The sequence below is a fragment of the Protomyctophum bolini genome (genome assembly GCF_963924005.1).
Source record: "Protomyctophum bolini genome assembly, chromosome: 19".
Taxonomy (NCBI): domain Eukaryota; kingdom Metazoa; phylum Chordata; class Actinopteri; order Myctophiformes; family Myctophidae; genus Protomyctophum; species Protomyctophum bolini.
The window spans coordinates 16,540,290-16,612,378 of record NC_137880.1 but is presented as its reverse complement, the minus strand read 5'-3'; the positions used below and the strand labels follow the sequence as shown (position 1 = coordinate 16,612,378).

At 41.1% G+C, this 72,089-nt stretch overlaps 2 protein-coding genes across 2 annotated transcripts; both read right to left on the bottom strand.

Annotated features, from left to right (window-relative positions):
• Positions 1-13,691: 13,691 nt before the first annotated feature.
• LOC308334058 (uncharacterized protein C14orf132) lies at positions 13,692-42,483 on the bottom strand (the record flags this gene model as incomplete). Its single annotated transcript, XM_080790646.1, has 2 exons — positions 13,692-13,922; positions 42,457-42,483. The coding sequence occupies 2 exons, from the start codon at positions 42,481-42,483 to the stop codon at positions 13,692-13,694; spliced, it is 258 nt and encodes an 85-aa protein (XP_080646772.1).
• A 13,758-nt stretch (positions 42,484-56,241) lies between these two features.
• Positions 56,242-57,660, bottom strand: LOC308334581 (DNA-dependent metalloprotease SPRTN-like; the record flags this gene model as incomplete). The annotated part of the gene is made up of 2 exons (XM_080791381.1): positions 56,242-56,426; positions 56,883-57,660. The coding sequence occupies 2 exons, from the start codon at positions 57,658-57,660 to the stop codon at positions 56,242-56,244; spliced, it is 963 nt and encodes a 320-aa protein (XP_080647507.1).
• Positions 57,661-72,089: the final 14,429 nt, after the last annotated feature.

Below are 72,089 nucleotides of genomic sequence, written 5' to 3'. Positions count from 1 at the left end.
GTATATAACTCTAGGGGTGTGCTCTGAAATCCAATAATGGATTGCATTTTTTTATAGCTCATTACACTGAGTATGATGAGGTCCAAGGGAGAGATCTATCATACTGATGATGTGATATGAGATGGCAGCTTCCCCATAAGAGCCTTGTTGTAGATAAATAAATACCTGTCATGTGCCTGTCATGTCTCTCAGACAATACAGAGAAAACCATCCTACTTTGCTATACAGGATGCAATGAGGAGTTCTATTAACATTATTGGAAATAAACCCATAAGACATATTTGGTGGCTCCTGGCTCCTCCTATTATGGCGTGATCATTTATGACATGACCATTTTGTGTTTAGTTCATGTTCTGTAATGCCTTGAATGTTAAGAAAGGAAGCACTGTATTTTGAGTTCACCTGTGTCCTGTTACCCCTGTCTTTTTTTATTTTTATATTATGTTTATTGGTAATAGGTTTCAACAATTTAGTACAGTTTGAACATACCCCCATTTTCTCCCTCACCCCACAGTTATCGTCATTATTAAAACAATATAAAAAATAACATTAATAATTGAGTACAGACATACAAAAACAACAACCATGCATATTTGACATATGATATAAACAGTAGGATACAAAAATAATAATTGAAGCACAGATAACAAAAACAATATAAATAACAAAAAATAAAACAAAATAAAATCAAATAAAACAAAATAAATACAATTATGAGTTGGGTTATTCGAGTTCAAGTTATGTTGGAAAAGATTGTGTTGAATCGGAACGTTGTCATACATCACCCTCTATACACAGTTCTATCGTTATGAGGAAGCAAAAACACACACATAGTATTGATTCAATGAGTCTGTCGGAAGTACTCTCAGATTCTCAAAGTAGGTAATAAATGGTTGCCAGCTAGAAAAGAACCTTTCTGTTGAACCTCTAATTGTAAACTTTATTTTTTCCAATTTAAAAAATCTCATAATATCCTTAAGCCACATAGCTATAGAAGGGGGAGTTGGGGATTTCCATCCCAACAATATTCTACGTCTTGCTATCAGTGTGGCAAATGCTACCATATTAGACTGTTTCTGGGTTCAAAATCTGATGGTACCCCAAAAATAGCGATCTGGGGTGACGGCTCCAAACGAACATCAAATATATCAGACAAGATCTCAAATATTTTAGTCCAATAATGTACCAGCTTGGAGCAAGACCAGAACATGTGTGTGTGATTAGCTGGTGAGAGAGCACATCTATAACATGTATCATCAATTCCAGGATATATTGTATATATCTAGCACATGATGTTGATGTGTTGACTCGATCAATAGCCCCATCCCACCATTCACCACCCTGTCTTTTTAAGCCCTTTGTTTGTAGTGTGTCCTTGTTGGTCCAGTGAGTTTTGTGTCTGAAACGTCTTGCCTATGTTTTGCCTTTTGGAATACCCCTGATTTATAGTCAAATAAACACCTTGAAGATAATCTACTCTGCATCTGGTTGCCTGCTTTTGGGTCCTATACTCCGTAACTCATTCCTGACACTCTTTTGAGGGTCAAGATGGGCACTAAACATAATGAAAAACACAGTTACATGCATTATATTTTATTTTAATGTGAGTTTGTCATCTATCAAAAATCTAATCAAAGGAAGGATTGAAATTGGTGACCTATACTGTATGTCACAATCGTGTTGACATCACATATTCTCAGTGTCCAAACGTAAATCATTGCAATTTGTTAGCAGATTTAGGCCACATATTTAAAGACTTCCATGTAAGTTGTGTGAAGTCCACAAGATGGTCACATATTTCAGCAGGTCACCAATTTCACCATAATAATTTCACCCCTGTCTTTAATGGTGTGGCTTAAGGGCACAGGTTTAACAGTTACAGATTGACAGTATAGGAATATGAAGCAGGTTCCTAATGGAAACAAACTGCAAACATGCTTTGCATAGGCTACACCTCTACAGGGAAATCAAGGGCAATGAAACCATTGACTCATAACGTCATAAGTGCCCTTTGAGCATAAATAAATACAAATACTGTTTGTACAGTATACAGTAATAATGTCCTTCTCTGACTGAATACATTATGACTATACAGTATGTGACATCCTTTCAAGGATGGACGGAGAATATGACATACATGTCATGGCAGGCCAGCATGATGATCAATATCAGAGCTGTGCTTTACGCTCTTTTGTTTATTCCGAGTGACAACCTTGTGTTGACTTCCATCCAGTGAGCTCTGCTGCCCGCTTTATCAGGGCAGACAACCACATCTATCCAGCCTGATCGAGGGAACCAATCTGACATGCATCATAACATGTTTGCCTCCCAAACAGGTCTTCTTGCGAGCAGGTCAGTCTATGATGGATTTGTTGAAAATAGAGACCACGGCTTATACTTCAATGTAACAGTGTTGCGCGGTGAAAATACGAGTCGATCTGCAAGCCAGGTTGAAATGATCCACTTTCAGGGCGCCCGCTGGCCTAGTGGTCCAGGCGCATGCCACATGTAGGCTCTGGCTTGACAGCACGTTGCGTGTTCGAGTCCCGTTCATGACAACCTTTGCTGCATGTCTCTCCCCTTCTCTCTCTCCCTCTTTCCTGTCATTCTTCACTTGATACTATCAATAAAACCAAAAAAAGAAAATAAATGATCCACTTTCATGTCGCTGAATTGTGTGCATGCAATTAGGTGTTCCTCTTTTTCAAATGGTTTGGCTGTATTCCATTACAACTGTTAACGCAGAACCTCCCATAGCATGAAACAGATAGTTTTTATTGAATTAAGGGACCAAGCCCGAAGGGACTTCTTGATCTTGGACGGATGGACGGATGGCCGGACGGCGTGCAAAACATACTCTCTCCGGCCTTCAGTTGTATTCACAGAGCATTGTGAGCTTATATATCTGCTATTTTCAAATAATTCCAATAATTCCAGACTTTTGCTTAACAGAGCTTTTCTACATTGCAGTATTGATACTTTTACTCAAAATATTTGAGTACTTTTTCCAGCCACCACTGAGAACCTTTTCTGACACCGAGCTGTAGTACTGTATATGGAAACAAATCCAGAGCCTGTGAAATATGCTACACCATGGACCATGGTACACTTAGTTCTTGTATAGTCAAAAAGAGCCAATTGTTTTAGCAGGGGTGACCTTTGTGGGAATTCAGCCACTAACTCGGCTGGTGGTATAATGACATGATTTATCATCAGTTACCAGAACCTCAGCATGAACCTGCAAATAATTCCATATAGTAAGGCTCAGTCAGTGTTACATAATATATGAATTTCCACCATATAGTAAAACAGAATCATTTTACACTATATTAACTTTAGGATTCATTATGTGGTCTCAAAAAAATATCCTTGCATGGTTCACAACCCCACATTTTGTAGAAACCATCTATGGTTGCAATTTTAAAAACCCTCTGAATGTTCCCTCGAATGTCTTTTACTTTTTAAGAATGTAGTTCTGAAAGAGAATGATTATCAACAATCATGCTGGAAAGTGAGGTCACAGCATCGAAATCAATTGCATGCATCTAGAGAAAATTGTGAAATCAATACTGCAATCAGCTGGATGGATGGAATGGAAATTTCTCGTGTTTGTGAACAGAATATTTCCTTCCCCTGGTCAGCAATACCTGTACCAATAGATTGGTCATATAGTTTTTAATGGCACGTTATCGGGCAGAGTGGCAGTAAATGTTTAATCTATTGGTAGAGGACGTCATTCCAGACACACACCATCTTGTGGTCAATTTGACATTATATTGCTGTTGCCCAAGGAGATTGACGGGGTTAAACTCATCAAGTGCTACAGTAAGTTCAAGGACAAATCAAGGACTTCAAAGTGCTTCAGGCTATAGCATCCATCTGTAGCTAATAGCCTAGACACGCTTAAGTTTGTTCCCACATAAAGCCTCAGTCATACTGCTTTGTGTCGAATACAGTCACAACTGTAAAGCCTCGCTCATAACTCAGAAGAAAAAGTTAAAGATGGAGTGCTGTGATGCGTCTATGGAGTTAACATTACTCTAATAGACCCCCAGGTCTGCGTAATCTTTTCACGCACATGACTCATAGGTACGGCACGCGCATGCACGCTAGACAGAGGTAATTAAAATATTTTTTTAAATACCGGTAATCAATTACAGTAAATCGATTAGTTCAATTAACTGTTGCAGCCCTAAAACTAATTTATTTTGTCCTTCAGCAACTCAAAAAGTACAATGCAAAAATTGCATTGCACGCTTCAGAGCGCTGGCTCAAAGGAAAAGACAGACAGACTTGAATGGGTGCGTTTGGATTGGACTGAGCGGTTTATGACTCAGGTTGACACACTATGTCAAGCTAAATGGGGAATAAGCCCTGGAGGACATGCTGAAGGGCTTTGACTGGAGTCTGGACGCCGCTGCCTGTCATCAGAGGAGGGAGGCTGGAGGGAGTTGGGAGAGGAGTTGTCTGCATGGTCACGGCCCGCTCGGCCCGGTCCGTGTGCACTGGGGCGGCGCTACTCTGTAGACTGTAGCCTACGTGAGGCCATGTGGCAAATTCAAATTCCAAGGGACGCCCCTGCAGAGTCCAGGTGTGTGTGGGTGAAGAGGCAGCAGCGTGTACATGTGTTGGGTTAGCCCAGCATGTACATTATACAAAAACAACTCTGCTTAAATTTGACACAGGTTCGGGTAGAACTAGAAGGGTGAAGGGTTCACACCCAAAATGACTTTTTTTTAATCGATTACTCACTTGACTTGAATTCATTTTTGTTTTTTGTCGCATTCCTACTGTTCTTTGTTCAATGACGTGTTGAGGACACTGACTGCCGGGAAGAGTCGGGATCAAACTTCTTCGAGATTCTCAGAGACCTCATGAGCCACTACAGACCCATAGATCCACTACAGCCCCATAGATCCACTACAGCCCCATAGATCCCTAGAAAGAAATCTGAAAAGGAGCCTGCAGAGAGTTGAAACTGGATGAAAACACATTTTTCCAGTGACTTACAAATTGCAAGAGGAGAGTGAATTTCAATATCAAAGGCCCTTTACATGAAACAGTATGAATTAACTTAAATCAGGACAACTGAATTAAAATATTTTAATTTGAATATTTGAAATATTTGAATGCATATAATGCATATATAGGATGTTGATATTCATTCATCAGCCAACACTACCCACTGACAGGTAGTACCACCCCCCCCCCCCCCCAGAGAGGACGTATAGGGCCTTAGTCATACTCCTCCTCCCAGCCAAACACTCCCCACTGACAGGTAGTTACCCCCCCCTTTTGATTTACATCAAAGGGCATGTGAGCTCAAACCCACAATTCAACATTTTGGTTTTAAGATGTTGATATTCATTTTGTATTCATCCTTAGGTCCCCAATCACACCTTGGAAAGCATGAGTGTCTATTTCAAACAAAGTGTCATATAAGTCATATTTTGACAGCAGGAATTGCCTGTCATAATTTTATTTATTAGGATGTCATACATTTATTTTGTTTAGCAATGAATGGTTCTCCTTTAGGTAGCCTATACTTCTGATCGAGCACACTGTTATGTATAGCCTACATCTCCAATAGGAAGCATTCCAAATACCCCCATGGTACTTGCAAAACAACAGGATGATAACTGTAGTTGGTGGAAAGTGAGCAGTGATTTTAAAATGAAGCAGGGATAGCAGGCAAGTGGCAGCAGTGCCAGTAAGCAGCAGCAAACGGTAAGCAGAATGAGAAATGCAAACCCCCTTTATGGGGCACTCTATTGAAGTGAGAATGGTTGAGACACCAGTTATCACCAGTTATCTAAGACTGAACTTGCTCTGCGCATGTGATGTTAACGCTAATTATTGTTTTACTGAGTGAAGTCCCATGCAGAGCTCATCTTTTAATGCACAATCCAGTCTATAAAAGAATCTCATCACATCCCTTACACAGTAATAGATATCCTACACGTATGTGTATGTCTATTGACAGGGGGACATTAGCTGCACACACAAGAAAACCAGATTTATACTTTGTGACTGCGTCACATGCTGAGAATAGCCAATTTTACAATGCGTTACGTTGTGAACTTATATTTTCGCCGTTTTTCGGCATGCGATGCTGTCGTATGACAGGGCAGAAATTAGCTACATGTCAGATAAGTTCACAGATATCTAGAGAGGAGCTGAAATTCCCCACTTTTAGGCTAGTTTAGGACACTTAAAGCAATTAATTATTTCTGTGCCGTAGCTGGTAGCATAAATGTAGTTAAACTGTGCCAGCGCCTGAGTCCAAATCCGTTTCCTCCCCGCTGTAGCCCCCTGCACAGAATCACTGTAACCTTTGGCTATCATTAGCATTAGCGCACACTGTTTACCTGTCGCCAGAAACGTTTACATGTTTGCGTTGTTGCCCCTCGACTTCCCCGTATAAATGTCTCCTAGGCTGCACCTCACTAGCCAACACAGAAGAGGAGGTTGAATGAATTGAAACCAGTGCTCCCCAAAACAACAGGTTTGGAGATCTGTTGGAAATTGATTACATGAAAGCAGTCACCTGTGCAACCAGGCTCAATGTTTGTAAACAAATAATTGGTCTATATGAGGGGTTACGAATATGTTCGTACCTAGCAGATAACGTTGCATAGTTGGGGGGTATGATATACGTACCTAGCAGAGAAATAATTAAGTATGGCTGTACAGATTCATTGTCTATTTTTTGTTGACATGTCAAGGGTGTTTAGTGACAGTGAATGGGTTTCAAGTGGGCACCTCCCATCAAATATCTTTGCTGGTGGGGGGGGGGGGGCTGTTTTATTGATAACACTCAGAATTTGACATTTAGTCATGACAGTTTAATATTAACTACATATTTTCATACAAAAGACCATAATTACAGTGCAAATGAAGTACAATATGGATAGACATCAGTATCCAACTCTCCTAAAAAAATAGTCTATTCAGTAAACACTTCAACAATGTATGTAAGTTGACAACTGACAGCTCAGAGTCAAAACAAAATTCAGGTACAAACCTCTTAGATGTAAATAGCGTAAGCTTTCTTGAAATTAAGAAAGTAATTGTTATTTTCTCACTGAGGCCCCATGTATTTTGTAATGTGCGCAGTTGCCTCCCGGCTGTTCCGGCCTAGTGGATATAATAAAGGCATCAACCTGTATGAATGAGGCATCAACTATATGATCTATCTACAAGCTCGCAATTATGTCAAGTTGAGATTTGTTTTTTAAAATAAGATTTTTTTAAATATTTTAGTTGATTTGTTTTGCCTATAATAAAGATAATAATGACATAATAGGGATGCCAGGTGGGAAAAGTGTTTAAACTCACACAACATGTAAATGATCAGACCATGAAAACCTCAAGCAAGAAAACCGAAATAAACAGATTCATTACATTGTGTGTATACAATTGCTAGTGTATACACAAATGATCATAATCTAAAGATACAATATCTACTCTAATGGAGATTTTGTTTGGGGAGGTCAAGTGTACTGCAATACAAAATGTCCTCGTTATCTTTTTAAAAGGATGTATTTAGCCAGGATTTATATGACTATAGGCGTAGCTACAATTGACTTGCAGGCAAACTGTACTACGAAGGCAAACGCGCAGAGAAGTCTAGGGGCGGTCCCGTTCAATTATCGCGTGCATGCTCATTTCGTGCACACGCCCGCGACTGACTAGACATGGATTCGATTGAGCTTTTTTTTTCTCGCTTGCGTTGCAGCGCCCCTCTTGAGCAGAGCTGGAGGGGTGGAGAAGTCGAGGGGCGACAACGCAAGCATATTTACATGGGCGCGGTCCTGTCAAATTGTCGTGCACACGCCCGCGACAAACTAGACCTGGATTTATTTTTACGCTTGCTTTGTCGCGGCCCTCATGAGCAGACCTGTCGTTGATCCAGGTGACAACGTCTGCATTAATTGATGTCCGTCTGAAAGTACCTTTAAGGTCCTTTCAAACGGGGAGTGATTTAACATGCCACTGTAGTTCATTTTCAATGAGACCTGCGTTCTTTTTCTGTACGCACAGAGAAGTCGAGGGGCAACAACGCAAGCGTATTTACGTGGGCGTGGTGCTGTGAAATTGTCGCACGCATGCTCTTTTCGTGCACATGCCCGCGACACACCTGACCTGGATTCGGTTTAGCTTCTTTTTTTCTTTTTTTACGCTTGCGTTGTCGCGCCCCTCTTGAGTATACCTGGATCAGACCTGTCGTTGATCCAGGCGACAACGTCTGTGTTCATCGCTGCCCGTTTGAAAGTACCTTAAAGGTACAACGACAGTGTTATTAGGCGGGATCAGTAGTACTCACATATTATTGGTGCTTTGTACACCATCACCATGTTTAAGAAGTTCTCCTTTATCGATACAATGTTTAGCATTTGATTTGCTTTGTTTGTTTGATTTGCTGGGGCGGATGGCGGGGGATGGATCCATACTTCTGCTTGTGACGTCCCCCCCCCCTCTGGTCCTTTATTTTTATGGTGGGGATGATACGTTTTATCTCTGCTTCTGGACAGACTGAATTAAATACATGCATTTCACATGAATTGGTTATGTAACATGTTTGATATTCATGTTTGATAATATCACAATTTAACAATTACATTTCAAAGTAAACTAATTTTATTAATATTATTATTAGAAAATTGCAGATACTGTATATAACTTCAAAACGGGTCACACATTGTGAGCTTGTACTTGCTATTTGTTGAAGAAGTACAGTACATACTATACCATCAAGTGGTTAAGAAAATGCCCACCCTTTTTTCATTTATTTATTTAACGAATCGAACTCTGTGGGCAGTTCTGTACTGTATACTGTGCCACAAGCCACAAAGGTTTACTTTATAGGTACTCTAATCAGCATATCATTAACCCTGTTTCCAAACGTTTATCCCCCAGCTGAATGACCAATTAATCAAGTCCAGTAATGACACCAACTGATAACATGGAATCAAGGTCAAGGTGTTCAGAAGAGTGATTCCTTCCACTGTCCTCAGAAGGACCTTGTTGTAGCATCAGGCCTGCATTCGTAATCATGTGGGCAGTGCCCATTCAGCAAAACAGAGTCTGTTTTTATTATGAATGCTGTGACTCTGATGTGGAATGGGGACTTTCTGGTGTGTCTCTCTGTGAAGTTACAGATGCATCAGGGACTTAGTGACATTTCATTAGCTTCATTCTTGACATTACACCTATAATGGCCCAGCTCCCTGTCTGAAGCTATTGGGAAGTGACATTGAATGGGCTGTCTTACTGACAAGGAGGAAAGAGAACTTTTCTCTTAGCTTGTCGGTGGGATGTTGCATTCTAGGGACTCATGTTGAATATATGAATGCCAAAGTATAGACGTAGAGTAGACGGTCAAATATTTGCCCATATATTTGCCAATATTTGACATTTCCGAAGACACTGGAATAGAAAACTATGCTCAATGTAGAAACAAAACGAGTAACATATCATATTTCCAAATGGAGGTCTCTCGGCCAAATACATTCAAATTTGACATGAACATTTCAAAATCACTGGTCTACAGTATATGTCTTCATATTTCAGAGACTTTGAATGTCGTCTCCAAAATAGACACATCTACAGACCAGAATCTTTAAATACACCAACATAGCTTGTTGTTGCATGAGCCAGCTGTGCATGATGTGTCATTAGCTGGATTCCTCTCATCACAGCTGTGTGATGATTAGCCACACAGTGAAAATCCTCAGTGTTAATTCATACAAACCCTTGTGGCTTATGGGTCTAGCCTCGCGTAGCCAGCCTTCATCTGCCTTTGCAATGCATATTGGCAGATTAAGTCTGGCCCCTCTCAATTGTGGGAGGACTTCATGGCCGAATTCTAACACTGAGAGGGACGAGACTAATATCCACGCAGTGATATTTATCGCTACGTGAGGCTATTATGGGTCTTAAGTGGTTTCATTCAGCATGCATCAGGGTTAAATGAACACTGTGTTTTTTGTGTGCAGGTGTGCCATAGAGAGCAGCAGGTGCGATGCTTTAGAGAACAAATGACATCACATAACCGAGAGGAAACAGGGAAGATGAATCACTATGGCAACAGGCAAATCTGGCCCAGAGCTCATCAAGGGTCCTCAGCTTGCAGAGCAGTTTGGGTGGCACAGTACAGCCAGTGGTTCTCAGCCTTTTCTGGATCAGGGCCCACTTTCAAATCTTGATACCATGATATATATATATATATATATATATATAATATATATATCTTGTATATACTGTATATTTTTACTTTTTTATATGCATTATCAAATCTTTGTGTTCTGCCAATTAGTGGGTTGATTAGCTACTGTACGGCCCATAGGTTGAGAACCAGTGCCAACAGTGGTGGAAAGTAACTAAGTGCATTTAGGCCTACCCAAGTACTGTACAGTAGGTACTTTTATTTTACTTGAGTATTTCCATTTGTCGATACTTTTTATCCCCGTACAATTATTTGAAAACTTCAGCTACTAGTTACTTTGTACATGTCGATTAATAATACAAAACATACTGTATATTAAGCATGTATGAGCAGGTAGATCGGCTATATTTTCGAAATACTTTTACAATGGTATATTTGGTAAGTATATTTTGATGGCAGTACAAGTACAATTTTGAATACAGTCATTATACTCTAAGTAGACTACTTCTTCCACCACTGAGCCAGGCAAACCTAGAGACTAAAATAATAAATCCAAGTTTATGATTGATATGAAACACCCAATTTGAATGTACTGTAACTGTATAAAATAATGACAGAATAATGAATCACTTTGTGATCACTGTGTTTTGCTCAAATATTTACAAAAAGTCACATTACAAAAGAACATGTATACAACTTAAAAAATACTCATATTTAGCTTTCTCTATAACAAGTGTTCACTCAAACAACCTGACAATGTCTGATCTGATGAATCACAAAGTTATGCCAGCATTAATCACAGAAGTGCCATAGGGGATGCAGTAGTCTCATTATTGGATTGTTAAATAAAGAAATACATTCACCACTGGGCTAACATTGATAAATATAGCCTTATTAACTAGAAAACAACCAAAAGAGGCTAAAGTCATCTATTTCTTGTTGCGTCCAACTTCCATGAGGTCGTGTATAGGGTATACGTATGAGATTTTAGAGGAAATCACATTTCTTCCATGCATTGTAAATAGCCTACTAGTTCAGTACATACTGTACAGGCATCTGTCTACAGATTGTCTATTCGACACTCAAAGCTCACTTAGTGATAAATATAGGGAAAAAGAGGAGTTGTGTGGTTTTAAACCATATTGTCAGTAATACGAGGTATTTTTAGGCCAATAGAATCGAATTGCTTTTTTTTTTTACATTAGTGATAATGGGTTATTATGATGAAGCTTAAAAGCCCCACTAGTGTCCCCTAGGGGCCATGCTGGTCCTTTCATGAAATCGTTGTGAGCTTGTACAGTAGATTCGCTATTTTCAGTGTGCAACATGGCACGCAAAAGTATAACTCAGGATTTTGTGGGGCTAGAAAGGGAATGTTTTGAATAACTAGGCCTATTAGAGCTGAAATTATGTGTACAGGCGCTTGTATATTAACTGATGAATTAGCACATACAGACTAGTGTACTCATGTATTGTGTATGGTTAACACATAATATTGCCCAAACTATACATTCAAATAAAGTACCTTGATTAAACATCTACAAAGCAAATTTTTAACGGAAAGCAATGAGCAGATTTAATGGCAATCCCCACAATTAGAATTTGAGTAGTGTTTATCCTTCAATTCAATTTTATTAAACAACAAGTTGTCTCAACACACTTTACATGTTGAGCAGGGACACAACATCATCCCACCCTGAGAAAAACTCCCCATTAACTTGAAAAGTCAAGCAGTCCCAGGCTCTAGGGTGGGCTGCAATCTGACCATTACATCATGAAATATCTTGTGCGCAAAGTTGATATTTTGGCCTGAGGGTGGCACTAGAGGAAAGGTACAGTAATCGTGTCGCTCAAATCGGTCTCCACCATCATAAGGTTCATCCTCCAGTGAGCATGAATGCATTCATCAAAGTTCATGGCAATCCACCCATTCCATTTTGAGATATCTTCTATGCAAGTGGACATTTTGGCCTAATGGTGCTTGCGACCATGCGGTCACCAACATCTGTATGGTTCATTCTCCGGGTAACAAAAAGGTCCGCAGCAAAATCCATGGCTATATGCAGATGGTCGTTTTAAAGATATCTTGTTTGGGACAAAAGTGTTGGACAGACAAACCAAACGAGAAACACATTGTCATTGCCTAGGCGCTGGTGGGGATAACCTCTTTCAATATTGTGGACAGAAAGGACTTACACACTTAAACAGACTCAGAGATGTATGGAAAGTTTAGATACAGTTGGTAATTCAAAACATCCTCCCATTTGGAAGCAAATAAACACATATGTGTACGTACAATTGGAAGTTTTCAATATTCCAACTGTATTGCCACAAGAACAAGATCTTTGTGCATTTTTATTGGTTTAAATATTATTTCTCAAGTGCTTGGTTTGCTCTTTTGGAGACACCAACAGTGGCTTGTGGACTAACCAAAAATTGTCATGGTGAGAATTGTAGGGAAGGTTTCCAATATGCCGTCCACTCTCAGCCACCTGCTAGGTGTTGTTCAGACTTATAATCACAAAATCAGTCCCTGCCAGCGTGTCCTTCAGCATGACACAGAACTCGTACCTACTAATTTGCAACACTTTTGGAACAGTGTCAGCAAATATGCAAATCTCAGATACTTCATGTCCTCCAAAACATCCCAGTCCTTACAGTGGTCTCTCAGAAGGTGAAAGCGTACACTACACTATGGTTTAAGTACAGTGACAAACTTCCCTTCTGAATCACTTTAATTTGCTCCGGTTAATAGCTGATTCTGAATTTCTGAAAGCATCAACTGCAACGAGATTTATGTCAGGCAAAACATCCCTGTACATTATGGTTTATATATACACAGAGTTGATTGAACAAGACATTGGACTTAGCTAATAAGTGTACCACCACACTAAATGCAGAGCAATAGACCTGTGTCCTGCACGAGATCCCCATATACTCATAGTCCTCAAAAGTTAATATAGTGAACCCTAGCATCAATATTCTGGGGGAAAACATTCAGCGAAAATAGGCGAAACAAGGTCTCAGCGACATGCTGTGAGCTTGTATGCTCTAGGCTATTTTCGGCGAAGAGATTTAGTCTGGATGATACAACTGGCAGACTATAGCCCTGGGCGATCCCAGTCAACTAAGTATATAGGCTACAGTAGGGTTTATGCAATTAACAAAAAACTAAACAAACAAAACAAACAAATATCTATAATGTGAACATCCTAGTCCAGGGAAAATAAATAAAAATAATAATAATAAGGGCACCTTGTGCCACGCATGGAACTGCCAGCTGCCATAATAATGTGTGATTTATAGATTTTTGGGCATAAATCATTATATTAGTATTAGAAGCTTTTAATCCAGAATTGACCGATGCCACCATGGACCACACTGTACAAACACACAAAACAAAAATTAAATTAACAAACTGTACAAAAAACTTTCAAATCGGCACATTGCTGTCCAGAGGGAAAAAGGGCAGGTGCTCTATCACCACCTAGTGTCTATCTGTGCACGTCCCTGCGACCAATCCTCAGAATGTGAACGCATACACCACGCCCACAACCACTATGTTGCCGATGGTGGCAGTGATGGCGATCCAAAGCCAGATGGCGTCTCGAGACATGGGCTGGGGCTCCTCCTGCTGGCCATGGACGGCCATGGACGCGGCGTGCACGCTGGCCGAGGAGTTGAACAGGGAGTGGTCAGTGCTGTAGTCGTCATTGGGGGACGAGTCCATGAAGGCCCCCGTCATCACCGGAATCTGAGGAGATATGTTGCCATATCAGTGCAGGTGTTCAAACCGGTTCATGTCAAGGACCCCCAAGAGCAGGCCTAAAATATGTATTTGGCTGCGGACCCCCATCTCAATATGTTGTTCCAGGGACCCCAAAACATTCAGTTAAAAATGTTCGCTTTAAAATATATATTATATTCAAAGACTTGGACACATTTTCAAGATTTTTCTAAAAATAGCAGACCGACAAGCTCAGCGTGGCACAAAGTGACACGCTATATGAGCTTGTATATCTGCTATTTTAGCAAAAGCATAAAATATGGTTAAAGTAGTTAAAATCTAAAATGACATATGCTTTCCAGGTTTAATGTGTATTGAGCTCCCTGGTTTTATTGACTGTGAGGCTTGACATTCTGAAACTGCTCCTCAACACTTTCCTTGATGAGGTCATTTTCTCTTTTCACACATTAACAGTGACACGCTATATGAGCTTGTATATCTGCTATTTTAGCAAAAGCATAAAATATGGTTAAAGTAGTTCAAATCTAAAATTACATATGCTTTCCAGGTTTTAATGTGTATTGAGCCAAATTATCAGCTACAAGTTCACAACGCGTCACGTTTTTAGTTTTTGTTTAATTAGTTTTTCCATGCATGGACTTCATGGATTACATGCATGTCCTTACAGAAAATATTAACATAATGGAATAACCAATACAAAATGTAAGTGCCATTTCATTAGAATCAGAATCAGTCTCCAATAGCTATCAATGTGTCCACACATTGAAGATGAATGGGCTTAAATACTGATTAGGAGAGTGGTTGGTGGTGTGTGATCAAATGAATATCAAACATATAAATATTGAATCAAGCAAATTAAAACTATCTCAGATGAACACAAAAGCCAGAGTAGACAGTGAAAATTAGTAATTTAAAATAGAAAACAGAGTTAAGATACATTTTAAATACTGTCAAACATATAAGATGCCTACATTTCCCAATAGAAATTCATGTATTTAATTCAGTTTGACCAGAGGCAGAGAAACCCCACCAGCGATAACAAACAAATGACCTTATAAATCAATAGTTCCGGTCCTTGATTACGAATACGATTGCCTGATACTGTATGTGTTACCACGTGTCAGTTTTACTGCGCCAAAGACAATTGACAAGACAAGACAAACAACACTTTACGCAAGATAGAGGCCATGCATTTGTTAAATATTGATACATTTTACATTTACATGTTTTCTATATTCATTGTTCAGAACTTTCCATGCTTTTACAGTACATAGCAACTTTCTTGTTTGAGCAGGCAGTTGGGGGTCTTTTCAAACAAAATAGAGGTTACTAATGAATTATTGGTTACCAAAGGGAAAACATCCCATCCGACCTGCATGGCAAATGTCCCCCGCACATTGTGTACTGTGTACACACTGTGATATAATTAGCTGGTGTTCCTAAAATCTTACAAGCCAATGAAGCCCCCCTAATTTAATTGCCATAGCCTCTGGCTGCAGCGACCTACTGCAAAATGGCTTAAAATCATTTAAAATGGTGAAAATAGCAGATTTGCAAGCTCACAATGCATAACAATGTGACACATTGTGATCTTATGAATTGAATTCTAGTTCAAAGCTACGTCATGACTGTAACCAATGTGTTTGCATTTTGCATTATAGAACGACTGATATTGTTTGGGTTCATTTACTGGTTAATGAAAGACCTTGATATCTGCACTAGTTCATTCATTCTAATGTTTCTCACTTGGAGCAATCTATTATTGGGTAATGAAGTAGACTGGGGTTTGGTTCCAACATAATTCACACACTGTTCTTCACTGCAACAGCCCACAGAGTCACATGCCTCCTAATCAAATTCATTTTAAAAAACAAGATGAAGTATGAATGAATGAATGAATTAATTAATTAATTAATTAAATGTGAGACTGAGGTGCCATGGGATTAGAATCGATTTCATAACTTTTTTTAAGAGAAAAATAATTAAAATGCTACTTATCTTTACAATTGTGTTTTAGTTACAATGACTGATAAGATAACACATCATTTGGTTAATCTTCCCCTCCCTGGTTTTATTGACTGTTTGTGAGGCTTGACATTCTGAAACTGCTCCTCAACACTTTCCTTGATGAGGTCATTTGCTCTTTTTTCACATTAACAAAACAATCAGCTTTTAGCTTACTGTTTTGTTGATGTGCTGTCGCTTTGCTTTTGCTCTTCAAATAGTGAAAATAGCTGACTTCTGAGCATGTACAGTAAGGGACTATGTAAGCAAGGGATAATATCTGGCTAGGCTAGGTGGTCATTATCGGGAGATAATTCACCGACGGAGTTTAACCACCGAGGTGAAGCCGAGGCGCTCCTAGGCTGTGGAGCGATGCGATCGGTTGTGATATCAATAATCTTCGTCTTTTGGATAAAACTTCGTCCTGGGCTCTGGGTGTTACTAATAGAGAGGACGGTGAACTTCGTCCTGGGCGATTGGGGTCAAGATTCTGACTTCCTTGCATTTAGGTCCAACTAGAAAAACATCCTGACATAAATGTAGGTTAAATCCCTGGTTCTCAATGTGGGATCCAGTGAAGCCCCAGGGGCTCATGGGGGTTCCATGGGGTCCCAAGTAAAAAGAAAAGAAGGAAATAATGTCAAATCTCTTATGGCACAAAATCTTTTCAAATGGAGGTCCCTGGCACAACATATTTTCAGATGGGGTTCCCTGGCACTAAATCTTTTACGCAGCCATGCAGATATTATTAATTTGGAGGTCCTTGACGTAATGTTTGAGAACCACTAGGTTAAAGTAGGCTATTCTGTTAGAGAATACTGTATGGCAACAGCCCTATATAATATAAGCGAAGGTGAAACAAACATTCCATTCTGAATGAGAGATGGGGACGTGCATTCACGCTCAATCGCTCACGCCACAGTTTCACTCCGACTGCCGACTGGCCATTAAAAAGCACACTGTGTGTTCTGTCCTGTTTAATAGAGGTGTCTGTCATGGCCAATAACAGCTTTCTGAAATGGCTTTTCTAGGCAGAACAAATGGATCTCACATATTGGCTCCCCCAGTGGGGCAAGCCCGGCAAAGTCACAGCTGAGCCAATAATAAAGTGGCATCAACAATATTGCAAGGCAGATGGGTGTGTGTGTGTGTGTGTGTGTGTGTGTGTGTGTGTGTGTGTGTGTGTGTGTGTGTGTGTGTTTTTTTGGGGGGGGGGGGGGGTTATTGGAATGGGGGGAGGTTCGACACAAATCTGGATAGAGGACGTGGATTTATGAACACTATTCCGCTGATTTTCTGTCCTTTTTTGTCCCTTCAACCAACTCTCCACTTCATCACTGTCAGTGGACTCAATATGCAAATGCAGGTGGTAAATAGCTTGTTAGGGTACGCCAGTGCAGGCTGTCTGATACATTAGTTTATTGGATGGAGACATGGTCCTAAATTACAAAACTTGTCTTCCCCAAATTCCTGTAAAAGCCTGATTGTTTCCAACTTCCCACCATATAAAGGAGTTGATCGCTAAGTATGAAAATCATAACCATGAAAAACTATTTAGGAAACTAATTCCTAGAAGTGTCCCCAAATACATAGTCAGAATTCTTATTTATTGGTATGCCCAGCAAACCTTCCAGGTAAAATGGGATAATGCTGTCTCCATCCCATTTCACGTGGGCAATGGGGTCCGTCAAGGTGGAATTTTATTCTATTTAATGTTTATATGGATGACCTATCAAGGCAGCTAAATGCTTGTAAAACAGGTTGCATTGTTGGGGAAAGTGTTATTAATCATCTCATGTACGCAGATGATCTGGTTATACTTAGCCCATATACTGCAGGGTTACAACAATTATTGAAAATATGCACACAGTATGGCAAAGAGCATGATATTACTTATAATGCCAAAAAAAGTTGTATTATGATTATTCGATCTAGAGAGGACAGGAAAGCATTCTGTCTCTCAGATGCCACTCTAGCTGTGTCCAAGGAGTTAAAATACCTTGGACATATCATCTCTGAGGATCTTGACAGTGACATCCAGGTGACCAACTGTGTCCAAGGAATTAAAATACCTTGGACATATCCTCTCTGAGGATCTTTACAGTGACATCCAGCGACAGTGTCGCAAAATATATGCTCAGGCCAATATGCTTTTAAGAAAATGTTCTATGTGCTCAGTAGACGTAAAATGTGCACTGTTTAGATTGTATGTCACCCCTCTGTATACAGCCCATCTATGGTCCTTGTACAGAGTAAAAAGCATGCAACAGCTCAGAGTGGCATATATCGATGCCATGAGGTTACTTCTACGTGTTCCTAGGTGGCACAGTGCCAGTCAGTTGTTTACCTCTGTTGGTGTGCCCACATGTGATGCTTTGTTAAGAGAACTGATGTATAACTCTATGCAACGTCTGGAGGTGTCTAGTAACAGCATCATAGTGGCACTAACGAACCCTATGAAGAGCTGTTACCGGGTCACGTCCAGGCTGCGCAAGCACTGGCTCAGCAGCCTACTGCTGATTAGGTAGGTCAGTACTTTTATATGCACTACTGTACTTTGTATTGTATTAATTGCTCGCTTTTATCCTTTTCCCATGTTGTTTGTCTTTTTGTTTTTTGTGCGTTGATCTTATGTGATATGGACTACTGTTTGAAATAAAGATTATATATATGTGCAGTGTTATGACACCTGTGTCTGCCATGGAACGATCCCCTGTCTTAATGAAGTCCTTTGTTGCAATATGTAAGTTTCATGCATTGCCTGTCCCTTCGGAGAGGTAATTGCAACAATGTCCGAACTAGATAGCTGCCTGAGCCTGCGATAAGTAGGCCTAGCCAGGGAAGCCATTGTGTTATTATTTACTGTTTATTAAATAACAGATACAGGAACACACTAATCGGGTCTCCTTATTGCAACGGCAATCAAAAAGCAATAAGTACAGTACCAAACAAATCAAGTAGCATTGGATACATGAGCACATGGAGTAAACACCTCCATGTCCATGTGCAAGGACACAAGAGTAGTGCATCCTTTCAAAAAGATTGCTTCGAGTGCCCCCCAAAGTTCTCCGAATTTCCCCTTCCCAATACTGAGTAACAATATATTTCTGTGAAATCACAATTTGACCTGCATCATACAGTACTGAGTGTGACCCTCTCCATGCCTCAGTTGTCTCACAGCTTAACGTTCTTTATCTAAAGCATGCAGCTTTTCCGAGGTATAGATTTCACAAGTGAAATTAAGGAACCGTTTTCGTTGGATATACAGTACATGGTCCGTCGATTGCACAAAAAGGTGTGCAGGTTTGTATGTGCATGCCACACGCACGCACGCACACACACGCGGCCGCGCGCGCACGCGCACACACACACACACACAGTATGTACCCCAAGGGTTAAAAATCCATCTTCAACCGCCTTTCATGCGGACTCGTATGGCCACTGAAGGACCAGGTACTCCTGATATCTTCTCTCTTTTATTACAGGCTTAAAATGTCCTCTGTCTACATATCAGTGTCTTATAGCCCTCGCAGTCCGATGCACATGGGGACCGAGAGCACTTTACACAGCAGCTGTCACAATGGGTGAATGTCTCTATGTTGCTGTCGGCTGTTGCATCCACTAAGCCTGCAGTTGCATGCCAGTCATAGGCATGTTTAAGAGCTCACAGTATACTAAATGATATTGTGTCCCATAGCCCGCGGTTTCCAGCACAAGGGGGAAGTAATTCACTGTATTCCATAGATGTCTGTCAGAAAATAAAGAGTTCAGAGCTGATGTTGGTTCACTGAGACTGAAATGAGCATTCACATGTTCTTCTTTTAGTCCTAACAACACCATGTTTGTTTAGCAGCTAGGAACTGTATCCCATAATGTAAAATGTAGCCTCTGCATTGTAGAGAGTAATACCTGAATTATACGTGCCTGGAAATAAACAATTTACAAGCTTTTACGAGCTGTAAATCTGCTATTTCCATTTTCCGACATGCGACACCTTCGTACGATGGACCATAAATTAGGTATCATAGTATAAGGGCAGATCTCTGTTGTGTGGGATCAAGTTGGTATTCAAATCACATGTTTTCTCTAAAGACCAGACACTTTAACAACACCTTAAAGTGAATTAATGAATAATATAACATATAACAAGCATAATCTGAAAGAGCAACATGCTGCTTATTTGTATGTATTCTCTGGCATGCTCTCTCCAGGGGCAAAGTGCATGGTGTTGTTGTCCTCCTGGGTGCTTTTACGTTTAATGGCTCACATCACATCTCACGCAGCTGCTCTCTGTTATATCTGTTTCAATGTTACCTGCACAACCCAAACTCTGACCCAACACTAAACGTTTATTCACAGTGGCATGGCTAACAGGAAGAGACAATATTTCCCAGGGTGTTCCTCCCTACACTATAGCCATGCTGAACGCATGAATCTATTCTACGTCCGAGCATAGACATGGTAACGCCCCGCCTGCCTCTGATTGGCGTTTGCTTTGATTGAATAATTGAACAGTGAACACATACTTTGTGCTATATGATTTGGGTGTGTTCTAAATAAAGTGTTAGTGTTGATTATCGTGTATTAATCTAATTATAGTAAACTAATACTATTACTAAAAAGGATACAGATCAAGGGAAATGAGACCTTTTTACATTACAATAATGTTTCAAGTTTACACATACAATTACACAGTAATCAACACAAGCACTTAATTTAGAACATACCCAAATAAAATTATATTATGGCATACGTGTTCAATCAATTATTCCATCAAAGCAAACGGCATAAACAATATTAGTTTGCCTCTTCTACAAGTTACAAGGCTGCATTCTGGAATTTCCCACCACGGAGTAACCTTGCATCAGACTATCCAGCATAGCTACGGTATACATCCACCTCGGAGGAAAGTCTGGTAAGGCCGGCAGTGTCGGTAGGTCAATCAGAGGCAGGCGGGGCATTACAATGTCTATGCTCGGATGTAGAATAGATTCACGCAGGCTAAAGGATAGGCCTAATGCCTCAGTGTTTATTCCATAATACATCCATTGTGATGTGTGTTTACATCACAATGGATGGAACTAGGCCTATCCTCTTGGGACATGGCGTTCATGATTTGTGGCATTTTGTGCAAAACGGGCCTGTCACACAAACATATGTGTACAGATTTGCATGAGTTGTGGTCGAGTGACGGAGTAGGGAGTACTAGCAAAAAAACGTGTTGCCCGGCCATTCAGGCCTGGCGAGAATGTCAAATATCTGCAAGCTCAAAATACGACGCAATCTTTTTTCTTGAAAACCCCCCCCCAAAAAAGCCTATGACCTGTACTATGGAAGTATAGAACCATGTGACAACTTCAAGCCAGAATGTTTTATAGCCGTGCACACCCCAATATAGCAGGATGATTTACCATGAACTGAAAGCGTTAACAGTCACATTTGTCCTCACATCCATGTACACTCCATGTCCCGTATATGTGCCACACATTCCTAGTCCCTCCACTGTACGGTAATAGGGCTGGGCGTCTCCCTCAGCCAGCAGCCTGCTCAGGTGTGGCCAATAAATCCAGACACACTGCATTGCCTCTTTGCCGTTATACTACTTCACTGTCAGCTTGCCTGCTATTCACTGTGTCAGTCAGTTCTGTGCTCCAGTGTCGTGTTTGATTAGTTTGCTATGGATTCTACTTAAGCATCATTATTATTTTGTTTAGCTCGTCCCGAGACTATATGCCAAGCAAAGCCCAAGAGCCACATGTAGTCCGCAGAATAAGATCAGTGTGTACTGCGCCATTCTGCGCTTATACGCAAATTCAACAGGAGACAGGCGGCGTTGAGAAATGCACTGGTGTTACGCATCGTGTGTGGGTTTTTTTGTTGACGCTTGGCTCGTCGACTAGAGATTATGTCCACTTCCTTCTTTAGGTACGCATGCATTCACATTGGAACGATCCGTATCCGAATACACTTCCCCCCATGCGGTCCCGGGGACGGTTGGGCGATCCGCTCCCGGGAACGGTATGCATCGTTCACACTACCACAACATCCGCCAAGTGGTCACGAGCAGTTGCGCACTCGGGAACCTTAGTATGAATCCCCTATAAATTTCCTTTTTTGCCCCTACTCCCTGGCACATAGCACCGATCGAGCATAACACCATACACCTGAAAAGCTGTGTCTGAAGGAAAATGTGGAAAGTGCCTGATATGATTTATTTCTGTAAATGTGGTCGGTCAGTGACGTCATGTACGTGGGGGCTGCTGGTCTTGGGACCCCTTGAAGAATTTCTAAACACAAATTAGCCCCCCGTTTGATCTACCCACACTTTGGTGTCCTGACTGTCCGGGCTCCGGGGGGGGGTGGGCGTTGACTGTTTGTCCCCTTTTGGACCCTGGCCCCTGCTAAACCAAGCAGCAGTGGCTGTGCTTTTAATTGTAAGAACTCTTCGGTTACAATTCAATATTACAATTGTAAGTGAAGTAGTACGAAAATAGAAAATACATTTAGAGGTTTTATCCAATGATCAGTTGTGATTTCACTTGTTTACCGTGTGTCCTGTATGCGTTCTCTCTCCTGATTGGATTTTTACAAGAAACCTTTTTTTAACCCAAAATTACCACTTTCTTACAGTAGTACACTGCCTTTAATCACAGTCTCTGTAACAGGGTTTCTCATCATCTCCATAGTATTTACAGCAGCAGGCCTTTTTCCCCCTGAAGAATCACAATCATTATGCTTAATTGTGTGAACATGCCTTTTATGTTTGTTCTTTACACTCACTTTTATTTGCAGTCCAAATTAGCTTTTGTCTGTGCTGTTGTTATGCCTGTACCTTGCCCACTATACCTATAGCCATTGTTCCTGCAGTTATGACTCTCCATATGTTTACACCATGCATTCAGGTGTAAAGTGTCTGGATTTACTACTGCAAGTTGGTGCACTGTAGCGTTTAGCTGATGGGCTCCTTTTGATGCCATTTCCATAGACCTTCCATGACATATTGACATTTCAGTCAGACAACTCTTAGAGTGAATTTAGAATATATATTTATTGAGCATAATTGAGCATAGATATATGAAGCATAGATTGATGTCAGGGCTCTGTCCCTATTCATTCCCTGTAACATTAACATTTTAGTTAAATTATAAGCCAAGTAGAATTACAGGGAATGAATAAGACCCTCATGCAGGGGCATCTGGAAACAGAGCCTGTATACAGGTGGATGCTGGGGAGGCGGTGGGATTTGCAAAAATATCTGCTGCAAAAATGCAGCAGTTAGCAGCAAGCGAGGCAGGGAGACGGCAGCAGCAGGTAGGTAGATAGGTTTAAATGAGCAGGTAGGCAGATAGGTTTAAATAGCCGCTCTGATCAGGTAAAGAGTGCATGAGACTAGTCACCTGATCAGGTAGGCGCGCTCACGAGTTGCCTGCCTGAACTAACTCCGCAGCTAGGCTTCGCATCATAAATGGTTGCGTAATGATACTAACCATTAAGGCTCTGCTCCATTAACTGTGGCAGTCTTTCCAGTGAGCCAACAGCACCCAAGCCCCCAGAACTGCAGAGGATTATTGAAGCTGCCGTGTCCTGGTAGTCAAAGCTGGTATTGCAAGACGTCCGCATGCTTCTATCATCTGAAACCATAGTGTGCTGCGTGCTTGGTGCTCGAATCTTCTGCATTTTTAAATGGTTATAGCCATTTAAAAGTCTAGTCCCCACAATTTCTTGGTGTGTTTTACTGCCTGGCTTTGTTGGCTGCAGTGGATTGTGTAGTAAGTTAAACGCCTTTGGACCAAGTAGGCACTATCTTCTCATTGTCTACTCTATTCCATTAGGCATGAGTAGTCAATGAGCTCAGTATAAGACCTCCATCGCTCTATGGTCTCATCACAGCTGGTCCTGATTGAGCCAATAACTCCATCCTGGCCCAGCACAGTCTCTCCTCTTCAATACATGTAATACACATTACACAGCATGCCAGGCCAGTGTGGCATATTTAATAATCTATAGCTTCCCAAGGACTCATTTTAAAAATTATTATTGAATTTCCACCCTGACAATCTATAAGGATGGCCATTTCATAGGTCACAAGATGATTAAACTTAACAAGCATGTTTCACTTACAGTGCGAACATCACTTTCTAGATCTATGTCCATGCATTCATAACCTCCCATGCAGTGAGCACGCTCAAGGACCAACTCCAGTTGTAATGCCAGTACCTTGGTCAAGCGCCCTGGCAGTATATCTAGCAATAACATGTCTAATGGTGTGGGGCACTGGGAGGAAACCGGAGTGCCTGGAGCAGGAAACGCAAACACGGGGAGAATATGCAAACACAGAAACAACCCGGGACTGAGCCTGTTTTAGGCTTAGCCTTATGTTACCTACTCTCTGGTGTTCTTAAACTAGGATTGTTGTTTTGTTTTAAACAGTTTTCAAATGATTTGAGTCATAAATGTTTTTTTTAACATTACTGAAAATTAAGCAACTTCATGAAGAAGAAGAAGAAGAAGAAGAAGAAGAAAATCAGCTACTGTAGCAACTATTTACTTTATTCTGTATCACAATTCCCTAGACCTAGAGAGTGTGTGAACTCTGCACCAATTATAAGCCCTATCACTGGGGCCCGTCTGCCTCTGAAATAATGCAAACAATGTTTCTCTTTGAACGTTCTCTTATCTGTGTCGGGCAGCCTGCAGGAACCTTGAATATCCCAAAACGTTTATTTTCAGGAAATGGAAGCCTACTTGAGTTCCAGTGGATCTAATGTATAGTTATTATTTAGCCACAATTTCTTGTTAATACTTTAGCTTGTTGCGAAGGTTGCAGTTAACCATGAAATTGCACATTTCCCGTCAGTGTGTGTTTTTGTCACCTCCATGGTCACGTCTTGTGACATCACACCTCCATTTATGGTCACGCCTCATGACACGTCACGCCACCATATATGGCCATCTCCATATATGAAGATCACGACCCTGACCTCATCTAACCCTGGATAACCATACATGGAGAAGACTGAATCATCATAAGGGCAGCGGTGGCCGAACGGTTTGCGGAGCGGTCTTGATATCGAAAGGTCGCTAGTTCGTATCCCCGGACCGGCACGTTAAAATTACCACCGCTGAAGTGCCCTTGGACAAGGCATTGAACCCCTACCATGAAATGTTCTATGAGCAGGGCCTGGCTGTAAACAAGTTCTTGAGCTTAGTCCAGTTACACTGGGTAAACATAGTACCTTTCCTTTTACCTATAGATCTGCATATGGAGCCAGCAAGCAACTCTATATCTGACCTCAAACCCTTAGATCTCCATATACTATATGGAGTTTGTTATAATCTGATCGCCCATGGCTGTGTACTTGTACGTAAGACACAGTGTACTTGATATGTATTGTGTAACAGTGTACTTGTTATGTATTGTGTACTGCCTGAACTGTAGCATACTTTATAGTTAGGCTACGAGAGACATCTCGGTGACAGCAAGGTCAGCCTTGCTGCAGTAGGCACGTTATTATGTCTGATGTCTTGTGGTCACGTAATTATGATCCAACACTATATGTTCCTGTTTGTGTAATAAACTTGGTGATACTGTCTCGTCTCGCGTTATTGTTCTCCCGGGCCCGACGCCACTGTCGCCGTAACAAAGGTATACTGTACTTCAACCGGATTGTCACACACCACCCAGCCGGCACACACTACCTGTCTGTCAAACCAGACGAGTGTCCAGTACTTAGTTAAGTTGAGTTTACAACAGAGTTAACCTGTTTTGACATTCCATTATGTTGATCCTTCCCCACCTGTCCTTCCTGTTCTGACATTCTATATGTTGATCTGACGTCATCAAACCCTGTACACTCAAGAAACGCTCCATATATAGCCAGTACATAATTCATTCAACATGTTGATCTGACCCTGCATGCCAAAGCGCCAGCACTCGCCCGTCTGCTCAGGCTAATGCGTGCACGCGACCTCAGGGCGTCTTACTGGTCATACAGTCGTACAGTGATGATGTGAACGAAGCAGCTGATGAACTGAATGGGATTTACACAGGACAAAGCAAAGTAGCCCAAATAATTATGTCTGGATCAAGGTTGGGGGTTGTGCAAATATTTTATTTAGATTTTCCTCATCTGTCAAAGAATACTCACAATACCATACTGTTTGAAAAGCACTGAATGGTTTAGGGCAGTGGTTTTCAACCCTTTTCATATCAAGGTCCATTATTTATTCTGCATTTGATCTACAGACCACTATTTGATGACATTTAGCCTCCATGTGTGGACATTTAGTCCACAATTCCATGCTGTATTGAAGTTGGTACCATTAGGAAAGATAACAGGCAAACGATCAAAATAACAATTATTCTACATTCTCTAATTGTGTAGACTTGTGTAGACTTGTAAATTAAGTAATGCAGATGTTTAACAATAATTTAACTCTTGAGAGTGTAAAATGAAACCAAATGGTTTCATTTTACACTGTCAATAGTTCAAGATCTAATAAGGGTCCATTTGGTTATCAACTCTCCATCATTTAGCTGGGGAGTCCCCAGCTAAATGATGAAGAGTTGATAACCAAATGGACCCTTATATGGGGACCACCTGGAATTCCCTCAGGGACCACTGGTTGAAAACCACTGGTTTAGGACAAAAATGGTTCTGATCTTGTGATCATCCCTCCTTATTGGCCTACCGGCATGTGCACTTAAGCCCCTCCAACTGATCCAAAATGCCGCAGCTTGCTTGGTCTTCAACCAGCCAAATTCTCACATGTCTCCCCCCTTCTCCGCTCTCCATTGGCTCCCGGTCGCTGCCCGCACAGAATACAAAACTCTGATGCTGGCATTCAAAGCAACCAAAGGTATGGCTCCCCCATATCTTGCAAGTATGATCGAACCCTAAAAAAAAACCCTCCCGCACACTCAGATCAGCCAACGCAGGGAAGCTGGAAGTACCCTCACTAAAAACGCCGGGACAACGCTCCACACGGCTCCAAAACTATGGAATGCACTTCCCAAGACAATCAGAACTGCAACCTCACTCCCAATCTTCCGCCGTAGTCTGAAAACCCACCTGTTCAGACTCCATCATGGCCCGTATCACTTACTCTAGGCCCTTGGCTTATAGATAGCACTTTTATACACAGTTATGGCATGTGATATAGACTATATAGAATATAGAATTGCATTGTATGTAGTCATAGCACTTTATACTGTAGTATATAAGTATAGTATATGTATAGTTTATTTAGAGATTCCAATGTTACGTTCTTAGCTTACGCATGTTTCTTGAATACTACTTTATGTATGTGATGTATTGCTATGCTTTTTGTTCTTTCTTAATGTAAATCGCTCTGGATTAAGAGCGTCTGCCAAATACCTAAATTGTATGATGAAGCTGCCTCTCAGAGTCTCAGGTCGTCTGGGACTAGGTCTGCAAGCAAAGAAGCAGCGTTCACTTTTAATGTCATATCTTGAATAAAAAATGGAGCTCTGATACAACTCGCAGTACTTTTAATTTAAAGTCTGGCTTTTATTGAGGCTGGTTTTATCCCCTAACCATTTCTTGCACACTGCAGTTTTATTCTCTAATTTTCTCAAATATCCTATATATTAAGTGTAATGATGACTCCATGGCAAAATGTTCGTGCAAAAACAGTCAGGGCAGAAAAAGGACTTTGGCACCAGAACTTGGGAGTAAAGTATGAACAGAACCAGTTGTGAAGGCTAATCTATGCTCACACGAAGGAAGAGGAATCAATACTGCCTGACATGGACTGAAACAGGAGGAGATATGAAGGTAGTGAAGAAGACAGAATGTGATTGGATGATTATCCACAGCCGTGGATACAGATAGCACGTCGCCAACACTACGGCAATAATACGGCTATCACCACTTCCACTTCCACTACTGGGTAAAAGAAATACAAATTAAATAATGGATACTAAATCACTTACTCCATTTAAACAGAAGACTTTGATAACGACTAAAAACAGCCCCTACATACTGTGAACAACAGTAGAACAATTAAATAAATTGATATTAACTTCAAGTCACTATACTCGACTCTCTCGGCTCTCTACGTGCAGTAGCTGAGCAACTTGGCAGATTGTAAATCATAATATGAGAGCAACAAATGCAGGGTGAAGTCGATCCTGCTCACTGTGGCTCCTGCTGTAGGGGTGAGTTTCATTCCACTCTGAACCTCATCACAGGGAACAGCCCACTTTCATGTGAACGCACCCTCAGCCTGCAACCTCTTAGTCCCGCAGGAGCACAAAACCATAGAGTTAAAAGAATAGTTAAAGACTGCTGCAGCATACTTTTGCAGGTCAATAAGAACAAAATTACTTAATTGCAGACCTAACGAACCAATGCAATGATTTGCCGAAGTTCATTTAGCTGGTTCTTGCATCTCTGAGATTTTCACAGAGAAACTAATGTGAACAAATGTGTGAACGGTCAGACACTCAACACGCTCGTTATTTGCTTTCTGCAATATACCAGCTTGAATGTCATGAGTTGTCTGAGGATGTTAGGAGGGGAAAACACCTCTGTAATCCTTCTCTGACGTTGATGTAAACAAACAGCGGGGATCCATGGTAAAAAATACTGACCATTCCAGCACTGTATATAGTGAGCGGGTCAAACATTCTGAACTCGAAGCAGAGACGAAAATGTATAACATACTAGTCATAAAAGGTCAGTTTGGAGTATGCTGCCATGCAGCTTAAAATGCTCTCACATTCAGCGCCACTAGGATGGGTTCCTGTGAAATCAATACAAAATAATTCCATGTCAACAGCCTTCTCATATGCACAAGGGGTAATTGGCTTAACAATCGGGACAAACACAAAGCTAGAGGTTAACAGACCATACTGCTGAGAGACAAAGGTTTGAACCCTGTCAAAGCCAATGTGTCAGCAGCATCCATGTGTTTAGTTGGTGGTAAATAGAACACGCAAATGTTATGTATACATTCAGAATGCTATCTTCCCTTCTTCGTAACAGAATGAGCTTAATTTCCTGCATGAGAAAGCAACCTGCAGTATGGCGTGCAAGGCCCAAAACAACAAAAGCCTCATAATAGAATGGAATGCAAACACAGCAGTATTTTGTGGAAATTTAACTCCTGAAAACATTGTTTTGTTAAACAGACATTTATAGGGGCTACAGTACAGTATGTTGCCTTATTGACACTATTGGTATATTCTTTGACTAGAGCAGACACACAATGCATTCTTTTTTACACAGATTTGAAACACTGAATCATGAAGTGCTATTTGAGGGGAATAGACTGACATGCTATGTGACGTGCTACGTCACACGATGAGGAAAGGTTGCTGTTCTGTTCTGTTTTTGTTTATTGCTTTGAAATATTGTATTATGTGTATCTCGACGACACTGCAAATGAGGGTGACCTCAATGTCTTTCGAGAATAAATAAAGGTTTGAATGAATGATGGAACATTCACCTTTCATTTGGTCCTTGACTCAAGTGGACAGCTATAGATTCGGTGATAGAACAGGCTTGGCACTAAGGAGACAGTGCAGTCACATATATAACACAGATATATAACTGCAGATTGAACGTTTGAACGTACACTGCATGGGCCTGATAACAGCTTGTCTCTTTGTAGCAACTTGGTGAAACAAATATTAGTACACTTTGAGTTTGTCTACTGTACTTTAGGCTTACCATACGTCCTCTTTTGCCCGGACAAGTCCTCTTTTGGGGGGCTGTCCGGGCAGTCCGGGGAGTTTTATAAATTCCTTCAAATGTCCGGGGTTTTACACGTATCGCCTGTAGTGTATCGCTACGCTCACAGACCATTCAGACCAATGTGTATTACAATGCACGTTCAATGGTTCGTAGTGGAATAACACTGTGAGAGGTGGACTTTCAGCCCGAACCCCGGAATGTGTATTATTCATAACTCTGCATGCGCTGCACGCTGACAGCACTATGGTCCCGACCGCAGATCAGAGAAAGGCTCGCTGGCTGCTCTGCTGTCAGTGTCTGCAGATAGACTTTTGTGTTGTCTTCTCTCCGTGAGGAAAGCTTGAAATGATTCTCATCATTGACATGCAGAAAAAGTAGGCTACTGTTTTCTTAGCTTTGTGACTGACCAATGAGAAGCGGATTGTATTGTCTGCAAATTAAGGAACTATGTGTCTGTCACAAATAAAAGTTCTGTCCTGCTAGCCCATGTCATGTCATCAACACAGACAAGGCAGCTGTGCGCGAGGCGAGGCCTGCAAATTAAATTGACCCAATATTATTGTGTACAACCTAGCAAAGCATAAGATATGATGGTTTGGAGAATAGGCTGGTCTCTCTTTTTACAAGAGATAAGCCATTGCATACAGGTTCTCAAACTTTTAAATTTCAAGGACCCCCATAACTCTGAGAGTAAAACCAAATGGACCCATAAGAGTCCCATTTGATTCCATTTGTACAGTATCAGAGTTAAAAGTTAGAAAAGGGTCCATTTGGTTCCATTTGTACTAGTACACTCTCAGAGTTACAGACCTGTAAGGGTCCATTTGGTTCCATTTGTACACTCTCAGGGTTACAGACCTGTAAGGGTCCATTTGGTTCCATTTGTACACTCTCAGAGTTACAGACCTATAATGGGTCCATTTGGAACCCCCTCAAGGAACCATGAGGGTCCCTGGATCACAACCTTTAGAGCCACTGCTTTAAATAAATACATAACTAATATAGAGCATATTTGATCAAATTTAGGAGCATAACTTTTTTGTTATAGATTATTTTGACATCTGAATTTAATTCAAACAGAACCGCGCATGCACAACACATGCACATGCACGACGTGCACGCGCGCATGTGTCCTCTTTTTGGTAATTCAGAATATGGTATGTCTACTGTACTTGCCACATTGATATGCAAACAACCAATTTTCAAAGGTTCTGTTCTAATGTATATTTGGAGAGTCTCATTAAAAAGAGAGACTTGGGAAGAGATGCATTCAAGAATAATACCTAAATACATTTATGCTGACTCTAATCTATTGATAAGAGGCAAGCTGAACTAAGATTTATTGATATGATATGCAGTGTATAATAATGAATAGTTAATAACCCAAAGACCACAGATGGAACTTGACCCTTTTCCTGTTTGCATAATCATAAACCTGCATCTCAATGAATGCAAAAATATAATAGACACCAGTGAAGTGTATTATCTTAAGTCCTGGTTGGCATAATGCAGTTCACAAAGTCAGTTTTTGGAGAAAGGGTAGGCCTATATATAATAATTTGTGCTTGATAATAGCGTGAGAGCGTCAGATAAAAGCGCTCTGAAAAGAAGGCTTACAGGTTACAGTAAGTTTAGGTGGTGACTTAATGCAGCCACTTCTTTAAATAGATAAAGACAGTAGAATCCTCACTGTTAATTTAACTCTCTGAATTAAAAACCTAAACCCTATATGTACTTCCCTGACGTCCCCCAGTGCTCTATACTAGCCCCCCAATTATTTTCCCCTCTACAACAAATGTCTTTGCCAAAAATACCCACTCTACAATTGTGAACTTAGTAGCTGTTAAATGAACACAGTACCTCTCAGTGTACTCGGTCTCCCCTTTACCATCTCCCTCTGCGGTTTCAGCACTGCGTATGCTCTTAGCACAAAGACCCTCTTCTCATCTATTCAGTAGACCCGTCGTACTGCTGCTCGGGAGAGATATTTCACACAGAGCTGGAGGTGTCCAGGGCAACGGGGAATGATCTCTGCACTCCTCATGTCTGCCCCGAGCCTCTGTCTCGTCCCGCAAGCGACCGATCAGACAAATGACCTTTGACGAGGCCTGACTGTGCTCTGCGGGTCAAGCACCCGATGTATCAGTCTGAGAAATTAAGCCAGTGGGTATAAGACTAACACACGGCTCTCTACACTGTACGAATGAAAAGGTTCCAAAATAGCCTATAGGCGTGTATAGTGTATAGTTAACTTACATTACATACAGTATACATAGACATGGGAATGATCAGTATGTCTACGCCCATATCAGACTAGAACGGCTGTTTTAAAGTGAATTTCCTGCTGGCTGTTACTGTTAGGTACTGCATGGAACTGCAGAGCTCTTTGCTTCCATTGGCATCATTTGGCATTCATGGCATTTTTATCAGTTTACAAGTGTGAGGAATTTAGCTGATATCCAGATGATATTCCAGTCATCCAGCCAAAAATTGCTTAAACCCTATACTAAACCCCTAAAGGCCAATACTTCGTTTACGAGCGGTCTAGACAAAGCCTGCTCCTTTTTCTATACCAATTTAGGCAGAGCTTGTAGATCTGCTTGTAAAAAATCACCCCCTGTGAAGTGAGGAGCGCTACATCATCTCATTCCGACCAATCACAATTTGCGTCCTCACTTTCGTCTTCAACGTTTGTGTTTACATAAACAAGCTGGCCATTCAAAAATGCTATTTCCGCTATCCCTGAAGCCCCCAGAATAGATGCTAGAGTTGAAAACACAAGCTGACAAATCTGCTAGCTCGAATTAAAATTGCTCTGGTCTGGTGATGCTAGGCTAGAAGTCACGACCCAAATTACTTCTCCTACCAAAGTTGCTGTGAGTAATGACGCTAGGCTATATCCACTGGATGAACAAAAATGATCATCGATCATGAAGTGAGATTTGCCACAGATACTCAGGTATAGCAGTTACACTACAAGGGAGAATGTCTAGGAACAAAGACAAACTTCTCCCCTAGTTAATTAACTATACATTCAGATGTATTTGATTAATGGTTTAAAATGCATCATGAATACATTGGAAATTAACATAAAACTCACATCATCGAGGGGATGAGTCATGGCTGAAATGTTCAGTGTGTATTTATGCATAATGACAATTAATGCATGATGATTCTGCTTTTAAACGTATCTATATCTACATGTATACTATGCAAAATATTATAAAATCAATTATTGATATTTAAATTAAATCTCAGTGAATACTGGAACAGGCTATAATTATTCTGCATGTTAAATTAATGAGCAAGGTAGATTTAAATATAAACTTGATTTGAAGACATTATACTGTACAAGAAGGATATTGCACACGCTGTAAATCAGTGTGCATTGCATATATTTTGAAGAAAGTATAATAACCCACTAATTTAAAGAACCACTTAAACAACAACATCGGTTTTGTGAAGATATCTTTTGCAGAAAACGCATCACATACACTACAGCACTACAGCAGAAAATACACTAGTATAGAGCCCAGAGGGACTCCACTCAACAATTATGGGGTTTAAGTGGTTATTAATCAATGAGAATTCAATTCTCCTCTTTTAAAGTGGCAAATGTGTGATATACGTGCTTTGAATGAACACAAAATTCAGTCAATGTCCATTAATTCATCTTAAGTAATGCCTGGCTGGTTTTCAAGAAAGAAACTGTGCCCACAGAGTCAGTGACTATACACAAAGAGACTATAAGGTCACATTCTCACCTAATACTATAGGTAGACTCGATGCGAATGGGCGGAGAAGTTGCGATTCTTGCATATTTAATTTGCTGCGGTTTGCCTTCACACACACACACACACACACACACACACACTGTATTTGTGGTCATTAAGCAGCAGGAGGACGCTATGCAAACGTTACGTGCAGTGACACTGTAACGCTAAACTGACACACACACACACACACACACACACACACACACACACACACACACACACTGTATTTGTGGTCGTTAAGCAGCAGGAGGACGTTTGTTAGCAGCTCAACCACTGAATTGTAAGTTCTCATGCTTTAGTTCTGTTGTCAAACACATACATTATTCTCATATCTGTTCTTTCTACTTTTCTCCATGATTCTGAATTAATTTCACCCATTCTTGACATTATTCCGGTAGAGTATCTCAGCCCTAACGGTCGCTTTATCGCTTTAAGGCGTATTACTGGGGGTACATGTGTCTGTTTTTGAGGGCCGATAGCCCCTCTTATGTCCAGCATTTGGTGTGTGTGTTTAAACACAAACTTTGTTCTGACACAAACATTAAATGCCATTGACAATGAATGGACAATTGTAAGTGCTTGTGTAAACACAAACATTGAAGACACAAATTCTGATTGGCCGGTATGAGATGATGTACCATGATAAGAGCGCCCCTCACTTCACACGGGTGTGATTTTTCTATTATTATCATGCGGCACTCTACAAGCGTCCCAAAAGCACAGATCGTCGTGTTCCCCAAAAATATGAACCTGGTCACTTTTTTCTGAGTGCCACTCGCAGAAATCAGCCAAATAGAGAGTGAGAAAAACGGGTCAGATTTTTGTATGCTGCCACTGCAGGGATTTACTTCTTTGGCCTGCTGGCAGGTGAGGTTGTACAAGACATTTGGCACTGATCGGTCCAGCGGTTTGCTCGATTAGCTACACACGCACGCACGCACCCATGCACGCACGCACGGACCCTAGGAGCCAAGACATAAAAGACAAGACATAGAATCTAATAATGGCCTCCCTGTCCTATCTGTAAGTATCAATAGTAAGTTACTACTCAATATGTGAGCAGTTTGTGAAATAATCTGCACAAATCACAATGCAATGTGCAATGTTGGTGATGGCTTGTTGCTAGTGACAGTCAAAGTATTTTAGAAATAGAAATAGTGCTAAATGAACAAATAGCCAGTGAGGGCTTCTTATATCTGTGGAATTAATTAGGAGTACCGACAAGTGTACGGTGAGAACCTCATTTGAACATTTGGCCATAATCTGGAAACAAACATTAACCACCCATTTATATTTTAGAGTGCTTTTGTATCAATGAAGTTACAGGCTCACCCACACTCTCTGTCCGTGCGTGTGTGTGTGTGTGTGTGTGTGTGTGTGTGTGTGTGTGTGTGTGTGTGTGTGTGTGTGTGTGTGTGTGTGTGTGTGCGTGTGCGCGTGTGTATATGCATGTGTGAGAGAGATAGAGAAGGAAATGGTCCTCTAGCTAATGCCTATGACTCACTCACTTGTTCTGTCCCCCACCCCCAACACAGCGATTTTCAATCCTTTCTGTCCCTGTTCCATCCTTTTTATTCTTAAAAGCCCCATAAGCATATTGTGTGTGTAGCATCATTCACCCCTCCACATAGATAGGACATGAACCCGTGGCTTGTTTCAGGACCTATACTACATTATCACAGATGCTCCTGTCACATAGGCTTGGTAATGTTTTACCCATCTAACATCATCTTTCCTGTTTTGGAAACATCTCCCAGAGAATGAAATCACTAGCAGTAGCTTTGTCTCTGTGACTGCATTGTAGCTGTGAAGGTTCATTTTGCTGGGGGAGATATGGTGTGGTGGAGATCTGTGTCTTTGCTTTTGATTCCCCCCACGGGTCATTCATTGTTACGGCCAGGATGTTTTTATCTCTGCTTCTGGTCAGACTCAATTAAATACATACATACAAATGCATTTCCTTTTGGGAAATGTAGACTGTCTGGTAGGCTATATGTTTGATAATTTCACAAAAAAAAAGAAAATGTATATATCAATTATTTGTACAAATCAAATCCCTGATTGTAACACAGAGTTGCTGACATGACAGCTACTTGTAAAGCTAGCAGAATGTAAGCTTTGTGAAGTTGATGAAAATTCAATATGCATTTAATTAAAGCTGCAATCCATATGTTTTCGTATAAGGGATTCACACCCGGATCTCCTGCATGAGAATCCACATTTCTATCACTCAATTGCCAGATGGAATCCCCATTGCCCAGCGGTGATATTGTGATTATGAGCTTCAGGCAGTACTACTTGTCAAGGAGGTATCCTACATGACACCAGTGACTAGATTTCTCAGTGGAAGAGTTTTGGAGCCTCCAACCCTGCAAAATCGTATTAGTTATATTTTATTAACATATACTGTACTAATGTAGGCCTAGTTGTGTTCAAGGTAGGTTCAGTAGACTGTATGACGGCCACTCCCTGCTCTTTTTATTATTATCTGGTAAGAGTATTCAATTTGAAGGGGGGTGGGTATTCCAGACAGTGGGAGCAGACACATTCATTTTCAAAACCTTGCCAAGGGCACCAAATGCATCAGAACCCAATGCTGTGCGATTGTTGTCAACACTAGCTAATTACTGTATCCTCGTCCTCATGCTCGTGGGCTAAACCAGAAGTAAATGAGCTCGCAGCCAGTATATAATTAGATTAATTGAATGCCTGAACGTGGGTGCCGGGGATACTTACAGAGTTGGAGAGATTATCGACAGGATTGTGACGTACGGTCTATGAGCAATTAAACCAGAGAGATGTGTCCAGTCTAGCGTGTCCGAAGTGATAGAGCCCTTGTGATACCTTTCTCTAAAGTGTGGGAGACGTTGTTACTGTCTTTACAGATGGTTGACCTGAACAGATGCTATTTTCAGTAACACATCCTCCTCCATTGCATTCATACAGAATACAGATACAGTACACAGATACATACTGGATGGATGGATGGATAGATAATTTGTTTATCACAAACCAGTAGCCTTATTTATTCACAAAGACAACAAGAAAATATTTGATTCAACACTTAATAAATAGATTAGCATTACTGTCACGGATAAGGTACTGACCTGACACGGTTACCAAATGACATGGTTAATCCCACAGGGATTTCCCCATATTCTGATACAGCTTTTCTGCTCTACTGGGCAAGACAGTACAGGGAGACAATACAGAGATGGAAGAGTCTGATTCAGTTCAGTCTGAACACAGATATACTTTCTTGCCTCGTTTGCAATTAGAACTACAGTCTTCTACTGTCACTTAGCAACACCATTGGTATTTCCCCATAATTTTTAGGCTTTTCAGATCTATTGGACAGGACAGTATAGAGGCAGGAAAGCGACAGAGAGCTGGAAAGAGCCGGATTCAAACACAGATATACTTTTTTGCATCGTTTGCAATTTTAACTACAGTCTTCTATACTGTCATTGAGCGACTCCACAGTGGTTTCCCAGTATTTTTACTAGGGCCTTTCAGCTCTGTTGGACAGGATAGTGTGAGACAGGATAGGAGTGGACAGATGGGAAGAGCCTGTTTCAAACAGATACTGTACTTTCTTGCCTCGTTTGCAATTATCACTACAGTTTTCTACTGTCACTGACGGTTACGCACCGCCATTGACCAACTCCACTGCAACCATTTGCATAATCAACTGCAGATATTTATTTTACGACTTGAAGTTCATTTAAAGGTAATACAGTATAGGCTAAAAGTGTTTTTTCTTTGTTAAAACAAAAGGTTTAGATTCTTATGCTAAAAGTTCTGATAGTAATCACTGCTATAGGGTGTTTATTCAGTGGGGTCTGAGGCCTCATTCACGCGTATCAAACACCAATCAAGCACCCCCCCCCCATCAAACAAAAATGTTTGGTCAAACTGTGACTCCCATTGGAAAAGCATTGTGGTGGCCTAAAAAAACCCCCAAAAAAACCCACCAAACATTTGCTTGATTGGTGTTTGATACGTGTGAATGAGGCCTCACCGTGTCTCCATGCAGCGCTTTTAAACATCAAATACATTTTCAGGAGGGTAACACATTTCATCCAATCAGGAGAGAGAACCCCTCAAAGATAATTTGCAATATGTGTCTGCTTATTTATTTGTTTCATCACTTCCAATTTCAGTTTGTCTTGTATTCTGTATGTGTTCTCTCTCTCTCCTGATTGGATGACATTGGTATTTCCGACCTGAACATTTTCTGTTTAGCTGGAGAGACTGTTGCTGAACAATCACTATAGCAATGATTGCTATGGGAATATGGAGCTATTTAACACTTAACTTTGACACAATATTGCATTGTCATCTTCCTTGCCCCTTGTTCTATCTCTGTCACTGACGCACGCACGCACGCACGCACGGTTGTAAGAATGCAGTTTGCATTCTTACAACCATGAGAAATGTGCAGGACGGCTTTCAAATTTTTCGTGGAACAGATATTCTGTAAATAATTCCGCAATCACAGAATACTCAGAGAGTATGGTGTCATAATTTCACAGGACTCTCAGACTCAGACTCAGAGACACCAGTTGAACACATTCACCAAGTAGCTATGCCATTAGGACAACCTGTTCTTTCCACGAACTGACTGATGGAATAAATCCAGGTGAAGACCATTAATCCAGGGGTCCCTGAGGGTGTTCCAGGCGTTCCCTAGAATTATGTTAGTATAGCATCCTATTTTATACTTAGGATATAAGAAAATAGTTGATCTACAAGCTCACAACGTAGTTTATTTATTTCTGAAAATGTCTATCTTGGGAGATTGTGAATAATAATAATAAGAAACTTTCTCTAATGGTGGCCCTCTGCACCATTTTCTTTTTCAGCTGGGGTCCATGGCCGAATACATATTTGTTTGAGAAAAATCACACCCGTGTGAACCGAGTGGTGCAACTCCCCTCTCTCTCTCCCCCCCTCCTCTCTCTCTCTCTCTCTCTCTCATTAGCAGGCAACAGTGCAGCACTGTCTCTCTCTCTGTTTCTGGCACAACAGCGCCCCTACTGGTACTCATACTGGTGCTCATTAACCAACACATTGAACAACACATAGTGTTGGTTGCACCACTCAAAAATGTCTGAGAAGCTCTGCAAACCAGAGACTTGGATTGCACAAAACAACAACAACAACCCTGAATCTTAATGCTAGGGCAGCATTGCCAAAACTATGAAAAACAAGTGTCCTATTTTAATGTCCCTAGAGCAAGAGCATACAGCTTAACTGAAGTTTAGCATCGCATTGCAGCTAAAAGCTACAGTACAACATTTCTTGGGAAAAGACAAATTTAATTCGTCACAGAAAAGAGAATGCAAATTAATTAGCAAAGAATAAAAGGCCTTGACGTCCTGTGCATCCCTTCATTTCAATGTGATATAGATGGGAAAGCAATAACGGAAGCCTTGATTGCAATTATGTGCGAAAGAATTGCCCCTCAACTTTAGTTAAGCACCCTTCATCGTCTGTCAGGAGCAAGTAAGTGCAGATGTTAATTTGAACGAGAGTTCCAAAATGAAGGATGCGATTTAAGACGGACAAGTAATTTGGCGTCACCGTCGGCTCTCATTATACTGTAAGTTGGAAGGACAGCCAAGTCTAACAGAGATGATAGCACATTGTTATTCGTGCCCTATCTTGTCTCTCTGTTCCCAACAACAATACCTTTGAATCGTACAAAATAAATGGTTCTGTTTTGTTTAGTATACTGACCGATACATCGGTTTGGCTTATTCAGGTATCGGCAATTATGCAGCTGTCACGGTTTTTAACCACTTTCAACATGGTGTCCCTAATATGGGCATGCTATTCATATGGGAAAAACGTTCAAAAATAGCTGCTCTACAAGCTCTCAATGTATCGCAACGCATTGTGAGCTGGAATCAGCTTGAAATGCGATGAAGCATCGGGATTGACAGAATCGTCATCGGACTAAAAGATCAGTGTGGCTCTGGCATCAAATAGACCTGTAGAGTTATTGCATAGGACCTAAATGGAAACATTTTGGTGCTATCCCTTTTGGAATAAGTGTTTGACTGTACTCTGTTGCTGTTTTTACATTTATGTCTAATAAACTATTCAATCAATCAATCAATCAATCAAATTGGTCTATTTGATTTGGAGAGAGAGAGAGAGAGAGAGAGAGAGAGAGAGAGAGAGAGAGAGAGAGAGAGAGAGAGAGAGAGAGAGATTGAAGTTGAAAACCAAAGTTATGTCAAATGGACTCTGTCGATCCGATGGATGAGTAGACAGGCAGTTATTTCCTTTTAGCGTGGCTCCTCATGTGGGAGCGTATATAGCCCCATCTATCCCTGGGACCCACAGTCCTCCACAAATCAAAAGGTCCCATGCACACATTTAAACATCACATTCACAACCACTCCACAAGAACGCAAGATGACACGGTGACTTTGAACATATTGGATTACAGATTCAGAAACATAGCTTAAGATTTATACCGGTATAGTGGTGTGACCGTGTCAGTGTGTCATGACTCATTCATTCAAAGTGCAGTAGTGCCTATCGGTTCACAAAGTGAGGTCTGTGGAAAGGAATATGTTTACCCAATATTTACCCAATAAATTACTTTATTTCTATCATTTAACTACCCGCTGATGTATTTGAGTCACAGAGAATTTCCGTTTGTAAAACATTCCTTAACCGTGAATGAATCCAAATATGACGAAAATCTAGATGAATGGAATTAATTAGAGATCTGATTTAACAATAACTAAACTATTGACAAATGTTGACTCACTGGCACAAATATATTTTCAGATGGAGGTCTGTGACCGAATACTTTTTTTTAATAAAAAATGTGGGGGTCACCACTGAAGTAGTGCATATTACTTAAACATGCATACTTATATCTGCAGACCTGAACATATTGGACATCCAATTGCATTATTAGTTTCATCTCACTGGGTGTTTGTAGGGATCTGTTATGTCATGGATGCATCATCTGCCTCTCTCTCGCCTCTTGTCTTTCCAAAGCCTGAGTCAGCCAGGAAGGGCCATGCAAGTTATGTCTGTCTGTCTGTCTGTCTGTCTGTCTGTCTGTCTGTCGACAGCATCCACAATGTATTTTCTATAATAATAATACATATATGCACCAGCAAATCCCTAGAGTTTGGATGTTTATCAATATTTTCTCTACAACATTATTAAACACCTTCCTCCCCTGCGGAATAAATAACAATAGTGTCTGTCTGTCTGTCTGTCTGTCAATCCATTTGTATGGCAGATTGTCTATCAGTCATGCTGTCACACTGATATTGAAACGCATTTGGGATGGCGAGATGGGAGAAATATCCATGAAATCATGATGTACGACTTGCAGATCCCATAGTTTATTATCTTAAGAAAGGTATTGTGAGAGACGCATTGATGCACTCCATGTCAAATTATGCCATCCCCTTTGGGCATTACGGGGAATGCAAATTGATGTATAGCCACTCTGGGCTTTGGATATGAAATTTTTATAAGCACAGCTGAGCAGTATTCTCAGCTGAGACCTGAGTGATGTCTGATGGACAGCCTCAAGTACAGAAGTGCCTATTCACACGGTGGCTAATGAAAAGTGACAGTCATAGGTCAGCAGTTGTATTTATTTCAGTGGTGATACAGCCATGGCCAGTCAACAGCCATTCATTTTACTCTAGGGCTGCAACTATCCATTATTTTCTTAGCAATTATGCTATTGATTAAATTGTTGTTTAATCAAATCATTATTATTATTTTTTATAATTGATTAAATTGAATGATGACTTATTACCTATCACTGTTATGTCTCTTTTTATCTATTATCTTACTTTCAATGTTTCCATTTTACAGTTTATTTCTTTCATGTGTTTCATCTGTTTTTCTGTTTGTCACTCCTGTCCATGTATTGATTAATTTATGCTGTGTCCTGGTGTTAAAAATAGCAGATCTATGTCTCTGTCACCCTTATTATTTCTCTCTCCCTCTTTCACTCACTCGCTCGTCTGCTCACGCACGCACACACGCGCACACACACACACACACACACACACACACACACACACACACACACACACACTCACTCACTCACTCACTCACTCACTCACTCACTCACTCACTCACTCACTCACTCTACTACTGATTCTCTCAATCTGTCTGTCTTTCTTTTTCTCCCCCTCATCATGCATGCACCTGCTGCCTGTCTCACAGTTCCACACAAAACCACTGCTGCTGATGGGTTCTGGAGGAACAGCTATAACCCATATGGATATTGGGCTGTCGGTCACTTTGATGCAATTGGAGACTCTTGTAAACTCTTTACGATTTGTTATAGGCCATAGCCTAATAATAGAACCTATAGTGCAGACCTATAATCACCAGGTAACAGGATAAAAACCAGGAGAAGACTTCTCTATAGGCTATGCTATGTTTTCCATGGAGATCTGATCTGGAACTCAATTTACTCAAACGAACTGCACTTAAAAACGGACATTTGCGTATTAACTTTATGACCATTCTAATTGCATAAGCTAGATCAAATCGTATTATACATGCACTTTTTTTAATGATTGAGGAATTCCTGCTATGGCCGTATGGACATAAGCCTATAAAAATATGCGCGTTTGCGCGTTGTGCGCACCGATGGCGCGCGCATATTGTTACCATTGATTAGCCTACAAAAGCATAAACAAACAAAGAAATTATTAAATGTAGGGATTGACTAATCAGAGAATGCATGTAGTAGGCTATTATGTTATTGCCTATATGAGCACATACCAATTTCGAGTCGCCATGATGTTACCATTAACATATGGCGACTCGAAATAGACTTCAATATCTTTTCAAAATTAAGTTTAACAATTAAGGATATATAGCCTGAGTAACTTCACCTGCGTCATGCAGTCAGTGCGCCACCTTGAGCAATACAAATGTCTGCAATTATTTTTCTCTGCAAACGTTTTCGTCAAATGACCTGGACACGCACAACATGACTTTTAAAACACCCCATAAAATGTTAAGGCCACTTACTTGCGCTGCCATGAACGAGAGATCCATGCTGATTGGGTTTTGATGACAGTCTAAACTAGAATAGTGTCGATTCGTCCTGGTCGACATTAAAACTCGCTCGCAGTCAGAAACGGCATCCCCCAGTCTAGCCTGCGCGTCGCCTTAAGTGGAATAAATCGGTTACCGTGTCTTTACCGTAGAGTGCGTAGACTTTACCAGGAGGCTGCCAGCAGGCTGAGAGCGCAACAGCATCTCAGAAAAAAGAGAGATGGAGCGCGCCACCGAGAGAGAGAGAGAGAGAGAGAGAGAGAGAGAGAGAGAGAGAGAGAGAGAGAGAGAGAGTTGAATTTACTCCATAAGTGAATAGTCTTTCTGTTATGACCCACAACAGGCATGTATTGTAATTTGTTCCCGTTAAGGACTATAGGTCTATTATGTGAGGTAAGGTACAGCTATTTGAAAATATGGCTATATTTAATGAAGGTATTTTCACCTTCACCAAGTAATTCATCATCATGTCCTGTTCCAGTGCAGCGGTTAAACGTATGATTAATGACTGTTTGATGAAGGAGTAAATGTTTAATGTGTCTATTCCAGTCTATTTCCAGACACGCAATGATTTTTCTTTCTCTATATCCTCTCACTCTGACGCACAGCAACAAACGCACACGCACACACACACACACACACACACACACACACACACACACACACACACACACACACACACACACACACACAAAAACATATTTGAATAGTTCAAATTGCCAATCACAATGTGTTGATGTAGAATGTAGATCGGCTATAGTTGAACAATTTTCATGTTTTTAAAAATAGTAAAAAAGAAAGAAAGGCAAAGACGTTTAGGGATAAGGGGTTTAACACTGACGAAAATAGGGCCCCATGTCTTGCGAAAATATCAGAGCTACAAGCTCACAGTGCATCGCATCACGACATGCTGTGAGCTTGCCTATTTACCCCAAATGTTCCCCTAATATGACAGCAGGCCCAGCAGGGATAATAGGGTTCATGCATGTGGCTAAGAGCGACAGGGTGGCCTAGAGGTTAGAACATTTTTACAACACGGCTAGTCGGCTTACTCGGCTACACACCATAATGGCTAATGTGTGCTCAGTGCATGTCTCTAAGCAAGACCTCCAACGTTGCTCTGGGTAAAACCATCTGTGCAGTGAGTTTTGAGTCTGGGTCTGTCTGTGTATGTGACTAACTTGTTGCCTTCTTTGTCTCTGCCCTGACTAATTGTCAATTTCTTGTCACTCCCACTCATCTGCTCACTCCCAGTCAGCCAGTCAGAGTGGAGGTTCACACCTGCACTCCATTCGTTTGTCCCAGTGACTCAGCCATATCTAAACCCTGCTAGTGTTCTCTGGCAGATTATATCCCTGCCCTCTGCTCCTCAGTCCCACCAGTTTGCCGGCATTTAGTTTATTTTCTTTTTAAACCTGGATATGCCTGGATATTGACATATATTGGATTTGTTTACCCAGGATTCTTTGTGGACTGTTCATCGACTTTAAATTTGACATTTATCTGTGAGCTGCTGAATTTCAAAAGAAACCCTGTTTAACCTTCAGCCTGTTTCTGTCCGCTTCTGGATCCAGAAATCATATCCTAACACATCCAAGTCAAATCACCTTTATTTATATAGCACAAAAATATATATACTGCATGATGGTTGTACTTGTACGCCTCTCTGCCAACCAGCCACCGTTTAATTTCATACTGTCCAGTACATAGTATAGTATAGTGAATGGAGACTTTGAAGGAATTTAATGGACTTTTTTGTTACGTCACAGTGATCTTGACCTTTGGCCACCTATAATACTTCTTCTAATCAGTTCATCCTTGAGTCCAAGTGGACATTTGCTGCCAAATGTTGTGACCTTCCTTCACGGCGTTCCTGAGATATCGTGTTCACAAAGTTGGGACTGATAATCGGATGGACAACCCAAAAACATAATGCCTCCGGGCATGGCAGTCAGCCGATGGAGGACTTCAGCTAAAGTGCTTTCCATTCAAGATTGAAACATGACGACAAAAGCATTGAGGTACTTATTATTTCCTTGAACTCCTGGCAGTGTGCACAAGAAATTTGGCACCGCTCAGTCCAGCCCTGGAAAAACACATTATCGCACATAATCTCCCTTCTTTCCTTTGGCCTAGCAGTGATAATTATAGCAGAGACTACTGGCTAAATAATGCAGAAACAAACAAGCACGTGATGTTCTCTGAGACATCTATATTTTACTGTACTCTATATGTCCAAATTATATTTTTGTCCTGATCCGTATACAGTCAGACACTTTCACCAGGATAAACCATTTATTGCAATGATATTGCATTCAATGTAATTTTCAAATAATCTATGTGGGGTTAAAGGGTAACTTGATGCTTAACTCATTTAGCTGCAGGGTTAGGTACCCCCTGGAACCCTCCCAAGGACAGCTGGGGGTCCCTGTTACCCCTCTTTGAAAACCACTATATTACAACATCCATCAGATTTGTTTTGCATGCAAGGATTAATTTGCCAGAACAATTGCAGAGACACCCAATATCTTAAAATCATCAATATTTCATGACGTGCCACTTTTTATTCTCAGACGCTGGGTTCTTTGAGGTTTGAATGAGTTACGAATAATCCTCCAAAAGGTATAGAAACTTTTGAAGGAGAACTAACCAGGGAAAATGACATTGATGGATCTCAACATCTTCATTGTGTCACCAGGGGGGCTGGTTGAAGCATGGAGTTGTTGGTGCTCTGTAATGCTTTTCAGCCATTAGCTGTAGCCAGGGCAAAGTAGAGGTTAATTTTGGAGGAAAGTTTGATTCACTTTTTTCCAGACTTTAATGACCTTAAACTATTTGTCTGTCACCTAGTTGGCGACAGAAAGTACTGCACCAGTATACCAGGCATTTTCTGTGTCGTCAGTTTCTAGAGCTGTTATATTTCAGAAAACTGCATTATTGCATCTTGCACAAGAAATCCTTTTTAGTCCGTCTCTTTATTCCTCTTCCAATGACTTCCTGACTGTCTGGTTAGTAAATAACCTATTTTCTGTGATATTGGCATCTCAGCAACTGTCCCTCGTAAACACGGCTAATCTTTGAAGCAACAGACACACACACACACACACACACACACACACACACACACACACACACACACACACACACACACACACACACACACACACACACACACACACTTTATTCATCCAGGGTTTGTCTACTCTATACTGATTCAGTTTAATGACTACACACATTCCTACTGTTCACACTGGCAGTTGGCAGCTGCACCAGAGCACAAGGCGATTAAATTCCTTGCTCAAGAGCACCTTAGTGGTATTTGTTGAGTTGGTGGAAAGCATTGATAATGGTTGTCTAACCACTTTAACCCTTAGTGGAACTGACCTGAGTTGCAACTGTACTTGGACACTGTTGGAGTTCAAGTGGCTATAAGTATGGCAAGTCTAGTCTATCCATAATGTCTGTCCACTTTGGTCATGAAACATCTTGAAAACGACCATGGACTTTGCTTTGCAACTTCATGCTTCATGGCACAGGTGATTTTAGTGACCAAATATTAGTATTGTCACCATTACGACAATAGTTCCAATTGCACACAAGATATCTCAAAATTGAACTGGTTGCCATGAAACAAGCTGAGCGCATTCATGCTGCCTGTATGATCAACCCTACTGAATTTGGTAACCCTCTGGCCTTTCCTCTAGATTCTCTAGAATGCCAAAATGTCCACTTTCTCAAGTTATATTTCAAAATATATTTGGTTGAAGTGTCCTTGAGCAAGATGCTTAACCTATACTATAACTATACATATAAGTGCACCATGTACTATATTTATATTCCCTGGAGGATAAATCCTCCTTTCTTCTAGCCTTAGGCCAAAAGACACTTTAAAAAGCATGGTACTTCACTTGAAATAGTTTGCTGTACAATATTCATTCATCCATTCAAATCCATTCATATTTTAAGGATCGCAATGTGATCAGTTCAAAGTGGTACCACCCACCCGAGCCTTTGAACAGTGCTTTGAACTGATCACAAATTTAGAGTGACATGTTGTGAGCTTTTAGATCGGCTATTGTCATCGTGCGACATGATGTGCAAACCGGGAATAAATCAGTCTTTATATCCTTCCTTCCCTAATCCTTATAGTGTATGTGTTCCTCTCCCTGTGCCAGCTCGTCTTTGTACGCAGTGTCAAGCTTTCCAGCCTTTTTTCTTGCCTAGTTCTATTGCATTACGTACCAATTGTCGTCAGTTAGCATTGGGCTACTGTAGCTTGCTTTAGAACTGTCAACTTAATGCGGTAGTTTTGCGAGTTTAATGTGCAGTTGGGGGTTTTCTGGTTCACTGTCCTCCCAGTGTAGGCTAGCGACAAATAGTAAAAATAGCTGATATACAAGCTCACATTGTGCAGAAAAGACATATAAGATCTGCAATTTTCAGTCCCTGCCCATCACCACGGAGGTTGTGGGTTCAAATCCACTGTGTTTCATACGAAATGTAGTCCTACACATGCCATGTTGAGGAAAAACACAGTGGGTTCAATTTGTCTGAACAGTCGTAACAGCAATGAATTTGTTTGTAACACCTGTTTGGTCCTCAACATGGCAGGTTTAGAACTACATTTGCAACCCATGAATAGAGGGTATGCATGTGACATCATCATCATACCCGGAGGTTTTATGCGGGAACACATACTGACAAACAGAAAAGTCCTATCTGATTGCATTAAACAACATTAAAGGATGTTAAATTCACTTTGCCGCTCACTTTGTCAGTTGATTTGCCATGCACTTAATGCATGCAAATTCCTTCTATTGGCCCGTGTTCGGGTGAGGTAAACCGGGCGAGGAGGGTGATATTGGTCATTGCACATACTCCTGTGGCCTGGGGGCGGCACCTGTCAGCGGGGAGTGTTGGGCAGGAGGACTAGGATGAAGGCTCTACGTCCTCCTGGCAGGTGAGTCAGTATAGGATACAACAGTAGTTGGCATAACGATTAAATTGGGGCGAAAAAGGGCTAAAAATGAATTGGCTACTCTAAATTGTATTAAAAAGAATAATAATAATAAAAATGTGATTTCTCTGCCTATAAGGACCACTATAAGAGTCTTCCGTGGCCAATTGGCAGCTGAGGATGGTTGCTTTAGCCAGAATACTGCCACCTGATAGGAGACACATTCTCCATGCGTATATTAAACCTTGGAACTTGTCGTCTTGCTGTCTGGGTCTGCTGTTTGCTTACAGACGAATACTTAACCTTGCTGTCTGAGCCTGCTGCTTGCTTACAGAGGGATGGTGGTTTAATAACTGCACCGAGGGTCTACAAAAGCCACAGCACAAACGATCAGCCTTGTTTACTTTCCCTGCACACTATCAGACAGACATACTGTATATCAAAATACAATATGAACAGAACTGAAGTAAGATGCACACTAAAACAATAAATTCAATAAATCAAAAAGGAATATAAATATAATTTCCGTTAAAGTATAAAATCTTTGGTCCGACATCTAACAGTCCAACACGCAATAGTCAGAGACCCAACCCAAAACCCTAACCGCACGCGGAAGCACACGCACACTCACACTCACGCGGGTGAGTCTTAACCACCCATGTATGTTGCAGTCACGGCTCACGGGTGAGTCTTAACCGGCCACATGTGTCTTAACTGGCCGTGTATGTCGGAGCCACGGGTGTGTGTTAACCGGCCACTTATGTCGGACTATTGGTACATCGGACTTACTTATGCCCCCCAGCCCCTTGAGATGCAGCATCTCATATTCAAGGGGGACTCATAAAACATGAATGAAGATTCATAGAAACATACAGTACACACATACAGATTATTGCGACTGTAGGTCACATTTACTATCAAAACCTGCATTTCCTGTTCATTCCATGTTGATCTGACGCCCCTATGCCAAAGCGCCAGCACGCACACACACACACACACGCACGCACGCACACACACGCACGCACGCATACAGCTTGCTCACCCTCTTATACAGTATACATCAGTGTATTGTACGTATATGTCATTGCTGGTACAGTTTGCCGTAATAACCAATGCGAGTTTACCGTGCCGAACGTTGCAAAGTTCTCCTTAGCCGACTCAGCACTGTTCGTTATGTACGATACACACAGAATCGTAATTCATGTTTTGGGTTGAGCGTTTTCCCCAGCTGTCACTCAAAGTGGCTCAAAGTGACTATACTGGCCAATCTCATTTGGTCCTTGATATGAAAAAGGTTGAAAACAACTGACATAAGGGAAAAAACAGGGGCGCCACATGTACACAGACAGACACCGTGATCGATGACACCATGCACTTTGGTGAATTTGACTTGAATTCATATAAAAAAACTAATCTTAAACTCTAAAACTGCTGTTAAGGTAATGACAGGGCAATAGTGCGTCGAGCCAAAAATTGTTTCCAGCCACACAGGTGCCTTGGGATTTTGTGTAAACCTAATATAGTCAATATACTGTATGCAACTATACAGTTAAAAAGCTTTAAAAAAGTTTAACCTTTTTTATATGAATATTAGTTTTTATTGGATTCTTTATATAGCACCCATTCTTGAGATAAGGGACAAAACCTTTTTCAAACTGGATTTTTTTTTTTTTTAAGATACATTCAAATCAAATAGATGTATTTGTAGACACAGGTCTCAACTACCAATCTTGAGAAGGAACAGGTTTTTCGCATAACATTTCTTTCTAAAATGGGACATTTATGCACTTAATACCTGATTCATGTCAACTCCGTCAGACACACTAAAATCCCTTTTAATTGAATTTTATCATTTCAACAATAATATAAAGTCCTCAGTTATCTTATAATGGCTTTCAGTAATCAAGTTAAGTAATACAAATCTTTTAATATTATTTTGTTCCAATATCACACTATTATGAAATATCCAATTTCTCAAAACCGTCATTTCAACCTTTATTTTCAATATTATAACATGAAAACCATGTAAAAAAAAAAAAAAAACATCATTACACTATCATTTCAGTTGGTGTTTCAATACATAAGCACAAAAGATTTGACAGCGAATTTTCTATTTCTTTGGAAATTAACAAAAACATCACGGGACGAACGTCTGACGGAGTTGACGAACATCTGACGGAGTTGACACGTTTAACTGATTTAGGTTCTAGACCACCTAGGATCTTGATTCTGGTGACTAATCCCACATTTTCAAGGATGAGGAATACAGTGGTACTATTTAGATTTGCCCTGTGAACATGGCAGCCATTTTTCAAAATGGCCGCCAACTTTCTGTTATTTCCCAATAACTCAAGTTCTACACCACCTAGGATCTTGATTCTGGTGACTAATCATACATTTTCAAGGATGTGGGATACATTGGTACTATTTAGATTTGTCCTGTGACCATGGTAGACATTTTTCAAAATGGCCGCCAACTTTCTGTTATTTCCCAATAACTCAAGTTCTACACCACCTAGGATCTTGATTCTGGTGACTAATCATACATTTTCAAGGGTGAGGAATACAGTTGTACTATTTAGATTTATCCTGTGACCATGGATGGTAGACATTTTCAAAAATGGTGGACCTGCTATTATTTTACCAATTTACTCTGAATATTATCAGAATAATATAAAATCTGTGAATACATTTCTTACCAAGAATTTTCTTCACCAATGTTTGTAAAGGTGTCTACTAACATATCCCACATTGGTTTCTATTTGACCACCCTAGGGGCATGTTTGACAGCTGCTGAAAGTTGGGTACCATCAACAACCAATATAAGGCTAAATGTTCTAAATTTCATTATGCTTTAAGTAGCATGTGGCATGTCAAACTAGGGGCTTTTCATGATTCTGGATCCATTCCAAGCATTCGTTTTGCACAAAAAACACTACGTTGGCTAAAAACGGCCATAGCCATCATCACAGATGTGATGAGGTCAGCACATGTCGGCACATTTGGGCAAGTGGCTATGGCCAAACTAGGGGGTCTATGGCCAAACTAGGGGTCAAACTCCTTGGGCTAAATTCGGTGAGGTGAACAGTGAGCAGTGAACAGTGAGCGAAAGACTGAAGACAGAAGATTTGGCTTCAGGACCATCAGGCAGGATGTGCAGACACTGAAGGCATCAGTGTCTTTCTGTGTCCCCAGCATGTCAACCAAAGCAATGTTACCAAATCAAAGGAGCCTTCACCTCATGTCACCTGGGGCTGGGTGAGCAATCGTATCCTGTATCTAAACTCACAACTAAATACAGACACTTGGCCAGACTGCCGTTTGAAAGGGTCAAACCCCTCATCCTGATTGGGGAAGACCACCCCACCTAATCACACCAACCGAACAAGTGAGGTTGGGGCATCCAGGTGGGCCAGCAGCCATCTGCACAAGACTGGGCTGGACCCTGCAGGAAAGCAATCTCCAGCCAAGACAATGTAAGTTGACTATAACAGAGCCCCAGAACACAGAGCTCAGGAGAAGGATGGAGAAACACTGGCAGGAGGCCACCAAGATACAATGCCCCAGAGACCCAGAGTGTGCCACCACTGGCAGTAAGGAGATCAACTGCTGCAGCAAAGATGTCATGAAAGGCAAGTCTCCACCAAAAAAAACCCTGAACCTAATCGGGGTGTCAAGAGACCAAAGTTTCTCCCCCACAGTTCCCTGCAGTGGCCAGTGAAGTCAAACTGTGCATCTGTACCTGAAATGGGCAAGTCAAAGGCCAGAAAGCCCACCTCCTTTTAATGTCCTGTCAGTAGAAACTCAACCTGCACCTGAAATAAGCCCTTACCTCTCCCAGAGAAAGTTCATCCTTGAAAATGTATGATTAGTCACCAGAATCAAGATCCTAGGTGGTGTAGAATTTGAGTTATTGTAAAATAACAGCAGGTGGCGGCCATTTTGAAAAATGGCTGCCATGGTCACAGGGAAAGTCTAAATTGTACCACTGTATCCCTCATCCTTGAAAATGAGGTCTTAGTCACCAGAATCAAGATCCTAGGTGGTGTAGAACTTGAGTTATTGTAAAATAACATTAGGTGGCGGCTCTTTTGTAATATGGCTGCCATGGTCACCACGAGACAAATCTGTGATGGCCCCATAGCCAAAAATGTTCCTTAAGGCATGCTCTAACTGTGTGCCAAATTAGAATACTGCCCATTATTCAAAAACAATAATTTTATTGTTTTAGGAACACTTTTGTCAACTCCGTCAGATACACGTCAACTCCGTCAGACACAAAATCTGACGGAGTTGACGTCTGACGGAGTTGACAAAATGGCATTTGTTTTCATCTTAACCCTCTTTAGTACAATGTAGCCATTTTGTTTTTGCTTAATTTTGTTAGCTAAACCTAACCCCTAAACTAAAATAATAAACATTATTTTGGAATTCTTAACAAAGATCATAAAAATGTCCTGACGGAGTTGACATGTAAAAGCTGTGACCACATTGTTATCAACATTGTTTGTTTAAAATATCAAACAATTGAATGCTTGTCAGACCAGGTACTCCACTGTTGCAACAAATATAAATGGGACTTGGAAAAGGAGTCTTCAGGCTAAATCTGTGGACAATATTTTCTGATTAATTTAAGACCTTTAAAAAAACCTGACGGAGTTGACGGAGACGTGGGACGAACATTTGATAGGAGATATTTAATAGAAAATATAAATTAAAATTAACTCTGTATATTATTTGCTATGTTGTTGACAATCTACTTTAATTTAGTATGTATATTTATGTGATTGTGACAGTATTAGACACTTTTTTGGCAGTTTGAAATTGTGGCCACTTGCTGGGGACAGGCTAAATACAGGCCTTTTTGGGTACAGGGCCTGCTTTTAACTAATTCAGATGGAATATGAAAACAATTATAATGAAATTAAGGGCATAATAATACACAACTGTATTACACTTAACTTTGCAAGTGCTTTTATTTTTATGAATTAATTTATTTTTTACATAAAATAAGGCTCTTATGTGTGGGACATGTTTTTTCCACTTTTGTCCCTCATCTCAAGAATGAGTGATAGACAAGATAACACAAACACCAGACTATAATGCATAATGAACGAGTAACAGACCTATCATGATCTTAGAATAAATACAGCAGTATAAATACAAAAGTATTATTAAACAGTTTTGAAACATTAACAAAAAAGCAACACAGTGGAGTCGAGATGACTCATAATAGGGCGCCATATGTGTTCAAATGTTGCTAAACTGTTGCAACGCAGCCGTGTATCAAGGATACAAATTCGTTCTGCCATCTAGAAAAACAAGGTACTGTAGGAGTCTTCCACTCTGTTAAAATAATTATTTTAACTACCAGTGTACCAAGGATGAGGGTCTGCTGAAAGCTGGTTAAAACTGAGCTCCTGGTCAAAACGGAGCCCATGTTAGACCCTTTTCAGTTTGCCTACAGAGCCAGGAGAGGTGTTCAAGACGCCTCATCGACCTTACTTAACCTTCTTTATAAACATTTGGAAGGCAGTAAGAAGCACGCCAGGCTGCTCTTCGTAGATTTCTCATCAGCATTTAGGATGCTGTTTCAATAATGCATAAAAACAGTGCTCCTGGGGGAAATTATTAAAATGATTTTGAACAAAGTGTCTAACTCAAAGTGAGCTTGTGGGAGGGAAAATGATTCTTTCAGCTCAGTAAATGATGCAAAATGATTATTTATAAATAGATCTGAAATTTTGATCAGGCTGCCGCTCTTGTCCTTCCAATATGCAAAGGCTGCATCAGACTGAGATAATAAACAGATCAGGCACAGACAGATCAGGAACTGAGAGTAGCCTCTTTACCTTTGAATTTGAATCGAGTTTACCAGGACAAAGTTGTCTCCCACTAGGTGGGCTGCATGGATACTCCCTGGAGGAGAACAGAAGAGCTGAAAGAGAGTTGCCCAGTTTAAAAGTTTAACTGTCTAACTTCTAATATGAGTAAAAGTATCATAACCTAAGTAACTACCTGGACAATGCTGATTTGTTTTGTTTTTGTCTATCCCATGAGACCATGCAAATCTGAAACTATGTTGTACTGAGCCATGCAACCCAGATTTATTTTAACACTTTCTTAACTACAACATAGTTAAGTCCTTTAGTCCTTCAATCTAATTTGGAACAATCAAAATTCCCCAAAACAGTCTGACAAAAGATGTCAATAGACCTCAAAGTAGAATAGCCCAGAAAAGTTTTTAAATGTTTCATTATGATTTTTCAACCAACTGTCAAAGAACTTTGCATCAAAAGCATACCATCTCTAAATTTGACAGTAAAACCTAATTAAATCACAACCCCTGTGTACCGTCTGTTAAAATGAGAAACCCAACTTCATCTGGAAAAGCAATTACCAGGTTTGTCTTATTTAACCACATTAACCCTGTCATCGCAAATTCTGGGCATGTACTGTATAGTTGGACATTAAAATTCAAAAGATTTTAGAAAATACCGAAAATAACAGATATAGGCCTACAAGGCAAGCTGTATATTATCGGCTTCTTAGGGCCAACCACTGGAAACCTAGCCTAGAGGTTTAAACCAATTGAGGGTATGTGCATGTATAAAGTGAGCGGCTTGTAGATCGGCTATTTTCGGCGTGGTTAAGATGGTTAAACTTAAGATAGACACATCTCCCTATAGTTGCAGTTCTCATTGCATGTTGGGTCGCACAATGAAATTGCTTCATTGGTCAGAGTTTGTTATGACCAAATGGATGGGACAATGTATGAATGGAACATTCAGCTATGGCCGGGGAGGCAATAGCCAATAGCTGAATGGTAGAGAGCCTGCCTGGGAAGAAGGTCCCAGATTTGAGCCCTGACAGATTAAGGTCTCATTCTCGCCTAATACTTCGGTAGACTCATGCGTATGGGCGGAGATTTTGGGATTCTTGCATATTTAATTGGCTGCGGTTTGCCTTAATCACACTGTCATCCGTAGCAATTGGAAACGCAGCAGGGGGGACCTTTATCAATGTGTTCCATTCATAAACCTAGCCTACAACACAGCCTACAACACAGTGAAATCTATGGTGATAAAATTATACTCATAACGTGCATGTGTCGTGCCGTCTGGGACTGGACCCCCCCAGCTCTCTCGCTCTCACTATACACATGCAGCCACGCCACGCACTTTTGGGCATGGAGGCACAGCGCTGAGCACACTGATATAACAGACAGCAGCGCAAAATGTTTACAAGTTTATCGAGATGAAAGTCCCTGCTCCCCAGTCGCCACACAGTGACAGCACTCCATGTTTACGGCACAGACAGACAGACAGAATATTCTGTAGGCTATAATACACTGCAGTGTTTTTATGTGTTTTCTTAAGCAATTGATTAATGTACTCGTCCTCATTTCGATCAGGGCTTCAGTCTCCTCATTCGACCACGTCTAGTATCCACGGTAACGGGACATCTTTGCACTGCGTAAAATATGCCTTCTCCGTTTCCAACTGTGTTCAGCTCCTCACCCGCCACATTGTTTGCTTCATTCCCTTTATTTACTGCGGAACATGCATTCACACGTGCACCGAATCGTAATCAAGTGCGATTGGAAGCGAAGCGAAACCCCTGTTTTTGCTCGAAGTAAAATGCGGTTCTTTGATTAGGATTCGAATGAGCCTTCACACCTGCCAAACGAAGTGCACTTTCTGAAAATGCGCAGCATGATTCGTTTTAATCAGCAAAGCTCTCTGGTGTGAATGTGACCTAAGTCATTATGTCTCTGAGCAAGACATCCAGTATACTCCAAGCAGATTCAAATTAATTAATTAAGAATTAGTGAGCTATTTGACATTATTAGTGCAAGTGTGACTTATACAGCAAGATGATTTATTATTGGGTGCTTGTCATTCCTCACCCCCTTGTGCCTATTTTGATGCTTATGGTTTTTAACTTGTTTTAGTTCCATTAAATGGACTGTTTGCTTTTGGAGCAATAAAACAAAAGACAAAGGTTAATGTGTTGATTCACCCGGTTATGTGACGTAAACCGAAAAGTGTTTGGAAGCACTCCCTGAGGAAGATATACAGTAGTATTTCGTTTTGCACACTTCATTCGTTCATTCATTCATTCACACTTTGTATTGTTTTCGATTAAATCATATAATGTTTGATATAATCTTTCACAGGTGTATTTTTCACTATACCATTCCACAAAAACAACGGACAACTTCTCTAAATGCTATTAAACACTAGGTATTTATAATTATTTGCTGCATTTCAAAGGTGACTACATATTGGCCAGTATAGTCACTTGAGTGGCAGCGTGACGTAGCGAGCCTTCCACTCTTCCTGTGTACTTCCTCCCCCAGTGTAAATTCTTCCACACACATGGCTCCAACGAACTGCAGCGGCCAATGAGGCATCTATTCTTTTAATATAAAACGGGTGCTATGACAACGTATATCATTAGGTTCCCAAGTTGCATCATTCCCAAGTAAGCCGTTGGCCGACTGCGACAGGCACGTACAGGTCTAGTTAAGATAAATTGGCCTTCTTCACTGTGTATGTGTACTTATTTCCATTAAATGGACTGTTTGCCTCTGGAGCAATAGAACAATTAGCAAGGTTAACTGTGTCACCCAGTTATGAGGTAAACGGAAAAGGGTTTAGAAGTACATCACAAGAAAGATAGCTTTTGGATGTACACTTGTTTGCTTGCTTTCCTTCCTTCTTGTCAAAGCCCTCCAACCCAAAAATAAAAAAATAAAATAAAATACTGTACAAACAAAAATATGTACTCATAAAGGCTTACATCTCATCGCCACTTCTTTTCAGAACGTGCTTTGTTGGTGACAATGCAGGTGAAGTTGAATCTGTAGGAGACTGGGAATTTCCTCCAAGTGGCGTTCCTTTCCCACTGAAGGGAACAAATTCCCTGATGTACTGTAGGCCTAAGCCAGAACCTGAGGTTGTGTCAGGGCTCTCACTTTTTCCTAGAGATAATGCAGGTGAAGTTGAGTCTGTCAGAGATTGGGAATTCCCTCCAAGTGGAGTTCCTTTTCCACAGAAGGGAAGAAATTCCCTGATGTACTGTAAGCCAGAATCTGAGTTTGTGTCAGCTGGGCTCTCACTTTTTCCTGGAAATGATGCAGGTGAAGTTGAGTCTGTAGGAGACTGAGAATTTCCTCTAAGTGGGGTTTCTTTCCCACAGAAAGGAAAATCATCCCTGATGTCAGAACTTGTGGTCATGTTGGGGCTCTCACTTTTTTCTGGAGATGATGCAGGTGAAGTTGAGGATGTAGAAGACAGGGAAATTCCTCCAAGTGGGGTTTCTTGACCACTTAAAGGAATATCACTCCTGATGTCCTGTAAGCCAGAACTTGTAGTCGTGTCGGAGCTCTTTCTTTTTCCTGGAACTTGCTTCCCAGGGATCTTCTTTCCTTTTTTACCTCCTGCCTTATGTTTCTTCCTGTATCCCTCTGGCTCCTTCACCTTGGTGTAGGTACCTCCGCACCTGCGTTGGTGGTCCTTCCACCAAGGGTCAGAGGCAGACGGTGCCCGGTTCATGGCCCTTTTCACGTAGCCAAAGTAGGGCTCGTTGTACTGGCAGGGTCCATCACACCGCCACCAGTGCTTCCGGTAAACATCCATCTCATCATGGAAGTTGTGGTAGATAGTGATTTTAGCTCCACTAGCCTGGCTGATTCTTTTCCTGTGTTTGCAGAATTCCAGTCCATGGTCCTGTCTGTCTCGATTGTTCTGGGTCACAAACAGCAGTGCGTGGATCATTTCATGGAGGAGGGTCTGCACCAGGTCACACCTGGGTCTGAGCTTCAGTAGGGGCTCACTGAGTCTGATGGAGCACAGTCCACCAGGACCTTCATAAGTACAGATACCTGCACATTGTGTCATTTTGTGGCTCCATTTCACCTCAATCCCGTTGAGTTTCCCCCAGAAGAACATGTCATTGAACGCCAGGAACATACCTCGGATGTCAGGGTTGGGGTCCAGCATCTCCCACGTCTCGTCCACGATAGATAACGGCCTCTCTGGGTCTTCTGTGTTTGGTGGTGAGTGAGGTCCAGGGACACTGCTGTGACCAGCTCTTGACTGCACTGTGGGGTTCTTACTAAGGTTACTTTGACCGGAGTCAGTCGACGACTCTGCCTTGTGTTCAGCATCGAACTGCTCCTGAAGCTGGACGGCGAGGATATAATCTTCATCCATGTTCAACAGAACCGGAGGTGTATATGGGTGTGTTGTGTTGTAAATATGCAAAGTAGCCGTTGGTTAACTACAGTAGCTAGATTGTAGGGGTGGGTTAGTTTCAAACATTGAAAGACACCACATAACTAAATTAAACAAAACCAAACTACATAAAACACCTCAGCCGACTAGCAGCATCTCTCTCCATTTGTGATCGGAAAAAAAAAACCCTGTCATTATCAGTGTTCTGATGTATCAGTATTGATGATGTAACTATTCCCAAATGTGGAGATGGCTTGTCTATAGCTCTCTTTCTCTCTTTTTCTCAAAAGGGGTACACGGTATTGTATTTTACTTGTATTATGTTTAATGATAAAACATTGACAAACTTTATGTAAGTTTTAAATCAAATAAAGTACAAATATAAATTTACTAGCACAACAATGAATAGAGAACAGTATTTAATTATTGTTATACTGTTACATTTGCTGTTATACTGTTAGGTCGGACATCAAAACAAGACCTACTGAAATCTTATGTCAGTTTAAAATAAATCTGCTCAGGGGGATCACTGATTGCAACTTTTTCACTACATTTTGAAGTTGTGATGTTATATTCTTCAAAATGTGGATTATAACTCAATTCATCCATACAAACTATAGTTTTCTCCTGTGGTTTTCTAAACAAAAAGTTGTTGTCGGCTGAAGGGTATTAGGGGCACTTGGCTTCAGAACTCAGGGAAGGGAATACTGAAGCCAGAAAGGGTTTAGATTAGAACCACTGCTCTACTGTACAGTATTACAGCAGGATATCAATGGCAACCAGTCTGTACAGTACAAAAGCAGCATACCAGTAGATGCAGGATATGGGGGCCTTCTACCATGGCTAACGCTAAAGCTGCAATCAATCCAAATCTTATTTTAACTCTACTATCATCATTCTTCCCTCTCTTCATACAATCCTCACCTCACCCCTTTATCCCCTCAAGGCCTATACCCAGCAAGCCAAATGATGTCATGATGACGTCCTCTGATGACATTCAGGGTGTTCAGGACTAGGCCAGATCCCAGCTCATATGGCGATACATATTTACATCATTTTCAGGGCGTCTTCACCAGTTTAAATAATATAGTTTATTCTGGGACAGATTTTACTAGTATATGACTTAAGTTTATTTGTCCTCATTAGGACTTTCTCTCATCCAGGACGTCCGTCTTAGTGGGCAGAATTTATGTTGAAATCAGGTGATATTCTGGGCCAGATATGACTTGTCTTGGTTTCAATTGATCTGGCCCCAAACAAGACATCACCAGGTCCTGACCGTGCTTGCTGGGTACTGCTACAGTAGAACATATGCCAATAGCAATTAGCAACCATGTAAATCACAATCATACAGGTGCACAAACTGCACATCCTGGTTCCACAGCCCCTCTCTTTGAAAAGCTATACAATAATCGCTAAATAATGCTTCTGCCACACACTCCCCCAACCACCCCCCACCCGCCTCTGAGCGCTCTGCCATAGAAGACCTGAGTGTTTCTCCAGAGAAGAAGCAACTCTTGGGGAATGTTTTTCTTCACAGTGACTGCACAGCCGTGTGTGTGTGTGTGTGTGTGTGTGTGTGTGTGTGTGTGCGCGCGCACGCGAAAGAAGGAGGCATATTGAAAGAGGAGCTGGGGGGCATCTGGGAGAGAGAGAGACAGAGGGATTTTACTTGAGATGTGCGTGTGTGGCACTGTGGCTGTGTGCACATATATTTGTGGATCTCAGTGCACCTATATGCACTCTAGTGACAGTGTGGGGGCGCCCTCGTGTTCAATGCATGCACCTCATGCATAATTCTCCAGTGTCCGTGGACGTTTCCGAACGATTTAGATTTTCCGCCCCGGTTGGTCCTCCATCGGGGTCACATGCTTAGATGACCTCTGCTCTCTGAACTCTGCAGCGCTATAGACCTCAGCTGATGCCTCGGAAGTCGTTCCCCCTCCTCCTGATGGGTCAGTGTCATTCCACAGCAGACACTCAAACGCTGATTATATATATATGGCTGTATATATATATATATATATATATATATATACACCGGTGTATTTATTTATTTATATTAATATTATATTAGGGTGACCATATATTCAGCTCCTCAGTCCAGGACCCTTAATCAAATTCAGACAGTAGTTCAAGGTTCAAATACAGGAACCTTGAACTACTGCATTTTCATGCATGTTTTCTGATTGGTTAGGTGAGCATACATGAAAAGAACGTGATAAACATCTATGCAACCACTAAAAAAAATCACACTTGTGTGAAGTGAGTGGCACCCAGATGTTTTAGAGTATGTTGACATTCTCACGTTCGTAAAAAAATAAAAATTACATAAATGTATTAGCTACAAAAATATATCAGCCAGATGACGTCTTGTCCTTTATGGCCCTAAACAAACATTGCAGTCCACAGACTTGGCTGTCAAAAAATAAGTCATAACAACCCTAAACAAACTTTAAAGTCCGTAGATTTGGCTGGCCTATGACATAATTTTGGAAAGCCGTGCATTGGAGGGGCTATAGTGCCCCTCAAAAAAACGTATTATTTAAATTATGGCAAAAACCGGGACATTTGTGGGACATAGTGTTTTAAAAATAGTTTGTTGGGACTCGGGACATGTAAGAAAGCTTGACATTGGGACAATCCCGGCTAAACCGGGACATCTGGTCACTTTGGTCACTTGACTTGACTTTTTGCAACAAAACATTTGTCATCATCCGTTATGCTCTCTTTTGTTTCACTTCAGGTAATGAAACTAATAAACTATGAATGTGTAAACAATTATTACAACAGTGTTTTATTTGAAGAGTTAGCTGTTCCCAAAAAGTGTACAAACCCATCCCCACTGAATATCTTCATGAGGAATAGCCCTTACGCTGTAATGAATCAATATGCAAAACCATCACAGAAAGCACAAGTGCAAACTTTAACAATGTATCTATGTCTACACATATTTAATTTCAAAGACTCCTCTCACCTAATTGCCACCCAGACAGGTCAGTATGGTGAACAATATTGGAGAAACCTCTGCTATTATTCTGCTGAAAAAGTTCCCCTCTATGCCCTCCTTAGAGTCAACAATGTAATGGGATTTGGCATGTCAAATAACTCACTACCTAATCACTGTGGACAGATGCTATACCTCACGCTAATGCACAACGTGTCCAAGAGTGAGAGGACAGAGAGATTTTTTTTGTGTTTCTGTGTGTGGACGAAGAATAAATCCCACCCTTTTCACATTGGCCTGTTATAGCGCCACCAGCAGGTGGATTTTTTCACAATACATTTTTGGAACAAAATGCTACAAATTGTGAATTTGAACGTCCAATTGCCATAAGAATTGGCCAATTATAGCACCACCAGGAGGCCACAATAACCTACACTACTAGTACACCTGACCTGGCGGAGACCTGTGCTCCGAGAAACACTTTCTCTAGTTTATGCTCTGTCGTACGACAGTGTCGCACACCGGAAATGGCAGATCTGCAGGCACTCAACACATCGCATCTGTGATGCGTTGAGTGCTTGTAGATCTGCCATTTCAGATTAGACGGTGTTAAAGGGACAAAGGGAGAGTGAGCTTGCGGTGTGTTCCTGGCATCTATGGGTTGAAGAACAAAGTGAGATAGATAGAGGGAGAGAGAGGATGAATACAGAGAGGGACAGACCCTCTCTTCTTTCATCAGACATATAAAAGTGGTCCCTGCCCTGCCTAAACTCGTGGCTACAATTGTAGGGTAAATCTTTGTCCTAGTGACATTTTAAGACACTTTGGTTTCACAATTTCTGTGGGCTTTGTTCAAGAGTGTGCTTGTATTTTACCACTTAACCCCTATGTGCTTGGATCCCAGCTTTTTTCCCCTCTACAAAAATCTACAAGCCCACAAACAATGCATGTGTGACTTAAGCTTGTAGATCTGCTATTTTTCCCAGGATGTTCGCCTAGTTCTGTTGAATTTTCACCCATTACGACATGCCCAGCATAGTGACACTAGGGCTCATGTGGTTTTAAAGCACTTTCCCCATAAAGGATCAATGTCTGGATTTTTGTTGTATTGTATCGATCTATGGTCTTGGTACTGTGGCTCTGGCGTGGCTTGCTTGTAATGCTGGATAAAAATTCACGGTGGACATCAACATAAGTCTTGATTTGATTTCAGATGTAGCTTGTACATTACGTACATTGTAACTTGAGAATGAGAATTACAGCATATCCCTTGACAAATTGACATGTTTTTGGCGCTATAGTATTTTATCCAACCGCTGTAATGAATTACTCTGCACGGTACAATGATAATGATCTTTGAGCTGGCAGACAGGTGGAGAGATAATAGACTTTTAAAACGATGTCGCAGCTGGCTGGCTATATTAAATAGTCCTCAACTCAGCATGTGAGTGAGACCTTGATACAACACTAATGCAGACTATAAGCGTGCAGGATACATTCTCAGTGCTAGAGAAAAAATCATGAATTCAGTTTCAAAAAGTCAAATCATGTGGATCTCGAGATCCACAGACCCTCAGACTCCTGCAGTGCCATGCCTTGAAAGGGAAAAAAGGGGGGAAATGGATGCTATGTATGATTCTAATATCGCTATTCATCATGCATAATGTATAGGGCATAAGTGGCTAACATGCACCAATGCTTAGGATTTACATTTTTGATTACAATTGAGTATTTCTGGTTGTTTTGCAGCACAGTGTTGTTCCTGTAGTGTATACAGTCCATTAGTTGAATCATCAGTGGGTATTTGCAAAATACGTCAAGCTGGAAGGGGAACTCAATGACATGCAGATGCTGGTCAATTACATTCACTTTGCATCAACATCCCTGCTTGAATGTCACACGGCAAGATAATCAATGGCATCTTCCCACACAGTATAGCCACGTGGTGCACTGGGACAGTAGAGCCAAGGTAACATTCATCTACTATCATGACATCCACAACGTCATTAGAGCCATTTCTCTGAGGTGACCCCAATTTATTTCCTTTATGTCCCCGAGGCGGGCAAGCATTTCATCAGATAAACAAAGTCAAGAGAGAGAAGTGAGTCATGCAGCTGCACAGATGCACTTTCACAAAACTACTTCACTATTTTGGAATTAGGTATGACTTGGATTATGGACAGTTCACATGTTGATACTGTATCATTTGTAGTGATACAGTAGCTGCCAGATATGTATGCTATGTACTGTATGTATGTTTGAAAGTTAATCAGACTGCTGCTACTGGGATCTTGGACTAATTTTGAGATTCATTACACAGTGAATATTTAAACACAGTACTGATACAATACAGTATGAACAACGATTCCTTTCTTACAAGCACTGTCTGCTGCAGGGGCACAAGGGATTTCCAGAGCCTCCATCAGCTGGGGTTGCTATGGCAATCAGTTCGCCTAGGCCCTAGGGGGATCAGATCAACAGTTATATGCGGCCCTGATTGGCCAACCCAACCCATCATGTTAATATAGGAGGTACTGAGCAGTGTGCTCAGTGATCCCAACTTACAGTAGCACCTAGTAACAGATGTAAATGACTTTTTTATGTATTTGGAACTTTTTGCAACTTTTGACAAGTGACCAATACGCTAGAATGAATGCATTTCCCATGACATGAAAACTATTACTTCTCAGTCAGAACACATGGTCTGTTGTATGCCTCGCTGCAAGAGCGCATTGTTAGTGATGGCTCAGCACAACAGCCAGGCACAGGCACCAGCAATCACTGCTGACATACTGCAGCAGCAGTAAAAGATGAATGTATTATGAATGTATTGTTTTTTTACAGTACAATTGTTTGGTTAGGAAGTCACATGGTCAAAAAGATGTGGAGCTTGGAATCCACATGGGAACGGCATGTCTCCAATGTGGAGCTCTCAGACTTAATGTGGCCAGAATGTGACATATCAGCCATCCATGACTTTAGTCATCTATATGACATTTATTATGATGTACTAGAGCAGGGCCCATACATACACGCCTAGAAAACCCAAAAATCTGTACATATGACACTGAAATCCTCCCCATAGACAATGATGGAGGGGCGCCTTCATGGCAACGCTCGACACGGCAATTTGTGGCCCTTTGGGGCCGCTCGGTGATGTCTCCTGTGGCTCAAGTTGTGGCCCTTTGGGGCCGCTCGGTGATGTCTCCTGTGGCTCAAGTTGTGGCCCTTTGGGGCCGCTCGGTGAGGTCTCCTGTGGCTCAAGTTGTGGCCCTTTTGGGCCGCTCGGTGATGTCTCCTGTGGCTCAAGTTCGGTAGAGCCAACTCAGCCCTGTCCAAGTTGTAACCTGATATGACCCGAACTCACTCAGCCTGATGCGTCCGTCACGGTCAAAACAGTAGTCATGTAATTGGTTGCTTTTAATGGCAGACCTATACCTAGCAATAAACAACTAAGAGACTCCAGCAACAACAGACAAGAGGAAGTGATGAGAGCGAGAAAAAGTGGGGCAAATAATCGTTTTAGTCTTGTGTTGGGGCCGCAGTGTTTGACACATGAGACAAACTGCTGGCTATGCATGCCTAGCTTCTGCACAGCTTCTTCCATAACAGATGATTCTAAAGAACTGAGTGGAGGAGGAAAGTGAATGCAAAGATGGAAACGTGTGTGTGTGTGTGGGGGGGGGGGGGGGGGGGGGGGGGACATGCCCATGCTGAGGTCCCCCATTTCATGATTTTAGTTTAAAGCCTCTGCCCGGGATCTGGACCTGATCACCCCTATATCTCCATATATGAATCTGGCCTGTTCTGACATCACAACATGGGCACCGCTCTAGTGTATACAATATGAATTGGCCTTTAGGGAATAATGTCATGTTTATCCCAGGGATACACTACTTTTTGATGTGTTCACTGTCTCTCGAATCAGTTTGCACCATAATGGCAGTCCTTATATCCAAGGGCGCCAGCCTTCGGACCCATGCATGTCCTATACCCCCGTTATCTCATGAACTCGTACTTATTGCCAGCTCCACATTTTGCTTGTATTGCTTGCATTGTGCTTTGTATGAATGTTGCTTCCGTTCGCTTCCTTCACCCTTGACCATAGCTCTTGTAATGTCTGTCTTTATAGGGTTTAATGGCAGTGGTTTGTGTTACATTACCGACTCTTCCTCCCCTGTTATCCTCTCCTGCGCTAATTATCTTTTTTAAAGTCACCTTTAGCTCCCACCTCGCTCAGCTCATCCACCAGGCCATCTCTTTCCCTTTGGTGTTGAAGTAGAGTTCATAATAGCATATTCCACTGCAGACTCATCCTCCTGGCAATGATCACATAAACCTATAGGGTGTTTGCCAATCAAATTCAATGTTTTATTAATACACTTTCCCAGTCTTAACCTTGTTATGATGACCTCCTCTCTCCTACTTTCCATATTGTAGCCTACCTTCTGCTGTCAACTTGATTTCTTTGAAAATGCCTTCCTTCTCCTCCATCCCAACATTAATGCCATCACATTCAGTGCCCTGTTTTGGGTTATGAGCACTGAAAGCGTTACCTTGCCATAGGATTGCTATTTGCTATTTTGTGGACGGTAGCGTCACTAGCGTGGCACTGGTCCGACTGCTCATTAGTCGGACCCCAAACCCTAACCATAACCGCATGCGGACACCACAGGATGAGTCCTAACCGGCTTAACCGGAGATTGGGCAACGGTTGGTGACTTCACAGCTTGTGACATTAAAGGAAAGGCCGTGTTCAGCTAAATCAGTAGGTCTAAGGTTCGTCAGCAAATATGCCAGATTGATTCTGACATAATGTTGCTATTAGTCATCCAAGAGTTAAACATTTGAATCCCTATTTAAGTGGATCAGATATAAGGTAGTTCAAAATCAAAAAACATAATTGGGATCATTTTGATATCTGATCTGTGATCGTAGAATTATCTCAGCAAACATTACATTATGTCATAAGAAATCAGATAATATCGTTAACACCCAAAATTCTAATTTGACAAACTCGCCAAGGGATTCAAAGTTTTTAACTCTTCGGCCCATGCAGGGATCATAAAGGTGCACAGCAACCCAACTGTAGATTTCGAGTTTGGGACCAAAGTTTGGGACTTGCTTGCTGTAGGCATTTTTTTCACAACTAGTGAAGCACAACAAAAACAAAAGATTTTCCAACAATGAGGGAAAGTCTGCTGGTTTCAACAACACTTGGAGCAAATAGAAGAGGGCCATGCACTCTATGTCCCAGCAAATATTATGAACAATCCATTTGCTTTTAAAGAGTGACTTGTTTGAGTGGCTGAATTTGAAATAGGTCAATTCATGACCCCTTTAGGATGATTTAAACTAGTCAGAGTAGGCTAAAGTCTGATGAATTGCCATGCCATCTGCAATTTGAAAGATGTTTTTAAGAAGCAACGGAGGCGCAAAGTTGATTTACGACCTGACACGGCGACCTTAAGAGACTTGCAAATGGCCTGAGCATTGTCCTCAGGTGAAAAGGCAACATGGCCAGTAAATAAAGCCTAGTCATTCATTCAGTGAAGTGATCTACAGGAGATCAAAACATGGATTGTGCCAGCCAGCCAGACAGACAGCAAGTCATGGACAAACATTTGGCACACAAACGGAGGGAAATGTTGGTGTCTAGCTGTGTCTCTCTGATGGCTCTATATATCACTGTCTAAATCACTGTCCCATGCTTCTCTCTCTCATCTCTCTCTCTCTTGGACTATTGTATCACTTGTTTAATCTCACTATCTCACTCTCTCATCTCTCTGTCTCCCATGTTGCTTACAAAACTCTTTCTGTTGCCATCACTCTCTTTTCTCCATCAGTTTCTCTTTATTTGTCTCCTACTCATTTCTCTCTCCCCCCATTCTCTCTCTCTCGTGTTCTCAGTCTCTAGTAACCACCTGTCGCCAAAGAATCTGCGTATGATTTATGAGTCTTCCCACTGTGTTGCTTTTAATGGCAGACTTATACCCAGCAATAAACAACTAAGGGACTCGAAGAGGAAGTGATGAGAGAGAGAAAAAGTGGGGCAAATAATCGTTTTCGTCTTGTGTTGAGGCCGATCTAATTTGAATGCAAATATACAGATAGCCTCTCTGGTTCGGGCCTCCGTTTATTCAGGTTTATGTAAATTGTATAATTAGGCAGGGGTCTCATCTCGACAGGATCAGCTATTTCCACATTGGGATGTAATGGATGTTATCAGAGGCTGGTGCCTGATAGGATGGAGAGAAAGCCGTCCAGCCTTTATCCAGAGATGAAAAACTGTTGAAAATGAAAGAAGAAATCATTTCAAAAAGTGTTTACTCCTGATCTGGTCTAAACTATTAGCAGCAGGCCTGCGAGGAGATATCAAGGCAGAGAGAGAGAGAGAGAGATACTCCCATGACCATAATTATGGTCATACATCCATTCATTTAACTACAGATCTGTCTAACTACTCGTCTGTCCAGAACAGACACAATGTCCACTTCTTTTTTTAAGTTAAGTTTTTTGTGCTTTTTCTGCCTTTATTGATAGGTTGAAAGTAATCTGACAGGAAATGGGGGGGGGGGGGGAAGATACGCAGCAAAGGCCGTCGGGATCGGGAGTCGAACCCGCGGCATGCCATCAGGCTGGCTCAGCAGCCTAGGTGCATAGACGGTTGAGCTAATCGTCCGGGCCTCAATGTCCACTTCTGTACACAGTAGTAATAGTAATATGTGATTACATACACCCTTTTCCCATAGATATTGTTTTTGTGATGTCTTTGTAGAGTTCTTGCTAATACACTTGTGACACAGTTTGTTCACCTCTTTAGAGATTTCCAGTAGGCGTCTCCTCTGTGATCAATAATCTCACAGCTAATTAACATACCATTCAATAAGGGGTGATCAAGGTGTGCACTACTAACCCTATATATGGTCCTAATTATCGGCTTGGAAATACAGCACACTTTTAATTACCCCAAGCTGATGTTACTAAACTAATCGCCATTAATTGTGTGAGTGTTATTGTTTTGTCCGCATGGAGTTGCACCACTTACTTCACACGGGTGTGCTTTTTCTACTACTCCTGCAAAACACTTTTCTATAAGCCATATCTCAAAAACGAGTGGGTCAAACTGCACAACCAGTATGTCAATGTGAAGCTATGATTCCCTGCTTTCATAGGAAATGAAAATAAATAATAATCCAAATTAGCCCTGGTCAATTGGTCACATACTGTATACAGTCATTGACAAAACCTCTAGTATGAAATGTAGGTATTAAATGTTAAATAGAAATATGAAATGGGTGGGGGAAACAGTGAAAGGCTGTCTTCCTTCATACAATAAACCACACAAAGCAAGAAACATCCGGTTACCCTTCGACACTGACTCATCCCAGGCATAAGTAACAACATACCCAGTCACTACATTAGCCTAAGCAGGCCTAACAAAGATATAAAAAACGCTACCTATACTGATTACGGCAGTGTCCCAGCTCCTCCTCATAAATTGCCACACTTGCCGAACTCCGTAAAGGGGATATAAAATACCACAAAAAAGTAATCATGTTGCCAAAATGAATTACAAAAGCAATAACAGTTCACACATTTCTTTACCCAGTACTATTAGACTGAAAAATCCCAAGCCTCCAACTCATTCCCCAAACACAGGCTTTGGGCCAAAAGGAAGACTGCAAACTTGGTCAACCCTTTTATGCCCTTCTAGTGCTACATGGATTTGCTCTGTGAGGTGCCACAGTAAGGGCTGCTTCCATCAAGGTGTATTTTTTCCCTCAGTGTGCGGGGTTACTGCATATGTGGGAAACAGCAATAACGTGACACATTGACAATGCACTGAGCATCAATTCTGCCCTGTGTGTTCATGTCTGCCATTTTTATCTGGTTGCCGACAAAGCTGAGAGTTAAATGTTCAACTTTGGATGTTTGTATGAGAGTTCAAGAAGTGCAGTGTTTTCAGTTGTTGTCTTGCCCCTAAAGCAAGGGTGAAGTAAGTAAAACAGGGGCCTGTGCATTACCCGTACCCATATGTGTTATTTGCTACGTACATTTTAAAATGAGTAGGCCTACATATCCCTAATTTATGCTCCGTCGAACGACAGTGTCACATGCCAACAATAGTAGCTTATAAGCTTGTAAGCTTAAAGGACCATAAATTCAACTTTTTCAATTTCTTTTTTTGGGGCTCCCATGTGTGTTTTCTATTCCCACAAATAACCAATTTTGAACAATCAGGCTTTCATATCATATGGGTGCTTTAATGGAAATTGCTCTCAGGAACAGCTCAACTGATTTTGTCCTCATCATGATGTCATCAATGTGACCCTACTTTGTATAATTCCTCCTCTTCTTCAGTCTTCAGTTCCAAATTTGCATTTCCACTTTGTTTACAATGTCCGCCATTGTTGATTTTCCAAGCTGGCATGTAATGGAAACAAGCCTGGTTTTATCTAGCATCAGTATAATAATGACTCAAATATTAAATAATCTGCATATCAGCACCCCCACCACCAGGACATTGTGGTATTGCAGCTAAAACTGCTTTCAAAGTCCAGAAATAAATGACCCTAAGGACTGGTTATACCAGAGTGGTGATTGAGGGTCAAACCATTAGAAATAAGTTTGAGGGACATAGACAATATGATATTAAATATTAAAAGCAGTATTAATGTTATTAATGTTATTTGCGCTTTAAGTTCACAATACTATGCAAGTTGTTGTCAGGTTTTTATGCAGTTGGCTGTGATGGAGCCATGCGGGTTAAGTGTAAATGCATTCTTTTAGAGCCCGACATGAATACAAAGAAGTGATCTTAACAGATGTTGTTTTCTGCGACAGAAGCAGAACACAGCTTGTCTATTATGTCCTCATTAAAAAGCAACATGCTGTGAGACATGCACTGACTCCATCCCACCAAGAGAATGCAGTGACGATCCCTGACTGCTTAGCACACATACGGTACGGTACAGTAGTTTCATAAGACAGTAAGCGCCACCAAATTAGAAACAGTAAGAGAAAGAAAATATCAAGCTCAAAGCATCACTTGTACAACCTGCTTGATTGTACAACCTTGTGCGGGTGTTTTGCAAGCTGCAGTGATTACTTCATGTCATTCAGAAGGGTACTTCGACATACTGTAACTTTATACTGTACTTGCCACTTCCACATAGCGTAGTAGCGCTCCTTTATCCCTCCTGTAATGAACTATAGCTACAATTTCAGTTTTGAACAAGGTATAATAGATTGAAAATGATTGAGCAATAGTAATTATATTTTTTCCAAACAGAAGGAAAGTGTGACATGTCACTTCCCTGTGCTTCCCTGGGCTTTTGTCCCAGTTCAAGTTTCGGAGATGCTCTAAAGCGGCCAGTGGATCCTTCTGCTTGCATCCGAATGCTCTTCAGACTTTTAAGTCTAATGAGACAAGAAGGGAAGAGTGCACTTTTAAGAAAGGAGCGAGACAATTATCAATAATGAGAAGGAAGCATTTGCTGTGATGGGATTGTTTGCCAGTGAGAATCTGCTCAATATTGATGATGGTGGAGTCAAAGTGAAGGCTTTTGTTCTTGCACAGATGACACATCTTTTGATTTGACATTTGTTTCGTTTTTTTACTTTGGTATAGCCTATAGTATGAGTATGTAGTAGGCCTACTAGAGGCATCAAGATTCTAAAGATGGCAATGTCTGTCCATCCGTACATTTTGGTCCGAAACGACTAATGGCCTTTTTCTCTCTCTCTCTCAGATTTCTGGTAGTCTGTGGATCAGCACAGCCTCTAGATGGCTCTAGAGCCTCGCCTTCTTACTGTACAGGTATGTGTTCACCACCTTTGTAGTTGACTGACATAATAATGGTGCTTTTACAGACAGACCTCCTCACCTCTGTGTACAGTATGTGTAGGCAATGTAGGCTATGTATAACTTCTCTTTGACTTTGTGGAGTAGAACAGTGATCTAACTTCAAAGAGCCTCAAACCTAATGGCTCATATCCAGGCAAGCTATAAAATGCAGAGGCAGGAAGGAAATAAGGCACGACAGGAGAGCTATAAAACGTGAAGACGCGGAAGAGAAAAATAATTAGAAGATAGGGAAGATGATGAAAGGGGTGTCAAAGAGTACTGAAAATACAGAGGTGTCAGAGTGGCATATAAGAAGGACATTTTTCCTAGGAAGAAAACTGAAGAGGAGCGCTTAGTTTTGCTATTTCAGCAATCCAGGTGTGACCTTTGTTACTTCAGCAAGGCAACAGCGCAGCCCGGTCGAAGGCCTTTGAGTGGCCACATGGCCCACATCGAGCAGCCTATGTTCGTCTGGGTTGGCAAGCTGTGGTAGACGGAATCGTGTAGCACGCAAGCACGGTATGCAAAATGAGACACTTGTTTCCCGGTTCAAATCTGCTGTCGAGCCAATCAAACAAAGCTATACTGTCGGTATTGTAACAGGAAACGGGGGGGCTATATGGTTATGTACAGAACTTATTGATTCAGGGATGTGCCAATGAGACATTTTGGCCGATATCGATATCCGATATAATTAATTGCTGTTATGGCCGATAACCAATATTACCGCGATGCCGATATGACCTCATTCTGTATTAAAAAATTATAATAATTTTGGGTGTCTGCACTGCAGGCTTAGACAAGTCAGATTTAACTTGAATACCTTTTATATGTAATATTGTGAGCTTGTAGATCTGTTCAAGCTGTTAGTTTGGGCTTGTTTATCTGTAAAGACAGACCGATTAATCGTCCGATTGATTCATCGAAACGATGCTAATTCATCTAAAAACAACTAGAATTGGACGATACCGATGTGTTTGCCAATCAATCTCCCATCACTAATATAAAGTGTCACCGCAAAATGTTTTTTGAATAAACGATTAAAACTCGTAAGCATGAATGTCCATAACAACCTTGAAAATAGACAAACATTCACCAAAAATAGCAGATTTATAATCTTACAAGTTACAACATAAAGTTACGACACGTTGTGAGCTTGTAGATTGTCTCTTTTAGGCTAAGATTTTTGGTGTTGAGGCAAACGAGGACAGGACCAAGTATAGACCCCTGGGGGGCACCATTCAATGAAGTATACAAGGTTTTAAGTGGTTAAAGAATGTATCGCGTGTCTATGGAAGGATGCATAGGGACAACTTGCCGACTCGAGTTGGCAGAGAATGCATTTGTATCCCACTATAATCCTATACCCTTGGATAAAGGTGGGTTGTTCCAGTGGCAGTGGCACACATGGATTTGTTGAGAATGACAAATCCTGTTTTCAGGTCACTAACTTGAAGCAATGCACTTCTTCCTTTATTCCACTGTACAATGGATGGAGACAAATCCAATGCTGGGTATGTCTCCATGACATGGTTTGCAAAGAACTCGGCATATCCTTTTTTTATCGTGGGTGTTACAGTAGCTGTCACATAAATATAAAACCAAGACTGA